At 32.3% G+C, this 72,089-nt stretch overlaps 2 protein-coding genes and 1 long non-coding RNA gene across 5 annotated transcripts; 1 reads left to right on the top strand and 2 right to left on the bottom strand.

Annotated features, from left to right (window-relative positions):
* Nucleotides 1-12,271: 12,271 nt before the first annotated feature.
* On the top strand, nucleotides 12,272-13,092 carry LOC127086589 (uncharacterized). Its single transcript, XR_007789512.1, has 3 exons — nucleotides 12,272-12,588; nucleotides 12,699-12,926; nucleotides 13,018-13,092. It is a non-coding gene; the product is annotated as an uncharacterized LOC127086589 (long non-coding RNA).
* Nucleotides 13,093-17,032: 3,940 nt separating this feature from the next.
* On the bottom strand, nucleotides 17,033-65,654 carry LOC127086587 (DNA glycosylase/AP lyase ROS1). Of its 3 annotated transcripts, XM_051027369.1 has the most exons (21): nucleotides 65,596-65,654; nucleotides 26,833-27,001; nucleotides 25,931-25,984; nucleotides 25,376-25,471; nucleotides 21,788-22,669; nucleotides 21,145-21,235; nucleotides 20,556-21,069; nucleotides 20,384-20,463; nucleotides 20,194-20,278; nucleotides 19,999-20,090; nucleotides 19,792-19,860; nucleotides 19,667-19,703; nucleotides 19,497-19,579; nucleotides 18,723-19,181; nucleotides 18,519-18,555; nucleotides 18,375-18,432; nucleotides 18,117-18,199; nucleotides 17,956-18,021; nucleotides 17,699-17,813; nucleotides 17,573-17,611; nucleotides 17,033-17,482 (listed from the first exon to the last, which is right to left on the bottom strand). In XM_051027369.1, the coding sequence occupies exons 1-21, from the start codon at nucleotides 65,647-65,649 to the stop codon at nucleotides 17,286-17,288; spliced, it is 3,360 nt and encodes a 1,119-aa protein (XP_050883326.1). In that variant the 5' UTR covers nucleotides 65,650-65,654; the 3' UTR covers nucleotides 17,033-17,285. The 3 variants fall into 3 exon arrangements, with proteins under 3 accessions (XP_050883326.1, XP_050883327.1, XP_050883328.1); XM_051027370.1 differs by lacking the exon at nucleotides 25,931-25,984; XM_051027371.1 differs by lacking the exons at nucleotides 25,376-25,471; nucleotides 25,931-25,984; nucleotides 26,833-27,001; nucleotides 65,596-65,654 and adding an exon at nucleotides 23,624-24,059.
* Nucleotides 48,583-59,849, bottom strand: LOC127085875 (formin-like protein 14). Its single transcript, XM_051026430.1, has 2 exons — nucleotides 59,516-59,849; nucleotides 48,583-49,679 (listed from the first exon to the last, which is right to left on the bottom strand). Exons 1-2 carry the CDS (start codon nucleotides 59,847-59,849, stop codon nucleotides 48,583-48,585), a joined length of 1,431 nt encoding a protein of 476 aa, XP_050882387.1.
* Nucleotides 65,655-72,089: the final 6,435 nt, after the last annotated feature.

The following is a 72,089-nucleotide window of genomic DNA, read 5'->3' as shown; positions in this document are numbered from 1 at the left end:
AAAATCTATGCTATTGATGTTTCTTGTTTGCAGCTACGTACAGCCAGATTAATTTGTGGGAGGTGTGACATCTTCTTGACATTTTTTTAGAGAGTTATTTTCTATTTTTTCTAATTTTATTATTATGATTGAAATTGCAAAAAATAGTTTTAAAAAAATCAAATTGGCTTTTATATTCAACTTGATTAATTCAATTTGTGAAATAATAATGAGTTCACTTCATTAATTATTCAAGTAGTTTAAATTTTTTGAGGTAAATGCAATTTACTTTATTAATATGATTCACTTAATTATATTTTTGTGCATCTCTAATTGAGAAGTAGACTATATTTTTTCAGAAGTAATTCGGATTTTAGAATTTAAAATATGTTTTTGATGTACCATTTAAATTCATCTCTCCACTTCTATTAAAAAATATTTATAAAAAAATTGTTCAAATTTAAAATTTAAAAATATAAATTGAAAACCTGATGAATCAAATCAAGGTATCTAAAAAAGTGTTGACATCAAGATCTGTTGTTGGAAAGATCTTGAGGTCGTTAGCTCCAAAGTTTGACCACATGATAGTAGCCATAAAAGAGTCGAAAGATTTGTCAAAACTGACAAAGGAAGAGCTTCAATGGACGCTTGAATCTCATGAACAAAGAATGATTGAAAGAGTTGCATGAAAGTCGAAGAGTGATATGGATTTGCAGGCACAATCAACAAAAGAAAGGAAAGACAAAGGAAGCTGGAATGACAACAAAGATAGAGAAGACTACAACAATTCGACTGGTTAAAATTTGCAAGAAGGAAGCTGGTCGAATCAAAGAACACCCTGGAACCAATGCAACCAAAGATGTGGTGTTGCAGGAAGAGGAAAAAGTGGTGGTCAAAAGCCAGACAAGAGTCATATTCAGTGTTACAATTGTCAAAAGTATGGTCACTATTATAGTGATTGTCCAGAAAAGCAGAAGAATCAAGAAACTTATGCAAAGCTGGCGAAACATGAAGAAGAAAAGATGTTGCTAATGGTTACAACGAGAGATGAAAAGAGATTCAAGGACCAGTGGTACTTTGATGTAATATTATTGGCGGTGTTTTTGTCTCCGATACAGTGGATTTAGGGGAGTGTCTGCATGGTTAGCACTCTAACGCCAAAGTTGAAGGTAGAGAAAGTGAATATTAGAAATTGTGTATCTTTGAACCGCTTACAAAGGTATTCATACCTTGAGATTGGTTAAGTAGGTTAGACAATGGACCTCGAACTATTGGGCATTTGACTGGCGATGAGTGATCACTATGCCAAAAACTGGAATAGACAGCGCACCTTAGAGGGCGCTTTATTACAAAAGCGTTCTCTAAAGTGAAGCGAAAAATAATGAGCAATAGACAGCGCACTTTAGAGGGCGCTTTTGTAACAAAGCGCCCTCTAAGGTGAAGCGAAAAAATAAGGAGGAGATAGAGGGACAACAATACATGGCGCTTTCTAGAAAGCGCTCTCTAAGGTTACCCTTAGAGGGCGCTTTTAATAAAGCGCTGTTATAAGTCCATGTGCATTTCCAGCTTATAAAGCGCTTCTGGAAAGCCTTAGAGAGCGCTTTCATAAGCGCCCTCTTAGGCCCCCTTTAGAGGGCGCTTTTTTTCCACAAGCGCCCTCTAAGGTGAAACGAAAAAATAAGGAGGAGATAGAGGGACAACAATACATAGCGCTTTTTAGAAAGCGCCCTCTAAGGTTACCCTTAGAGGGCGCTTTTAATAAAGCGCTGTTATAAGTCCATGTGCATTTCCAGCTTATAAAGCGCTTCTGGAAAGCCTTAGAGAGCGCTTTCATAAGCGCCCTCTTAGGCCTCCTTTAGAGGGCGCTTTTTTTCCACAAGCGCCCTCTAATGTCCCCTTTAGTAAACATTAAAATTATAACATACTGCGCGTTTTGTTATTTTCGTTCTTTTTCACGTTAGGGTTCTAAGGCGTTTTCCTTCCACCTCTGTTAGATCTACATTATTACTGCGCGTTTCCTCCTTCTACCAATCAAAGGTACACGCTTTTCCCAATTTCTGTTTTATGTTATTGCTTTGTTTTAGCTTTGCCCAATTTCTGTTTTACATTATTACTGCGCGTTTCCTCCTTCTACGTTTGTTTCGACCATGATAGCGCATGCAATAGGAAATTGACGGTTGGTTTTTAGTGACTGGTCGGAAAAATAGCAAGTGTACTATTTTCACCGATGTAGTAATAGGGAGTTTATTTCCCAGTATCGATCTCGAGGATTGCGTAGGAATTACTTATTTCAATTCGATTCTATTCAAACAAAAAGATAATGGTTGGTTTGTTTTGGAATTGCGAATAGTGACACGAAGATAGTAAAAATAACTGATTAAGATAAAAGATGCTAGGGTAAGTGGTTGAGTTAGCCCGTTATGAATTTATCCCGATTTCCTTAATGCCTATGATACATTCAATCACCTAACCTCAGAATGTTCTTACTTAAGTCCTTAAGTGAGAAACTATTAAACTACCAATTCTTACTCAAATGTCCATTCAATTAATCATTGGTTTTAATCATACAATATATCAAGGTTTACGGTAATTTATGAAAGTTACTAGTCCTAGATGATGCATTCATAAACCCAATTGTGTGAAAACCCTACCAATCACAGTCCTGTAATTGGAAGTCATAGATTAATTTGTATTTGTCCGATACAAAAGCATAATAACATCACACAATTAAATTGAAAGACATAACATAGTAATCAAGGAATCATTGGTTCACATTCATAACATACGATAACATCAGAACCACCCCCTAGCATCAGGGGGTTTAGCCTCTCATAGTACTTAAAGAATTCATAAAGTAAAGATTAGACATTACAAAGAATTAGGAGAATTTGATCTTCAATGGTGGCTACCGTTGAATCTCGCCGTCTTCGAATCCGTTGTATTCGCTATCTTCTCCACTGTAATGCTTTCGTTCGTCCGTCAAAAAGTCCCTTTTCCTCTCTCTTCCAAGCCTTCTTATAGTTTCATATGCCTCCTCTCTAAGCAAAAGGTCCATACTGCCCTTAATGATCAGAATCGGTTCACAAGGAAAAATTAGGTTTTCCAAGCTGCGTGCAATCAACACGGCCGTGTGTGTACACACGGGCGCCCGTGTTTTTTCTCCTGCATTAATTAATTTCAGCATTTGTTACAGTAGCAACAACACGGGCCGTGTCCCTACACACGGGTGCCCGTGTTAATGCACTGTTTTAATTAACACGGCCGTGTGTGTACACACGGGTGCCCGTGTTGATCCCTGTTTTCTGCTTCATCTTTTTCTCTGCTTGACCAACAACACGGCCGTGTGGTGGCACACGGGTGGCCGTGTTGACCTGCTGTTCTGTCATATTTTCGTCCTTCGGAGTGTCCCGAACTTCACCATTCTTGCTTTTGAACCTGGAACAATGACGCTACCCAAACGAAGCATAAACGAGGTCTTTTTGACTTAAACTCGTAATCGAATGTAATGTAATACCAAACCAACAAAACTCGATACTTGACTCAAATGCAACTAAAAACAAACATAAATCTTACCAGAGTGATGAAAATACGTCGGATTAACGGCGGGAATTCAATGGAAATGGTGACCGATCACAACCCCAAACTTGTCTCATTGCTTGTCCTCAAGTGATGTATTGAGTCCAAACAAAGGTCACCTCCGAATTCGTTTTCCACAATGCAACCTAGTCTTTCACCATTTGTGTTCTTCCTTTCCAATCGAGTTTCAGGTCTCTCCAATTCAGGCAGTTTACCATATTTCCACATCAGAAACCTCTTCACCTGCAAGCTTTTCACTCACTCACAATATCTCTCGGGGTTAGGTGTGTACACTCACAGCATAGTATACAGTATCAGACTCTTAACTTTGAACACATTCTAATGTCATTACCACAGCAGATTTCACACACTTTTTGAGGTCTTTTTAGGTTGTAACGGGGCTTGGGTACGGTGGGATAAACAAAAAATTGGTAACAAAGGGTTTTGAACTCGGTAATCATATTGTGTACTTTTTCTTCTTTTCCTGTGCATCACATATATTTTTTTGGGTAAAAACTTTTTTGACTCTTTTTCTACTCAACTTTCCGAGCATTTCATATCTGTTGGACTCTAAGGTCTCGGCAAGTGCATTTTTTCTTTTCTTATTTTCTTTTTTTTTTCTCTTTCCGAGCCTTTCATATCTCTAAGGTCTCGGCAAGTGCATTTTTTTTCTTTTCTTATTTTTTTTCTTATAAAGGACATACATACTGTTTTTCTTTTTGTATGATCTCATCTTATGCACTTGCCTTCCCTTTCAAAATTTTCACCCCAAACTTATTTTCATTGCACATCTTGCAATTCACACAATCATACCGAGTTATGACACAAAAGGGAATGGATAATTAAAAGTTAACATGGATTTATGAGGAATAATGCTTGACGTTAGCATGGGGTTTACAATGAACAAATGGCTAAGGCTCAACGGGGTTTTAAGAAGGGAAACATACATATAGGGATGGCTAGAAAGGCCCTGGCTAAACAAACAACTTGCCTCAGTGTGTGTTGTCATGCTGTGACGTGTCAACAGAACATACGCAAAATCAGAGTGATAAAGTCATACCTGGCTGAACTCTCATGTTGATATTTCGTGTTTGGCTTTTTGTGATCTCACCATGTTGGTTAGCTTGCAAGCTCTGAAGTCTCTTCGTATTATGTGGTTCTTTCCTGACTTGGTCTTTCCATACCGCTCTCTTGGTCTAGTGTCACCAAATTGTGTCCGACTTTACCTTCTCATGGTTGCATCAACTTCCGGGGTGCCATATCAGAATAAGTATGAGGGGTGTCATTCATCCACTACCATTGATCCCGGATTCGTCCAACCATTTCTCATCACTCTGTACACACAAGTAAACAACGAAAACAAACAAAAACAATACGACAACAACAAAAACAAAAGCGATGGAAATAAAACATGAAAGGAGAAACCTCCCCACACCTGAACTAAACATTGACCTCAATGTTTAAATCCAGATACAAAGGGGACTCACAGCGACTACTGTTGGTTTACTGCACTTGTGTAATTTCCTTCCACTTGGAGGTGTTTGTAACTTTGCCCTTTTAATTCTCCTCCTCCCCTACACAAAATTTTAGCACACCAAAAAATAAAAACGAAATAAATTAGAAATCAAACGCGTGGGTTGCCTCCCACGAAGCGCTTCGTTTAACGTCGCATGGCTCGACGGTTCATTTCCCTTATCATGGGGGGTATTTCAGGTTCACAACCTTGTTGCACCTCTTGTCCACAACACGGAAATTGTCTCTTTTATCAGTGTGGACTCCTTTGTACCACGATTCCTTTTTAACTATCCTTTCAGTGTTAGGAATCTTTCCATTTCGGGTGGCTACTGGCAGTGGTGAGCCTTTGATAGTATTCAATGTCTTGATTAAGCCTACTTGATACTGAGATTTTGTATTTTCTTCCATCTCCTGATTTTCAATAGCATTCAATGTTATTTCCTTGTTGTGAACTTTCAAGGTTAGCGTGCACTCATCCATGTCGAGCTTGCATCGACTCGTCTTCATGAAAGGTCGACCCAGAATAATGGTTGCCTCATTGTCTTCAGGTATGTCTAGGATTACAAAATCAACTGGGAAAGTCAAGTCCGCTATTGTTACCAGCACATCTGCAGCTATACCATATGCATCTTTCCTTGAGTGATCCGCAAACTTCAGATTTGTCTTTATATCACTGATATTTTTAATACCCAGCCTGTGATAGACCGATAATGGCATCAGATTCACACTAGCTCCCGAATCTATTAGTACCTTTTTGAAGGTTCTTTCTTTGATTGTGCACGGTACTGTGACGGTTCCTGGATCCTTTTGTTTGTTAGGAATGTTCTGCTCTAGGGAGTTTGCATTATATTGTTCCTTACCAGATACCTGTTCTTCAGTGGTTGGTTTCTTTTCAGCCATTACCTCTTCCACGAATTTCTTGTACATGGGCATCCTTTCAAGTGCTTCAAACAAAGTCATATGACCCTCAATCCTTTTAAACATTTTTATGAATTTCTCGAAGTCTGACTCACTAGGTTCCTTCTTTGTCACTCTCTGAGGGTAGGGCAACTTAATCACCGGTTTAGTTCCTTTTGTAGTTTCTTCTTTAGTCGGCTCGCTCGGTGATATAATTTTTTCTTCTTAGCAACCTCTTTCTCTGTCGTCGTGACAATGTTAACATTCTCCTGACCTCTCGGATTTTGCACTGTTTCACTTGGTAGGGAACCTGGTGTTCTAGAACTTGACAGTTGTTGTGCTATCTGCCCCAGCTGAACTTCGAGATTCCTTAGGGAGGCGGTGGTGTTTTTCTGATTGTTTCTAGTCTCTTCTTCAAATTGCATATTTTGAGCTGCCATCTTTTCAATTGCAATCTCCCAATCTGCCTTCTGAGGTACCTGTTGCTGATCTTTCCAAGAGAAATTAGGATGATTTTTCCACCCCGGATTATATGTATTTGAATAGGGATTATTCTGCCTCAGGTAATTTATAGCTTGCACTTGTTCTGCGGTTGCAACACAATGCATGGCAAAGTGTGGTCCACTACAAATTTCACAAATCATGGTCGGAACCGGCTGAACTTGAGCAACAGTCTGGGTACCTAAATTCATAGCTTTCAATCTCCTTTCAACCTCAGCAGCAATCTGGTCTTCCATTTTCACTACCTGATTTGCTAATTTCAAGTCAATTTTTCCCTCCGGCTGATTTACAGTACGGTCATACAATTCCAAATGCTCATTTGCTGCAATAGCTTCGATGATTTTTTTGATACCGGTTGCTGTAGAAAAATTAGACGAGCCACCAGCAGCTGTATCAATGAGTTGCTTAGTTCTCATCTTCAGCCCATTCACAAAATTCTGCATTTGTTCAGTTTCATCCAGATTATGTGTAGGACATGCAACTAAACATCTTTTGAATCTTTTGTAGGCATCTCCAAGTGTCTCTCCTTCTTTCTGTTTAAAATTCACAATGTCATACCTCTTACGGATATACACAGAAGCAGGAAAATACTCATTCAAGAATGCTGTTTCCATTTGTTGCCATGTAGTAATGCTTCCTGCAGGTAGGGAATAAAACCATTCCTCAGCGTCCTCAGATAACGTGAATGGAAACATGACCAATCTCTTTGCTTCCTCAGAATGCCCATCAATTTTCAATGATGTAGTCATAGTCAGAAACCTCTGCAGATGCTTGTTTGCATCCTCATTGATCTTTCCTGCAAAAGGTTTGCTTTCTAACTGGCGGATAGTAGACGGGTGTAACTGGAAGTGAGCAACATTAACAGGTTGATTCACAATGGTCAACCGCACTGCTGGATTATTCTGTCTGCCATAGTCACCTAAAAGTCTCTCCGGTGGAGGTGGGTCTGCAGCCATGTTAACAGTGTCTGGATGGGAATCTGTGTCTGACTCAGATTTTTCGGAGTGAACAGAAGCTGGTGTTCTCGGTGTGGCCGGTTCTTCGCTGTCAGAGTTTGCCAGTTTCTTTCTTCTAGCTTCTCTGAGCTTTGCCCGCAATGTTCTCTCTGGTTCTGCGTCAAAATGAAAATCAGCTGAGGACTTACCTCGCATAAACAAGTTAGACAAAGATTAAAATTGAATAACAAAATTGTCACAGATAAAATTTTGGTTGGCGAGCAATAAAATTTCGATAGAATGAAAATTAAAATATGTAGTTTGGCAATCCCCGGCAACGGCGCCAAAAACTTGGTCGGAAAAATAGCAAGTGTACTATTTTCACCGATGTAGTAATAGGGAGTTTATTTCCCAGTATCGATCTCGAGGATTGCGTAGGAATTACTTATTTCAATTCGATTCTATTCAAACAAAAAGATAATGGTTGGTTTGTTTTGGAATTGCGAATAGTGACACGAAGATAGTAAAAATAACTGATTAAGATAAAAGATGCTAGGGTAAGTGGTTGAGTTAGCCCGTTATGAATTTATCCCGATTTCCTTAATGCCTATGATACATTCAATCACCTAACCTCAGAATGTTCTTACTTAAGTCCTTAAGTGAGAAACTATTAAACTACCAATTCTTACTCAAATGTCCATTCAATTAATCATTGGTTTTAATCATACAATATATCAAGGTTTACGGTAATTTATGAAAGTTACTAGTCCTAGATGATGCATTCATAAACCCAATTGTGTGAAAACCCTACCAATCACAGTCCTGTAATTGGAAGTCATAGATTAATTTGTATTTGTCCGATACAAAAGCATAATAACATCACACAATTAAATTGAAAGACATAACATAGTAATCAAGGAATCATTGGTTCACATTCATAACATACGATAACATCAGGACCACCCCCTAACATCAGGGGGTTTAGCCTCTCATAGTACTTAAAGAATTCATAAAGTAAAGATTAGACATTACAAAGAATTAGGAGAATTTGATCTTCAATGGTGGCTACCGTTGAATCTCGCCGTCTTCGAATCCGTTGTATTCGCTATCTTCTCCACTGTAATGCTTTCGTTCGTCCGTCAAAAAGTCCCTTTTCCTCTCTCTTCCAAGCCTTCTTATAGTTTCATATGCCTCCTCTCTAAGCAAAAGGTCCATACTGCCCTTAATGATCAGAATCGGTTCACAAGGAAAAATTAGGTTTTCCAAGCTGCGTGCAATCAACACGGCCGTGTGTGTACACACGGGCGCCCGTGTTTTTTCTCCTGCATTAATTAATTTCAGCATTTGTTACAGTAGCAACAACACGGGCCGTGTCCCTACACACGGGTGCCCGTGTTAATGCACTGTTTTAATTAACACGGCCGTGTGTGTACACACGGGTGCCCGTGTTGATCCCTGTTTTCTGCTTCATCTTTTTCTCTGCTTGACCAACAACACGGCCGTGTGGTGGCACACGGGTGGCCGTGTTGACCTGCTGTTCTGTCATATTTTCGTCCTTCAGAGTGTCCCGAACTTCACCATTCTTGCTTTTGAACCTGGAACAATGACGCTACCCAAACGAAGCATAAACGAGGTCTTTTTGACTTAAACTCGTAATCGAATGTAATGTAATACCAAACCAACAAAACTCGATACTTGACTCAAATGCAACTAAAAACAAACATAAATCTTACCAGAGTGATGAAAATACGTCGGATTAACGGCGGGAATTCAATGGAAATGGTGACCGATCAGTGACCATGATAGCGCATGCAATGGGACTACATTACCCAGTAGTTAGGGTTATACGACCTATGAACATATGATTTTGTGTCAATACCAGTATCATTAGAAACCTAGGTCCGAATGTGTTTGAACTCTTCTGAAATTGTTTTTTGTTTATTCTAATTAGTAATGGATAATACATGGATGTCTTCCAATCGATTGTCGAGAGAGTACGAGAATGGGGTATCAGAATTCGTTAAGTTTGCCATTGCGCACGCCGAAGACCCCAGTAGAATGATATGTCCTTGCTTGGGTTGTTGTTATGGGAAACGGGTTGACGCAGTTCAGTTGACATCGCATCTAATGAGGCATGGAATTGATCGAAGTTATACATGTTGGAATTTGCATGGTGAGAAAAGTAACGAGAATGTTGAACCGGGAGATAGTACGACCTATGCCTCAAACTATAGTGGCGCAGATACATACGATTGTGATCGAGTTGAAGAGATTGCAGAAGCACTTGAAGGAGATCTTAAGGATTGTCCCGAAATGTTTGAGAGGTTGGTAAGTGATGCAGAGAAACCTTTGTATGATGGTTACACTAAATTCACAAGATTGTCTGCGGTATTAAAGTTGTACAACTTAAAGGCGGGCAATGGGTGGTCGGATAAAAGTTTCACAGAGTTATTAGCTCTTTTGAAAGATATGCTTCCTGAGGATAATGTTCTTCCCAATCGAACATATGAGACCAAAAAGATGTTGTGCTCTATTGGCATGAGCTATGATAAGATACATGCATGTCCAAACGATTGCGTTTTGTTTCGAAATGAGTATGCATCGTTAAATGAGTGTCCTAAATGCGGTGTCTCGCGATATAAGAACAAGTTGTCTCCAGCAAAAGTCTTGTGGTATTTTCCTGTTATTCCGAGATTTAGACGCATGTTTCGTAGTGAAACCGATTCAAGACACTTGACCTGGCATGCAGATGAAAGAATTATAGATGGAAAGTATCGACATCCGGCAGATTCACCACAGTGGTTGAAAATTGATAATGATTATCCTGAATTTGGAGAAGAATCAAGAAACCTTCGCTTGGCATTATCTACTGATGGAATGAACCCACATGGTATCCAGAGTATCTCACACAGTACATGGCCTGTGATTATTATGATTTATAACCTACCTCCATGGCTATGTATGAAGCGTAAGTACATGATGTTGTCTATGTTGATTTCTGGACCTAAACAACCAGGGAATGACATAGACGTGTACTTGAAGCCCTTAATCGAAGATTTAAAGATTTTGTGGGAGACCGGTGTGGAGGTTTATGATGGATATAGGAAAGAAAGTTTCAACTTGAGGGCGATGTTGTTTGGCACAATTAATGATTTTCCAGCATACGGAAATCTATCAGGGTATAGCATAAAAGGTCAATGTGCGTGTCCTATTTGTGAAGATAAAACAGATTGGAAGCGCTTGGAGTTTGGTCAGAAGAATGTCTTTCTCGGTCATCGGAGATTCTTAAATTCAAATCATCACTACCGTGGATGGAGAAAGGCGTTCAATGGAGAGACAGAACAAGGCAGAGCTCCACCTGTATTGACGGGTGATCAAATTTTTGAAAAGGTGAAAGATTTGGATACTCAGTTTGGCAAGCCTTTTGCCCACACACTTGTCAAAAGTGGGTGGAAGAAGAGGTCAGTTTTTTTTTAATTGCCGTATTGGAAGTCCTTGTATGTGAGACATTTTCTTGATGTTATGCATATTGAAAAAAATGTATTTGAAAGTGTTATTGGCACGTTACTCAATATACAAGGAAAGTCTAAGGATGGCCTTAAGGCAAGAAAGGACTTGATAGCGATGGGAATAAGAACTGAATTAGGACCCTTGAAGAAAGGAAAACGGACATATCTATCTCCTGCTGCTTATACTCTATCTAGAAAGGAGAAAAAACATTGTGTAAGTTTCTAAGTGAAGTTAAAGTTCCAGAAGGGTACTCTTCAGATATTAGAAGACTTGTGTCTATGAAAGACCTCAAGTTAAAGAGTTTAAAGACCCATGATTGCCATGTTATAATGGAACATTTTCTCCCAATAGGTATACATTCTATTCTTCCAGAAAAAGTAAGAAGCTCTATAACTAAGTTGTGTTCTCTCTTCAAGTCAATTTGCAGTAAGGTGATCAATCCTGCGATCTTACCAATGTTGCAAAAAGAAATCGTTATTACTTTGTGTGAGCTTGAAATGTTTTTTCCTCCATCATTTTTTGACATAATGGTACATCTAGTTGTTCATCTTGTGAAAGAGACACAATTGTGTGGACCAGCTTATATGAGATGGATGTACCCTGTTGAACGTTATATGAAAATATTAAAAGGGTACGTGAAGAACCGAAGTCGACCAGAAGGTTGTATGGTTGAAAGATACATTGTTGAAGAAGCGATTGAGTTTTGTACTGAATATTTGTCTAATGTTCAGTCAATCGGACTCCCCAAGTCTCAGCTTGTCGAAAAGAAAGAAGGAAAAAATATAATTGGAAATAAAATCGTGGCAGTATCAAGGGTCGAACGGGATCAAGTGCATTTGTATGTTCTGCACAATGAGAATGAGGTTGAGCCGTATGTTGAAATTCACAAGGATGTTCTCCGAGGTTTAAATCCCAATAGAAATGAAAATTGGATAGTACGAGAGCACAATCGATGTTTTATACCTTAGTTTAAGGATCATATTTATTCTAAGTATGATTCAGATCCCGCTTCAATAACAGAAAGGTTGAGATGCTTAGCATATGGTCCAAGTTTCCATGTTTTTTCTTATAGCGCATACGCGATTAATGGATACACATTTTATACCAAAGAACAAGATGATAAAAGTACTATGCAGAATAGTGGTGTCACCGTGGTAGCTGAAGCAATGCACATATCAAGTGTGAAGGACTTAAACCCCAAATTTGCAAATCTGTCGTATTTTGGTGTTATCGAGCGCATTTGGGTGTTTGATTATGAGAAGTTTCAGATTCCTATATTTGGTTGCAAGTGGGTTGAAAATAATAACGGCATTCGAATGGATAAGTTAGGATTTTTGCAAGTGGATCTTAATAGGGTGGGATACAAAGATGAGTCTTTTATTCTGGCCTCTCAAGCTAGACAAGTGTTCTATGTCAATGATCCGAAAAGTACGAAATGGTCTATAGTTCTTTTTTCCAACAAAGTAATTGATGAAAACACTGGAGATCAAGGTGATATTGATGTTGAGATTGAATCGTTTACCAGAAATGATCAAGATGAGAATATTATATCAAATGATTCATATATTAGAAATGATCATAATGAGGGTATTTGGATCAATCCAACCGTCCGTGTTGTTAAGAGACATGTAGAACATATTCCAACCAAGAAAAGAAAGAGAACTTAGTGAAAAAGGTACAGGTCAAATGATTTTAAATGTTTTCTTTATTACAGGTAAAATGACTTTTATGATTTTAATTGTTTTTACATTTGTCATCTGATTTTAATTGTTTTCTTTATTAAAGGTAAAATGGCTATTATGAAGTCAATCATTCGTGCAAGAGACAAGGGTGTAAAATTTGAAGTACATTGGAGTGCTGAAGACCAACTAATTTTTTTTCATCAGGCTTGTGTCTCAATAGAGGATGGGTATCTACCTAAAGTTACTTTTGTAGTGGTCCAAAAGAGACATCACACCCGTCTCTTTCCTGTCAACCCCAAAGAGACCGATAGAAGTGGAAATATTATGCCAGGTTTTTTCAATATATTTCTCAACGCAGCTGGTATATATTATCATTTGAATTTATCACTTTTTGCTGATTTTGTTGTTCTAAATTGTCAAAGGAACCGTGGTAGACACCAGCATTTGTCACCCTAGGGAATTTGATTTTTACCTTAACAGCCATGCAGGAATTCAGGTAATATTAGCTATGTCATTTAACTTTATGCCATTGTTTACTATTTGTTGCTCAATCGCCTTTTGACAGTTCTGTGTTATTTGCATTTGGACGTGTTCTTTTTGCAGGGGACTAGTCGACCAACGCATTATCATGTGCTGTATGATGAAAATAAATTCACTGCAGACCAGCTACAGAGTTTGACCAATAACTTGTGCTACACGTAATGATATGATTTGCTTTTTTAATCTTAATTAATGTTTTCTAAACTTGTACTGTTTTCATTTAATTTTAGAAGCCTTCTGATACTATTTTTTTCCATTCAGTTATGCGAGGTGTACTCGATCTGTCTCAATAGGTTTGTTACTCGATTCCCCTTGCTTGTTTTTGTTTTAGGCTATACAAAACTTTAGTTTAACAAAAATGTTATCTTGTATGCAGTTCCTCTTGCCTATTATGCACACTTGCTATTATTCACCATGGGTGGATGGGCGTTATTTTGTTTAGTATTGGTTAGAACTACTAGACAACTTTTGGATACAGTGGTCACTGGGTGTTGGTTGCTATGGATCTTTTGAGACTAATAGTGTATTATCTCGATTCGTTATCGGGTGATTGGAGTAAATATCCGAGTATGAAGAATATGTTGTATATATGTTGTATATATGTTGTTGTACTTTTACTAAATCATGAATATGTTGTTGTATATTGTTGATCAAAGAATCATATATTAATGTTGTATATATGGAGGATTAATGTTGTATATAAATGGATTCATGTTGTATATATCAATGGATTAATGGTGTATAACATTGGATTAAAGGATGAAATCAATATGAATTTTACACTTTTGCAGCATGCGAACAGGTTACCAATTAAATATCCACTGTTTTTCAAACAAATTTTTTTAAAATAACTAACACTTTAGAGGGCGCTTTGTCCAGAAAGCGCCCTCTAAACACTTTACATTGACAACTTTAGAGGGCGCTTTTTCCTGAAAGCGCCCTCTAAACACTTTACATTGACAACTTTAGAGGGCGCTTTTTCCTGAAAGCGCCCTCTAAACACTTTACATTGACAACTTTAGAGGGCGCTTTTTCCTGAAAGCGCCCTCTAAACACTTTACATTGACAACTTTAGAGGGCGCTTTTTCCAGAAAGCGCCCTCTAAGGTGTCCCTTTATGGACCACTCCAGAGGGCGCTTTTCTCTGAAAGCGCACTATAATGTGGCCACTTTAGACAGCGCTTTCTCCAGGAAAACAAAGCGCTGTCTTTACCTATGCCAGCGCCAGATTAGAGGGCGCTTGAAAGCGCTGTTATAGGCCAAAATAAGCGCCCTCTTTTCCCTTATTTGGCGTAGTGGATGGATCTGACCATTGGTCGACGCAGACCAGAGGGTCCTAGATCTTGGCCGATGCAGATGGTGAGTCCCGGGTCTTTGACCGACACTGTTGTATCAAGTGTGAGTAGTGTGGATGACAGTCCCACATTAGTTAGAAATATGGAGACTTGAACATTTATAAGTGAGAGAACCCACTCACCTATCACCTTAAGCTTTTTGGTGAATATGTGGTATGTCTCTCACAAAGGTGTTGCTCTAAAAAGAAGAAGTCTCACAATGTTCAATGCTCCATAGTGAAAAACTTCCCCAACAGACACGAAACAAGTAGTATATAGTAATTTGATTGGATATATGTGTAAAAAAAATTAACACTTTTAATTCATGCATATTAATATCTTATAATATACTTATTATAATTTAGGTTTAATATGTCTCATATCTCAATCTCAAAGTTCATTTTGGTCTTTTAAATTAAAAAATATTCATATTAATCTCTTTACTTTTTAAATCGCATTATGTTAGTCCTTTTCGCCTATTAAATAATAAATTTAACTGTTGATTTTTGAGTTTTCCCGTATCAATTAAACAAAAAGAACAAACATAATATATTTTAAAGTTAGGAATAATATAGATTTTTTTAAGTTTATGGACAAAAACAAACTCCCAAAATTAACAAATATAATTTTAAAATATATCTTTTAAAATATTCAATAATATTTTGTAATCATGAAATAAAATATTTTATACTATATTTTTAACAAACCCGTGCATTCGCATGGATAGTTGCCTAGTTATATTAAAAGCTTATGCTATTGATGTTTCTTGATTGCAGCTAAGTACACTCAGATTAATTTGTGGGAGGTGTGACATCTTGACATTTTTTAGAGTTATTTCCTATTTTTTCTAATTTTATTATTATGATTGAAAATTGCAAAAAATACGTTAAAAAATCAAATTGGCTTTTATATTCAACCTGATTAATTCAATTTGTGAAATAATAACGAATTCACTTCATTAATCATTCAAGTAGTTTAAATTTTTTGAAGTAAATGCAATTTACTTTATTAATATGATTCATTTAATTATATATTTGTGCATCTCTAATTAAGAAGTAGACTATATTTTTTTAGAAGTATTTCTGATTTTAGAATTGAAAATATGTTTTTAATGTAGCATTTAAATTCCTCTCTCTACTTCTATTTAAAAATATTTTAAAAAAAACCGTTCAAATTCAAATTTTAAAAATGTTAATTTAAAATAATAATTCGAACTTGGAAGTTTAAAACTAAATTTTTCTTAAATTATAGAACCTGAACTCGTAAAATTTAAGTTTTGTTTTTTACTAGTTCTTTTATTATTTAATACAGTTTAGATTTATAGGATTAAAATGTGAATTTTCTTAAAAAAATATATTTGAATTTTAAAATTAAAAAAAAAGTTTTTAAGATTCACAACTCTTTATCAATATCTGACTTAATTACTATGAGTTCAATATCAGTCCGATTCAATGTCTACTAAACAATTTGGAAACTTTATTCTAATTTTTTTTAAAGTTTTAAACAAAAGTTTTATCAAATATACCCTAGTATAAATCATTTAAAAAAAATTATATACTCAATTATAAATACGAATAAATTATTAATATTATAATTATGTTTTGCGAAATTAAGATTTTAAAAATTGAACACGTGGACCTCAATCTCAAAAAGAAATCATGGTCGTTGGGCTACATTACACCAATACCGTTGTCAAAATTAGGGACGAGTTGGAAAAGGTTATAAATCAACTTTAATTATGCTTTAAATTTTGAAAATTATTTTGATGACTCTATCTCACTCTTAAATTTGATGATAAAGTTTAAATCAGATTAGTTTAAGACAAAATCGGATTGCTTTAAATTTTGAAAATCATTTTGATGACTCTATCTCACTCTTAAATCTGATGATAAAGTTTAAATCAGATTAGTTTAAGACAAAATCGGATTGCTCCAAATTATATATTAAAAAATTACTTATAAAATATTTAAATATGAATTAAATATTAAAAAATTGATTATAGTATTTTAAACATATATTTGAATAAATAGATTTTAAAATAAAGGTATCAACTTTTATTTTTATTTTTTATTAGTAGATAAAGTTGTAATAATAACTATTAAAAATTGGATCTTACAATATCTGAAATAGAATTTCCAAAGAGGGATCATAATTTGTTGTTTTTTCTTATATATTTATTAATAACAATTTAAAATAAATCATATTCAAGATTTAAAAAAATTAACATTTGCAAACGTGACAAACAGAAAGATAAACTTACTTTTACTAATTAAAATAATTCATAATAGTACTATAATTATGCAAAAGAAATATATAATTTACTCATACATAATAATTACAACGACGAAACTACATGCATGCATAATAAAACGGATTAGAATAGTTGAAAACATGCATGCATAATAAAACGGATTAGAATAGTTGAAAACATGCATGCATAATAAAACGGATTAGAATAGTTGAAAGATGAGCTGTGTTCTAAAAAAACGTCACAGGTTGATTGGTCTTTAAAATCTTACCAATGATATTTCCAAACCAAATCACAATTAATTTGAACAAACAAGTTTATAAGAGAATAAAATTTTATTAAAATTTGACAACAAATAAAAATTGATAATTATTCTATTACATCGATCCAATTGTTGAGACGCGGATTCGAATCAACCACATATCATTTGTTTAACCGTCAAGAAATATAATTGCAGAGATGCGGATTCGAACCAACGACGTCTCGTTTATTCAAAGAGATTTAAACTAATATAAAAAATAATAATAAGAGTTTTGTTAAACACAATTTTACATGATGTCTCGGTTTAATCAAAGACTCGTAATATTACCCCATGCATTACTTGATTGCACCTCATTTGACAACCCATTTTTTTCTTTTTCGACTGCCTTTTTTTCTTTTTCGACTTTTTCTTTTTCAAATCTGGCAGTAGTGTTGAGATGCATCATTGGTGATATTGGTCTTGGAGCTCCAGTTTTTGTCTCAAATGCTCTCACACAAATATAACCTATATAAAATATAAGTAAGACATTACATATTCTGTTCTTACCATCAAATAGGAATTCATACAAAACCAATTAATATATTATTTTCTTACCTTCGTTGAAGAATTCTCTGACCTTTTCAGCCGACATACCTGCATTGATATTTGATGGAATAGTCATTATAATTCATGCCAAAGTAAAATAATACTAAAACACGATATCTCATTTGAATCATTTACCTCTTGTAATGGCTGATGTCCCGGTACCGAAATATGTTTTCTGTTTTGTTAGAGACCATAACAACCTTCTAGGAACATTTATCGGTTTTATCATTGATGCAAAATCAGCAAAAACCTATACAAAAAATTGACAGTAAAAACTTTTCAAGACATTATGTACTTAATGAGACAAACCAGCATTAGTTTTGATTATTTACCTCGTTAATTTGAAAGTATGTACTTAATGAGACAAACCAGCATTAGTTTTGATTATTTACCTCGTTAATTTGAAAGTATGTTCCGTTCAGGGGAAAATACCCTTTCATTGCAGTTCGGCATGGTATCTGTTACATAAATTATTATTCAATCTATAACTCTCTGATTTATATAAGAAATAGAATTCAGAGTGCAACAGTGGTTTCATTATTTAACAACTCACCAGAAGTGTTCCAGGAACTGTTTGACTTTTATCTTCATCTTGTAAGTCAGATGTATTTGATTCAGCTGAGCTTTCTAATTCCGCTATTTAAGAATACACATACAATAGATATTTATGCTTTATACTTTTAAAAAAAATACAATTTTTTTTCAAGTAATATTCCATATATATATATATATATATATATATATATATATATATATGAATTCTTAGCAATTTAGTAATAGTTATACACAAGATAAAAGATGAAGAGAGTACCTTGTAGCCATTCCATTAGAAGATAAGGGGAAGGATCATCATGTAGACGTGGAGCATGCTGTAAAAAAAGAAAAAAGAAACATGAGTCCATATATTTTATGTGTGCATAATAATAGCTTAACTTGTGATTATTTTGATACATACCTCTCTTAGGAGAGGGTGATCATCTGGGAGAACATAACTGAACAGAAAAGAAAAAAAAAACATATAAGACTTCAGATATAATGAATACAAAATTAAATATTAACTTAATTAACTTAATTAATTTAATAGAGATAATACAACTACAAATAATTTTAAAATATGAAGAAATCCAAATATAAAAATACAAGGAAGAGATAAACTTACACTGTGCGCTCGGTTTTGAGACGGCTAGCTTCTTTCACTTTTGGTAAAGGGGTGTTTGCAGCACAGGGATGTAATGTAACTAGAGCCGTTGATGTATTCATGCCATGGTCAAATCCATCGAAAAAATTATCAAGGGTCTTTGGCAAGCATGATGTATTCATGCCATGGTCAAATCCATAGAAAAAATTATCAAGGGTCTTGGGCAAGCATGATGATCCTTGACTACTTAGGTTGAATGTCAGCATATCTTCCATGTCTTCATCATCTTGGTTATTATAACCATAGTAAATCTCTTCATCATGCTTTGTTTCAAAATCAACCAACTCTGTTCTTTGAGGTTCCGGTGATGCAGGCATCTCAACTATAGGCTCACATTCTTTAATCTCATTCGGAACAAACGTCAGTGCAGAGTTGCTTAGCAAATCAGAGTACGGATTGGATGGCAAGGCAAGTCTTTTGCTGCATATATATATATATATATTAGAACATCTTTATACCAAAACCAAATTTAGACGAGAAATTGAAACAATGTGTATGTGTGTTAATGGTAACATTACAACTGTTAAGTGAAGTTATAGATAATACAACTGTCTCTTAAAGCTTGTGAGGTAGGTTTAGAATAGTGTATATTTTATTGGCCCAAACAAATAAAATTACATTCAGATAACAAAATTCCTAAAACCAATAATATATGTTGTCAAAGCTCTTGATTTCCCTCCGATAAATCAAGTCATAACATATTCTCAAAATTTAATAAATAAATGCAACACATACCTTGCAAGGGAACTTTGATAATGTTTACACCCCATTTTCATTGGACAAGCATTGCAGTTTGGGTGTTTCTTTGTGCAAAAAACCTACACAATATTTTAACAAGATTTTAATTTTCTTAATAGAGAGATTAAAATAAAAACGTATTATTTTGAATAATGTTAACCATGTACCTTTCCAAATGTTATCAGCTGATAATGCAATTCATACCTATACAAAGCCACGTATCATGTTATGTGTAAAGATATATTAATCTAATACAAAGATCAAACAGATTAAAAAGATTGTTGATAATTACAATGTACGATGATCAAGAGTGCAGAGTCTTGGCCAGAGATACTGTTGAATTTTGTTCGAATCTGGAAATCTGTTATAAAACGAAATAGTGTAGTCAATGAATTGTAGTATATAGGCTTTGCTAGATAAATGGTAGATTTTTGTTCAAATCTTGAAATCTGTTTTAAAACAAAATAGTGTAATTAATGAATTCTAATATAAGACTTACTCCTCTAAATTATGTATTTCCATTGATTCTGGCAATGGTTGCAGAGGAACCCAGCCTAATCGTACTACGATTCTTGCAACATTTACATCCACCTATTAATATTGACAAATCTTTTTATGAGTAAAAAATATACAGATCTAACAAACATAGCTTTCATTCATTAAAACAAAAACATCTGTCTACGTATTTTCTTACCGGGAAAGCAATATGTTGAAGTGCTAGAAGTCTTATGCATTCCACACTTTTCAACCCCAATCCATGTATGCTCAAAAGATATTCCCTTTAACATAAAAAATGTACTTGGTTAGAAATACTCATGATGATGACTAATAAAGACAATTTATAAATACAAGAAGTTGCAAAGGGACATGATGTTTAGACTTACTTTGCATCCAGTGGTGGAATATATCTTAGCCATTCTAAGTCCATGTTTCCAGTGGTGGAATATAACATGTTCAGTAATTCCTACAAATATATGATAATGTACTAGTTCAATCATTGCCTTAATAATATGTCAAAAGATACTACAAATATACCAAGTACTAATATATTTGTACCACTACTCTGCCAGCAATAATGAATTGTTGACCGCGAATTGCAATAGCTTTCGCAACATCACCAACTTTTGCGTCTTTTACTGCTTTCCAATCAACAAAATCCATGTAATCATCGTGTCGGGGCTTATCACTGTGGTATTTTCTTAGTGTATCCCAATATTGTCGTTTCTTTTCCAATAGCATCTCTTTTTCTTCTTGATTCTTGGTTTTTTTTGTAGTAGGGATTTCTTTCTTACCAAAATTTATGCTGGAAGAACCTGTGTTTCTCTCCACAGAAGTAGAATTGTATCCAGTTCCTCTGTTATCAACTTTGGGATATTCATTGGCAGAATTGTATTCAGTTCCTCTGTTATCAAGTTTGAGATATTCATTGACTTTCTCAACTTCCATTTCTTCATCTTTGCCACCTTTCATCTCTATATCAAACTTAGGATCTGACAATACCGTATTGTTGTCTTTTTCACAGCTAACTGATTTGACAGGGAATTGTGCAGCAAGTGACATGAATGCAGAACTATAGAAACAATAGTTAGTATTAATATTCAACACATAGAAAAATTGGATAAATTTTTTTTCTATTTAACTTTACCTTGACAAATAGTCAGACACATTTTGAGTTAAAAAAACTCCAACCACAGAATCCAAAATTGATCCTTTCCATGGTAAGAATCTTCTATCACCTACAAAGTTTACAAATGTATCTTTTAACAAATGACAAAATAACTTAAAACTAGAGGACTAACTCATAATTTGCAATTGATTTACATATATAACTCAGTATGCTACAAAAAAAATTAATTAACGTGTTGATTAAAGAACTCAAATTGGTATTTAATGAGAGCATATTAACACCATTTATTACAAAAAAAGATTTGAATACTCATTATTATATGGGTATATTATGTCAAACACCAATAGAAAGATATAAGGTTGAAATGCAAAATTTTACAGTGGAATCTTTTATAGACAATTCTTTATCGTCTGTCTCTAGAGCCTAGAGGATTGCCTATAAAAGATTCCACTATAAAACATTTCCTCGAGTTCCTCTATTCATGTTACATCCTAGAAAGTAAATTGATTTTCTTTTAATTAAAACATAAACCAAAACTAATCTAATTCAACTTATGGAAACTAAGTCATCGTCGATATTCAAAGACATATTTTAAAATTTTATAAAAGAATTTCAAACATGTAAAAAACAGAATATGAAATCAACTGAGAAGAAAACATACCTTGTGTGTCTTGCATCTGATCTAAGAATGATCGAACCACATTCTGATAGAGCTTTCTTATATTCTCCCATTGCATCCGTTTCTGTTCATCCTTTTCATCGTGTCCTCTTTCAGCAACAAGCAAGTTCCATACTCTTAATGTCTCTTCATCAAGTAAAACATCAACTCTTGAAGATCGTCGTTTATAAATAACTAAGTCCCCTGATTTGTTTTTGGCACCTAACTTATTTTTCTTTCGATGATCTTTTTTCTTCAAAGATGTCAGTTTCTTTAGTATAAGTCTCAATTGTCTGCTCAGTCTAGAACTTCCTTCTACACGTAAATTTTCAAAACATTTTCTCTTTTTCTTAGAAAGACTTGATCTTTTCCCTTTTGCAAAAGGGGTTAAGACTTTTACCAAACGCATTCTTTGTCTTCTAATCCTTTTCCGCTTACACATCAGTGGAAAATTTCCTCCAACTCTTCTGCTCTCAACTAGAGATAAAGATGACAATGAATTTAACTTCTGATAACTCTGCAGTGAATTATATTCAATGGCAGATTCATTGGTTATAGTAGAATTCTCAAATCCACCATGATCAACGGTTGAACCTTTGAAATTTTCCAAAAATGGTAGAGAGATGAAATTGCTATCATCATCAAATAATGGTCGCTGACACTTAGGAGTTTTTCTGACATAAGGTTTTCTCTGCTTCGGAGTTGAAGGCTTTGGAGTGGCACTGCTTTGCGGATGAGATTTCTTTGCTCTCTTGGGATTTTGAGAGACCACTTTAGGCCGATATACCTTTCTTTTAGTTTGTTTTTGCTGCTCATCATTACCATCCTTTTGGCTATTCTTCTTTTTCGTTGAAGACAATGGTGTACATAGTTCAATATTTTCACCTGCATAGTCATAGAAGGTTAATTATAAACATTTCAATGTTCTTGAGACAGGGATACCATGCCCGTTTCGAAATACCTCATTTGTAATGCTCCAAAAATAATAACAAAAATACTGACACCATGATGCATAACATAAGCAATATTGTGTCTGACAACAACTTCTATCACAATATCTTTGATAGAATAGTAAAAACAATTTGAGGACACAAGTAAATACGTCAACGAGGTCCTTCAATCATCGAGTGATGAAAATAACAGACTTAGCCAAAAGCACACCAACATTACAGTCATGAGTATTATCATCTAACTGGTTATTTTAAGCATAGAACATAATGAGTAGAATGAAAATAAAATCTTCAATATAGACACATTGATAATAAGAATGCATCATCTACGTTTACTCAAATGCATGAAGTGTGTGATGAGTTTATCGTCATTGAAGACTCAAGTCAAAACTCAACCAAAAATTAACCAATTGAGCAGACAAGTACTAAAAAATCCTAAATTTCAATTGATCCGGTCCCAAGATTCAAATCTCTAAACTTAATAAAAAACACAAGAGGGGCTCATTTACACAGAACTTTTGGGACACATTGCTCATTCATATTCCTTGAACTCACTAGATGAGTAACAACTACACCCTTAATAGAATTCCGTGCTACTAACATACGATGAGAAAACTCCAACCTTTTACCTTCCTAAGTGTTAAGTAGTGAAGTACGGGTTCAAATCAGAAACTAATTTACTACTAATTTGCTTAAAATTTTTGGTAAAACATGGTATTAAACTATTAACAAAGATCTCTTTGCAAACCCTGGACCAAAAGTGCAACACCAAACTAATTTTCCATGTTTGCTTCCTCTATATTCAATCCTACCCTTGAAAATACCGAAATTAGTGGCAAAAGTGCTCTTACGATTAACTCAAAGGTGTGAGCATTGTGAGAAAAGTTACATTGAGAAAAAACTTCGAACACATCATCTGCAAGGTTGAAAAAGCCATCGCTGTCAATCACGTTCTGTCCAGCACTAGAATCAGACCAAGGTACTTTATCCTCTGAATCGGATTCGGCACCACTCGGAAACTGAGAGATTGCCATTGCCGTCAATGCTGTTTTGAATTAGTTTCAATTCTAGGAAAAGAGTTTAACGCAATCCTAGAAATCAGCATAATTATGAGGCGTGCGAGTGATTGCGATAGGATCAATGACAGTGAAAACAGTGAGTGTATCTATCATCAAACTTTTATCGCTTGTGATGATTCTTCAGAACTCTGAAGTTAGTTCTGATTCAAGAACTCATAGAAATTCAAACTCAGAACTCAGAGTTCTCGAGTGACGGCACAGAGATACAAGGGTTTTGCTTGTGACGCAGGGTTTGTTTTTGCTTTCTAAAACGGTATACTCTTTTTTTTTAAATTCAGTTTTTTTTTAAAACCTAAATTTGAATAAAATAAAAAATTAGAAAATCCATGGATCCTCCTAAGCCCAAATCCTAATGATGTGCTGATCTATTTTTGATCATTTTCGATCATGTATCAAATCAAAAATTATATATTTAAACTATAAAAAGTGAATTAAAGTAAGTTGTAAAAAAATAAATAGTAAAAAATTTTAGTATTTTTTTAACGGTATTTTGTCGCATTTTTTAACCGTATTTAATTCAGAAAATGAATATAAGGAATAGATGCAAGACATATTTTCACCTTTTATTTAAAGAAGAATATGAAATTTTATCAAACTTTAATAAGGTAGACAATATAAAAGGATTTCAAAAAGATGAGGTAAAAGAAGTTTTGGAAAAGATTACTAATAGCAATGAGGACTGAAATAACATACATTTAAAGTGTGGAAAGTTTTGGAGATGGAAGAATCGAGTGATTCATTAAATTTTTAATGAAATTAATGAATGAAATTAATGAGGTCAAAGAAAATACTTGAAAATCAATTTTTTTTATCCAATTTATAAAAATAAGGAGGATATACAAAATTTTATAAATCATATGGGAATTAAACTTATAAGACATATAATAATATTATGACAAAACTAATTGAAATGGTATAAGAAAAGAGACTCAAATTATTGATTATCAATTTAATTATTGATTATCAATTTAGTTTTATGTATTAGAGGTGAATTAAAAAAGTGATATATTTACTGCAACCTATAATAGAGAGATATTAGATTATAAAACTTACATTTAATTTTCATTGATTTGAAAACAGCTTATGATAAAATTCTAGAGTTTTTTTGAAAAGTGTGAGGATTTGACAAGTGTGAGGACATATAATTATATCATAAAAACTTTCCTCTTTTATTTTAGTTTTAAACACACTCACAAAATACAATACTTACAAAAATACAATAACTTAAACTACCATATACTACGTAAATTAAAAGATATTTAATAAAAATTATCAAACCCTGTCATTTTCTAAATATAAAATTTACAATTTTTCTTATTTTTAACATCACAATATTGATCATAAAATTGAAAAATAATAACTAAAAGAAAAATATTAAAACTAAGTATTATAAATACGTATTATGAATATTATTTTATTTTCAAATAATAATTATGAATATTAGTTAATACTAAATAATAATAATAATAATAATAATAATAATAATAATAATAATTATGATAAAAATAAAAATAATAATAAATTCATATTATAAATAAATAAATAAAGCATAAAATACTAACCGATGGGAGCTAATCGTGTTTTACTTGATTTTCCCTTAGTCTTACTTGATTTTTCCTTGGTCTTACTTGATTCTCCCGAGGTCGCTCCAAATAAAACTAAAATTAAAAAGTTAAATGATTAATATTTTAACATGTGCTTATTAAAAAAAGGGACAAACAAATATAGAATTATCCGTTTGAATAGTAGTTTAAAATAATTAATGTGCAATCATTTGTTTTACATCATGAATTTCTTAGAGTAAAACAATTTATTTTTATCAAATAATACATCCTTTAATATATATATATATATATATATATATATATATATATATATATATATATATATATATATATATTATATATATATATATATATATATATATATATATATATATATATATATATATATATATATATATATATATATATGAAAAAAAGAGGATAAATCATGTGAACGCTAATAATAATAATAATAATAATAATAATAATAATAATAATAATAATAATAACTGTTAATAGTAATAATAATAAAATCACATTATAAATAAATAAATAAAAACATATATTACTAACCGGTGGGAGTTGGGAATGTCTTGCTTGATTCTCCACTGGTAGCTCCAAATAAAACTAAAAGTAAAAAGTTAAATGGGTTAGAAAGATCAGAAAGACATGTGGTCAAACAAACATATATTACTAGGGTTTTTTTTTCACATCAATACTAGTGTTTTTTTTCATATGTATTTAATTCAATATTTTAAAATTTGTATAGAGGATTAAATTGGCGAGATTATGGTTTAATCAATTGAATCAAATAACTAATAAATAAGTAAAACATAGGTATTAAACAAATATTACTTCAAAAAGAAAATAAAAAATAGTTGAATCAACTTTGCCTTTGGGTTGATCCAGCTCTAAAAGACTTAAATCAAATGTAGTTGAACTTGATGGACTAGTTCTAAAAGCAACGATCCAATCATGTCTCATCATATTTATAATTAAGATAAACAAAGTGACACAATTATGATATATGAGCTAATGTACACTATCCATATAGATAAATTAAAATAGGTCTTAATTATTTTAGAGGTTTATAATTTTTTTCATATATACATTCACTTCAATATTTAAAAATCATATTAAAGATCAAACCGATCAGATCTCTAAATTGTAGTTTAATCAATATTTGAAAGAAATTAATTTCTTTAAAAAGAGTTAGTTAAATCATCTTCGGTTTGATTCGTCCATAAAAGATTGAGATCTATTATGATTGAATTTGATGTTTTAATTCTGATTTTTTTTTAAATCAAACCAAATCAATCCTTTATTTTGTGATTGTTCAATTTTTTGTCTCATTAAATCGAATAGACTCCTTACACCCTAACAAATACAAAATAAAAAGTAGGTTATTGTGCAAATCATGTAAAATATATTCATAAACATAAGATATGTGGAAATAGAATTTAGTGTTCATTTACCATGATTAGACCGACGATCTAGATTATTGGCTCCACCACCTCCAACTAATAAGTTGGAATATGGAAGTTCAACAAATGAAGTGTTTTCTAATGCTTTATTTTTAGTCAATTTCTCAAGAGAAACATTGACACTAGCATTTGCGATGTTTTGTTGCACAGGCATAGGAACCTTTGAAGGAGTGTAAAGAACCCAACGTTTTTGTCTAGCATCATAGTATTCCATCGAGTTCCTTTAGATATTTTCAATGTGGAAACACAAACCATTATCTATGTTTATATAGGAAAACAATAAACGGAAATTAAGTGAAATGAGATCGAGAATGTTACCGTTGAGAATGAGAATATTACCGTTAGAATGAACAAATAATAGAAAATTAAGTGAATATGGATTGAGAATAGAATGTTACCGTTAGAACGAACAAATATGTTAAGTTATTTTTTATAATATTATTTGAGCTTTCTAATTCAATATTTTAAAGGATCAAAAATGAATTCTTATTTTAGCTTTTTCATTTTCTAAATGATAATTTACTATTAGAATCATTTTCATATGTTTTAATAGAATAAATTGCTTTTTATTATTTTAACTTTTTTATTTATAACAAGTTAATTATTATAACTTTTAATACATTGCTTTGTAAATTTGTTTATAAATGATAATAGTTTGTAAAAATAAATATACTAATGATTTAAAATTTTGTTTAGAATGAACCATTGATATGATCAGATGCATGTAGTCTAGTGGCTGAAGTTCATTCTTTAAAGATTATCAAATAGAATGTTGTGAATTCAAACCCGCATGATTGATAGATAGATAGATAAATAGATAGATAGATAAATATCTTAAATTTAATGTGATAAATTAATTTAAAATAATTCATGGATTACTTTAATATATATAATTCATGGATTTAAATATATATATATATATATATATATATATATATATATATATATATATATATAATATATATATATATATATATATATATATATATATATATATATATATATATATATATATAACCATGGATTATTTTAAAATATTTATAAATTATAAGTTAATTTGGATAAATTATTTATTATCCTTAACTTTAATGTGATATTGATATCCCATTAGTAAAATTCATTCAAAATCGTAAATAATTTAATATAAATTAATATAAAAAATATATATAAGTTTAAGTAACAAATACACACTCAATCAAATTTCATTGATATGAAATCAATTTTCCTTACTTTGTGTATAATGAGAAAATAAAATATAAATAAAGATGATATCTGAAATTTTAATATATGAATTAAAAATTAAGACGAAATTTATCAATTTCTCAAATAATTTTTTATTTATATTTCATTTCAATGAGAATAGTGGATATAATATATACATCACTTATAACTTTTAAGATTTACTTTATTATATTTAGGCCGGCGAGTATAAAACTAAAAATAAAATTTAAAATATAATAAAATAAACCTTTAAAATTATATAAAATTTCACACTTTTATTTTTCTTTTAAAAAATAAAATAAATACTAATAATTATTGCTAAATATATATATAAAAGCCACCTAAAAAAGCAACAAATATCTTTCTATTTAATCTTGTGATTTGAGTTTATTATAGATTTACTTTATTTACTAAAAGTATAGAAATTTCGGATAAGTTCGCACATATATTATATTATTTGCGAGACGTGTCTCCAACGTGTCAAATATTATTATAGAAATGATGCGTTCTAATCTTATTTTGACGAAAAAAAATTTAATATGTTTCAACGTTGGATCTTAAAATTTCGATAATTAATATTGTTTGACTTTGATTTGAATAGTAATATACTTTGCATAGAGATTTAAACAAATAGCTTTGTCAAACAAAAGTGTGTCGTCATAAAAATAAACATATTAGAAAACAAAAGAAATGAGAACTTGAATTGTGTTTAAAATGAGTGATTGGGATAACTCAACTAATATGTGTTAGTTGAGTTAAATTGGTGTAAATTGTTTGTCTAGGTTTCAATCTCTGACGACGACAGTTATTTATATTTATGTATTAATGCAAACAAGTTGATGATATTAATCAAAAACTTTAAAATAGTTGTGTTTCAAAACAAATTCTAAAACACTTTTTTAAAAAATGTTTTGATAAAAACAATTACAAGAGTAAACAAATACCAACTAACAAAACTCTTTACACCAACTAACAAAACAAGTACATAATAGTAAGTTAAATGGTTCAGGGTTCAATCCTAGACGAAAATATTTATATATACTTATATATTAATATAAACAAATTGTTAATATTTATAAATCAATAATTTTTTAAATAAATCAACTTGATTATACTACCGTCTTCTCAATCTTTTGACTTGGTACAATTTAATATTTAAAGAAGTCACACTCTACTAAACCGAGTTAAAAGTAATATCAAATGAAATTATTAGATAGCTCTTTTAATGAAAAAAAGGCATAAATAAAAGTAAAAAAATATACTAAAAAGGATAAGATTTTTTTTTCTAAAACTTCACTTGAATTTTCAAAATAATTTTGTTCAAATGTTTCTCTTAATTTTTGTCTCACTACATTGGTGTATTAAAATCACTACAATAAATAACGTTTTTTATAATGAAACTTTCACCTCAGACAATAGAAAACTGAGATATAAAGGCAAGACGCGCTATTTTTTATCATTTAAAAAAATAAAAAAATCATACAATCCCTTGGTTTTTCATAACACCGAGGTGAAAAAATATCTCAGTATAAGATTCGATTCCCAGCTAACACAGTTTATCATTTTATTTGTTTATAAGTATAAACAAAATGTTCTAACATTTCGGTTTCCTATTTAACCGAAGGATTAGAACATAAGAACAAATATATCAGCGAAGATATTCAATAATAAGAGCAAATATTTGTTGTAAACAATTTATTATAATATTTTGTATAACCAATGTAATTTAAAAAAAAAAAAGAATTATTCACCTCGGTTTCCGTCATCACCGAGGTGATAGTTAAAAAGAGAAGATAAAAAATATCGGTTTTATAATAAAACTGAGGTGTTTAATCATTATATTTTACTATAAAAATACTCGTTAATAGATTTTACTCTAAGATTTTTCTGCCCTTGCAATCTATCTCACATAGTGATGTTGATGTTGTTGTATTTTTGTAATAAAATTCATATGTTGTCAATAAAAAAAATTGAGAAATTGATTGCTTTCCTCGATTGACAACATTGAGAAGTTTATTCCTAAAAACAATTATTAATTTCTCTTTCACGTTCTTTTTCACGTTCTCTATCATGTAAAAGCATTTGTCTTGAAAAAACTCAAGATAATGAAATCTCTCTAGAATGGATTGCAAATACAGAAAAAAATTCTCTTATTTGGAACAAATAACTTATTATAAATTTGGAAAGATATATTGTTCTGCAAGAATCCTTTGTCAAACTCATGATTTGTTTAAACAATTTATTTTATTATTCTATATAAAAACAATATAAAAATTATAAATAAAAAAATAGCCTTTTTCCTTCGGTCTTTAACAGAAATCGAGACGTGTGTAGTTGATTTGTTTGAACAATTTATTTTATTATTCTATGTAAAAATGTAAATATTAAAAAAAAAAACTTTTTCCCCTCGATTTTTAATAGAAACCGAGAGGTATTTGGCGTTTGGGTTGGAATATATTTTATTAAGGTAAGATATAAGTGTGTTTCTTCACCGTCCTTAAACGAATCTGTGCTGTCAATTTAATTAGTATCAACGGTCAAGACATTATCATTAGTGATCCTCGTGAAACCTAAAAGTCTCATTATAAAAGCATTATGAATATTAGTGAATCTATAAGAAACCCAAACATTATGAAACCCTCTATGTTTAATCAGAGCACTGTACCAATGTGATAGATTACAAGATTAGAAAAATTTAGGTTTTTAATATGTGGTTGGTGAAAGTACTATATTTACTTTGTAAGAAATGGATTGCAAGTGCAGAAAATTAATTGGGGTTCAAGGTTTGTGTTCTTATATAATCATATAACTAGATATTTATTTTATTTATCTAACTTTTTTTATTTTATATCAGGCACAAATGAATGCAAAAGTCATAGAAAATATATTTCATTTAACATTTGATATTCCTCAAAATAAATCAAACGAGGATCCTCAACATTTGCTCTTTTCCAATAGATCTAACTTTTGTTCTTCACCAACAGCGATGACGATGAAGAACAACATTTTTACTTTAATATTCTATGTAAACAATGTAATGAGAATATATATATTTACTTACTGGGGTTCGAATCCATGGCCATTTAAAGTAACCTATTAGTTATTTTTAAGACGAGGGATAAAGCTCCCACTTTTTATGCCACCCTTTATTACCTCGGCATTGTAAATGAGGTGAAATCCATTTTGCATCTGACATGATCTGTGTTATTTATAGTAGTGAATGTTGATCGTAATATATTATTTACAATACTCTTGAGAGAAAGTGTTGTTGCAAGTATTTGGGCATAATTGCGACGGTTGCACAAATTTTAGCATATTTATGGTCGCTTTTGTATGATTCATATTTTTCATGTCATTATTTTATGACCTCATACTATTGACAATTATATGGGTTGCTTGATATGTGACTACATACACATTAGGAGGGTGTATTATGAGGATTTGATAAACTTTTGTTTAAAATAAAATCATTTGTAAAATTAGAGTTTAAAAAGATTTTATAAAATGGGTAAATAAATAGACAGCGGAAAACCAAAAGAGAGAAAACTATTGGAAAGTAAAAGAGTTAAGAGAGATATATAGGTTTGGCCTATGATGGTCTACTCTTGTCCCCTAGAAATATTCTTGAAAGTATCCAATAAACTTGAGAATTTTTAAAAGGATTTTCTCACTTATAACCAAACGGCGAACAAGGCTTAGAACGGTTAGTCTCTAAACCATATAGTTTTTTCCACAAGCTGATCTCAAACCAAGATGGAGTTTTGAGTTGACTATCCTCCAAACTAATTGGGGTTTTATACAGGTTTACCACGAACCGAGATGATATTTTTACTGGGCTGATCTCGAAACAACTGAGCTTTTATACCAGTTTGAACTCAAGAACCAAGAGAGATTTTAATCAGACTGATCTCGAACAAATAGAGCTTTTAATCGGGATGAGCTCAAGAACCGTTATGGAGATTTTAGTGGCTAGTCTACACAGACCAAAAGAAATTTTTTTCTTCAAAAAGAAACTCATGAACCAAATGGAGACTTCCTAAGACAATTCCCAAAAGATACAAGCGCTTTTAAGTGATTTTGCTCGCAACCAAAATGATAACTTCCTACGAAAGAAATATTTACTCAATGTATAATATACTCTTGGTAAATTAACAATTCATCCCTCACCCAACACAATTAACTTCACTTAGACTCAAAAATACTCTTGAAGCACCATGGTTAAATATATGTAATAAAAGTTAGAGATTTAGAGAAATGATGATTCAAATGAAATATGAGTTTTAAACTTATTTTCTGGATGTTAAAAAGTGATAGAAAATCTCTCTATTTCAAGACATGAGTGTGGTATAAATTGGGAAATAATCCATGGGCCAATTCAATGACGTAATGGATTAGGCTAATTGATTAGACAACATAAATAATTGATTTTCAAGGCCACAAATGGAAGTTTTTGATACATAATTGTTGTCGATCATTAAGAGATTGTACCACTTGATTTTAGACTCAACCAAGCATGATCTAATCGATTAGGTTCATAATCTAATTGACCATTCAGTTAGAAAAGGTCTTACAATCAATTATGCACTCTTCTAATTAATTGGACAGGTCTAAAAAACATTTTTTAATAGTTTAAATAAAATGTGAGAGATTTCTTAAATGATTTGTCTATGTCGGGTGTGTTTAGGGGTGTGTGTGTGTGTGTGTGTGAGAGAGAGAGAGAGAGAGTGTGTGTGTGTGTGTATGTGTGTGTGTGCGTGTGTATGATTACCCATAATGTTTTCATAAATATCCTTGTACTTTTACAAGACATTGGTCACTCAGACAGAAATGGTCATGCGAGTTTTCACTCTTCCTCTCTTTCACAACTCAAGAGCTTCAAATCCTGGAATCTTTATTTTGACTTTAGCATCATACAAGAGCCATGAATTTTCTTTATGATGCTTGAGATATCTTCATGTTGAATATCATCATATGAGAGTTGAGAAGTCAAACCTTTGGTGGTCCTTGAAACCAGAGTCTTTACTTGAAATTCGTTTGACAAAAATGTTGACTTTAAATAAATGTCTTGATCTTTCAGATCATAGCTTGATTCGCGAGGATAGATTGATCATCCATATTTTGCATCTTTGACCTCTTATGTTATCTTCAACAGACACTTGACTTCACTGGATATCATTTTGTGTTAAGTATTGTCATCATAAAAAGTAAACAAATACTCAGTTAACTTGCACCTTTGTTATCAATAAGCTTCACTACCTTAGATCACTTTCATTATACTTGCAAGCACATAAATTCACATTCTCTCCCCATTTTGATGATGACAATCATCTCTCAGGAAGGTAGTAAAAGAGAAAACATATGGATAAATTTTGGAGTGGTTAAATTCCCCCTCACATGAGTAGAGAGTATATTGTACTCCCTCTGAGAGTATACTTCTCCCTCTTTGAAATAATAAAAAAGGCGAGAAATATGCTAAAAGATAATATGCAAGCACATAATTCACATAAATCAAATAAGATTAAAAGAAGGAAAAACACCACTTTATTATTAATTAAAACACTAGAATTCAATACTAAAAGGGAAAATCTAGGAATTATGAAGACTCTAGAAAGTAGAAAAACACACTTAATTGATTAATCTAGAACACATAAGTGAGAATACTCATTGTCATTAATATCATCCATCATCTCTTGAAATGTTTCTATTAATGATATCCATGTACTTTGCCAAGTTCTGAATGACCAGATCAGTTTGTTGAGAGGTTTTCAAAAGGATATTGATGATGATAACATTTGATGCGACTGGACATACTACATCTTCATCTTCATCCATTGATTTATTCCTCAGTTCTGCTCGAAAGACACGGATCCTCATACTACTAAGACAAGACTAATTTATCTTTGAGTGGATGAGATCCACTGATTCCCCCATAGTGTTGACTAAAAAATAGATAATATCTTGGTAATCAAATCTCCATGTGGTAATCTTGTTAGTCGACTTTGCTTGTAATAGATCATATATTTAACCATGGATTATTTTAAAATAATTCTCAATTATAAATTAATTTGAATAAATTATTTATTATCCTTAACTTTAATGTGATATTGATATCCCATTAGTAAAATTCATTTAAAATCGTAAATAATTTAATATAAATTAATATAAAAAATATATATAAGTTTAAGTAACAAATACACACTCAATCAAATTTCATTGATATGACATCAATTTTCCTTACTTTGTGTATAATGAGAAAATAAAATATAAATAAAGATGATATCTGAAATTTTAATATATGAATTAAAAATTAAGACGAAATTTATCAATTTCTCAAATAATTTTTTATTTATATTTCATTTCAATGAGAATAGTGGATATAATATATACATCACTTATAACTTTTAAGATTTACTTTATTATATTTAGGCCGGCGAGTATAAAACTAAAAATAAAATTTAAAATATAATAAAATAAACCTTTAAAATTATATAAAATTTCACACTTTTATTTTTCTTTTAAAAAATAAAATAAATACTAATAATTATTGCTAAATATATATATAAAAGCCACCTAAAAAAGCAACAAATATCTTTCTATTTAATCTTGTGATTTGAGTTTATTATAGATTTACTTTATTTACTAAAAGTATAGAAATTTCGGATAAGTTCGCACATATATTATATTATTTGCGAGACGTGTCTCCAACGTGTCAAATATTATTATAGAAATGATGCGTTCTAATCTTATTTTGACGAAAAAAAATTTAATATGTTTCAACGTTGGATCTTAAAATTTCGATAATTAATATTGTTTGACTTTGATTTGAATAGTAATATACTTTGCATAGAGATTTAAACAAATAGCTTTGTCAAACAAAAGTGTGTCGTCATAAAGATAAACATATTAGAAAACACAAGAAATGGGAATTTCAATTGTGTTTAAAATGAGTGGTTGGGATAACTTAACTAATATGTGTTAGTTGAGTTAAATTGGTGTCACTACGCCAAAAATGACTTTTAACAGCGCATCTTAGACAGCGCTTTTAAAAGAAAGCGCTGTCTAAGGTTAAAATTAAAATAAAACACGGAAAATGTTCCAAAAAAATAATGAAAGCGCTGTCTAAGGGGGGGTCTTAGACAGCGCTTTCTAAAAGCGCTGTCTAAGACCCCCCCTTAGACAGCGCTTTTAGAAAGCGCTTTTAAATATAGACCTTAGTCAGCGCTTTTGATAAAGCGCTGTCTAAAGTCTTTAAATTAAAAAAAAATTAAAACCAAAAGCGCTGTCTAAGGGGGGGTTTAGAAAGCGCTTTTGGAAAGCACTGTCTAAGGCATACCTTAGAAAGCGCTTTCCACAAAAGCGCTGTCTAAGGTCTAATTGAAGTTAAAATAACTAAAAACCTCTCTGAAATTTCCGATAATCACTTTCTTTTTTCCTCTCTCTAAATTTCCCTCTCAATTTTCCCCCACTTTCTCGTTTTTGCTCGCACCTTCAACAAACCCTAGCGCTTTTCTTCCCCACCGGCGACACACGGAGATGTCAATGGAAGATTTGCGCTCGTTCGAAATTCTTTCCATGCTTCTTTCCGCGTTTTTTCGTTACAGCAGATCTCCTCGAATACCGAAGAATTCTATACACAATACGCAAACAAAAGCTAGTTTCACGCCTGCGTGTTAAGGTTTCTTCTTCAAATTTTTATATTCTCACCTTTTCCTTTAATTTCTATTCTCGAAATCGGAAACAAAAAAAGTAAGATCGTTGACTAACAATTTTCTGCATTTGTCAAATATTTGTTGTTAGTTTGAATCTAAAAGGTAATCGTTGTTAAACCAAGGTTTGAGTCTGAGAAATTTTTCTGCTATGGTATTTGAAGTTCTAGGGTTTGAAATCGTGATTTGGAATTAGGTTATTGATTTTGAATTTTCAGAGGAAAATATTGTTCTATTTGTGTATTTCTTGGCTCTTGAAGTCTGTGTGGTGTTGGATTTTGCATTTGGTATTTTTGGCTGAAAAATTCAAATGGGTGGGAAGTTAGAATTGGGGCTTACAAAGAATGGTACTCTCGATCCGAGAGAGAAAGAGGCTAGGATTATACTTAGTCATATTAGAGCTCAAGGTCATCCCTACATTGAGCTACGTGAAAATGGAAAGAAATTCATATATTTCTGCGTTTTATGTCTTGCTCCGTGTTACAGTGATAGTGTTGTGTATGATCACTTGAAAGGTAAGCTTCATAGGAAGAGATTGGATTCTGCTAGAGATACTATGTTGAAACCGAATCCGTGGCCTTTTAGTGACGGGCTTATATTTTTTTATGCTTCAACTGAGAATGAGAAAAAGACGGAGAATGCAAATGTCATCCAAAATAGATTGTTGAAGATGAGAATCACAATAGTCTTGCTATTGTGCCGTTTGGTGTAGAGGCTCAGTCAAATGCTCAACCGATTGCGACAGATGATACAATATCTGATGGTTCTGTGTTGGTGATTCCTCGTTTGAAGATTGCAACTGAAGCTATTGATGTACATGTTAGGAAAGTTGGCTTGGGGATGATTTCTGCTAGATTTGCTGAGAAGTATGGCTCTTTAAATGGGAGTGAAATTAGAAGAATATGGTGTGAATGGTTAGGTAAAGAGGATAGTCAAGAAGATGATGTTGAGGTTCAAGAGCATGATTTTGCTGTTGTAGTTTTCCCTTACAGTTATGATTTGGGCCGGGACAAAGTGCTTGAGGATACTAAGCCATTACGTCCATCTGCCTCTATGGTAGAACTGGAAAATGGAAGGGAAATTAGTCGAAAGAGAAAAGCACCATTGTCCGACCCTGAAGATGTTAGTGAATTTTTTCGTAAGCATTATGCTTCTTCTGCGGAAGAGTCTCCACCTTTGAGGAATGCCCCCTCAACATCAGCACTTGATCAATCCAACAGTCAGCTTCTTCGCACCAAATTTGTTTCGAACAGGGCTACTAGGAAGGCAATGAGACGGCGAGAACGCTTAGCAGCAGAGAAAGTATGCAACATCTGTCAACAAAACATGATTCCTGGTAAAGATGTAGCAACATTTTTTAATTTGAGGACTGGAAGAGTAGCTTGCTGCAGCCGGAATCCAACTGGGGTAAAATCATTTCATTAATGCTTTGATCTTGTTTTGCTATATATTTGTTAGTAATAAATCAAGCATGTGTAGAAACTTAACATATTAAAAGTTGAAACTGCATTTTATTCACAATACATCTATTTAACTTTGGAAAAGAGTTAGATTCAATTTTCAATTATCAAAACAGAAGTTATATTTGGTTTTATACGCAGGCGTTTCATGCAGCCTCTGAAAAGATTACCGGTGTTCAACTTCCGATTCAGCCTCTGGAAACTCTTGTTTGTTATTGGAGGATAAAGGAAGGATATGAAGGGAAATTCTCAATTTGGGGCGAGTTTCCGACGTTTGCTAGCTTGGGTAGGTTTGTTTGTATGGATCTCCGAGTTTGGAGTATCCGGGTTTGATTAAAGTGGCGGTTCATAGCGGTAACCCGTGTGATCCGGATAAGAGACCGTGGGGTTCTGGTGTGATGATGGATGAGATGAAAGAGTGGATTGAAGGGAGATTTTGTGGGTTGGTTGATTCAACCGAGCCTGTGATGAAACAGTCTTGTATGTATTCAATGACACCGGATGAGGATTTTGTGATTGATTTCTTGGGTGGTGAGTTTGGGAAGAATGTGGTTTTGGGTGCAGGGTTTTCGGGTCACGGGTTTAAGATGGCTCCAGTTATTGGGAAGATATTGACTGAGCTTGCGGTGGATGGGCAAACTAATGAAGTTGATTTGAAGCATTTTAGGATTGGAAGATTCAATGCGAGTTCCAAGCTTTAGGTAACTTTCTTGTCGTTGAATTTTGTTATTGAAATTTAAGATTATGTTTTTGGTAGCGGATTGCAATTGGAGTCTGCATATGTATTATTGTATTAATGAAAATTTGAATGCTCTCTTGAAATCATGCTGGTAGTAACTCGCAATTGAATTAAAAGTTTTAGGGATTATGAAGAATACAATAAGTTCTCACAGGTAGCATAGTTTTTAAGGAATATGTAACTGAATTATCTGTTGAATTCCTTGCTATTTGAGGTGTTTCTTGTTCCAAGCTGATGAGGGCTTGTATGAGTATGGAAGTTTGAAAGTTTTTTCACGAATTGCATTAGATTTAAGAGTTTTTTTGACGTAGTAATCGTTATGGATTGAACCAAGATCGTAACGCATCTCCCATAAAACCTACAACTTACTGAAATTTATAAATGCCGCCCCTTATGCCATGCTATAGTTATACTTTTAAGGGAGGTAGGAGAAGATAATATTCTTTTGTAAGCCTGGCAACAGGTTGTAACGGTGCTTGAAATACTTATATCAGTTTTGGTCACGACGACTCTTTTGCTCCGGCTCCGGCGACTATGACGGCTAGAAAACGTTGTAGCTTCGACTCAGGTACACATTCTCCTTTCCTTTGCTTGCTTCTTCTTTCTGTTCTATTATAATCTTCCTCCGTCGCAATTCCATTTCTGTTTACTCTGCTCTTCTACTTTCCTTCATCTTCCTCTAATCTTTTTCCTTCTGAACCGTGTTGCATTGCAGTTGTGAAATTGCAAAATGATCATGAGGTTCGGAAGTGAAGACTGGTTGATTTGTGATTAGGCTCTGCGTGCGTGAAGAATGAATGAAGGGAGCTTTCTGATGTAGAATGGAGGATTGGTGCAGAACTGTGGAAAACTGATGTAGAAGTAGAGGTTGAAGAAGACTTGTTAGTTGTTTTTGTTAGATTTCAATTAAATCAATTTCAGTTAGAAAGTTGGTTTGAGTTAGTTGAGATTTCTGTTAGATTTCAATTAAATCAATTTCAGTTAGAAACCTTTTATGTTAGTTAGATTAGGTGTGAGTTAATGTTAGTTATTCTAACTGTTATGACTGGCTATCCTATATGACTAATCAATTGAAGTTATATGGCTATTGGAAGTAGCAGACTGCTGAACAGGTTTCATTCAAATGCAGGTCATGGTTGGATTGAAGTTATATGGAATGGCTATTTGTGGATTGAAGACGACCTGTTAGTGCAAGTTCTACTGCAAGTCGTATGTTATAATCAAGTACTTGGCAAGTGTAAGCTTTACTATCCTTATGCTTTACTATTAGTTGATTTCTATTATATTGGTTGTTAATGTTAGTTCATGTTCTAATCAATTTGAAAGAAAAAAAGATTCTCGCTTGTGTAAACTCGGCTAATGTTATTTGGTTTAGGTTAATAGAAATCAAATCAGTTAATTGGTTAGTTTCAAATCTGTTAGCGAAATTGTTATTTAATAAAATAAATCATGCTGCACAGTTTAATTGGTTTCCTTGAATTTTAATTTTTCGTGTTGGTTAGTTCATTTCTTCAATCTGAATTGGATCCCCCTCCTCTTTCAGGTTTTGTTGCAGGATTATAGAGTGAAGTTAGAAGGGGTTCTCAAGCTCAGTTAGGAAGATGTTTTTTTTTGCAGGATTGGTTATGGGTTCTGTTTCAAGTTGGTTAGAGGTTAGTGCAATGTTAGATGCAATTGTTGTATGACATGATGATGCAATGTCATGTGATGATAATGTAGCTGTTTGTATTGTACGATGCAAGTCTGGTTTTGCCTTGGACCATGCTGCAGAATTTTTGGTAGTTGACTAGATGATATGGTTAATTCAACTGAGTTGGCATTCTGTTAACAGTTTGTGAGCAATGTTACAAGTTAGAGTTATGGTTAAATGAATGGATTTGGTTTGCACTTAGTTTTAACTATGAATTTGGGTTTACCATGGAAAAATGCAGGACTCAAATGAGGTATTTCTACTGTCATTGCAGGATGCAGGGTGAGTTCTAAATTTTGTCCAATTGATGTTGGTTCAGAGTTAGACGGTCTTCAAACCGGTTGCCCTTAATGCTATGTTATCTTCGTTAGAGTTTGTTAATTTAGTTAGAGAATACTTAATTTGTTTTGCTAAATGTATTTGCAAGTTAAATGTATTTGCAACTTGGATGTGGTGCTAAGCGTGGGTTGCTTTGTTTCCTGCAGGTGAAGTGCATTTCCTCATGGTGCAACTATTGGTGTATTATCTTGACTCGTTAGGAAATGATTGGACAACATACCCGGATATGAAGGTCCTAATTCAAAATATGTTATATTATTATGTAGTACTTTGATGAATTCAAGTGTGCATTTTATACAAAGGATCAAGTGGACGAAATCAAAGAGGAGTGGTGTCAATTCATGATAGAGCTCAATGTTTGTTCATAAATTTGTGTAATTAATGTGTACATTTGTAGTATATGTAATGACTTGTAAATGTGTACATAAATTTGTATATATTTTGATACATTTAAGGCAAAATTGGTTTGAATTGGTATATATATATATTTGTTAGCCAAAAATTGGTAGAAAAAAGGCCAAAATGGCATATATAAAATGTGATAATTGTCTGTCAAAATCTGGTTGAAAACAGGTAGAAATTCTGATTTATAAACCTTGAAAAAATGTGGTTTAAAACAAAAGCTTCAAAAATTTTCGTATACCTTAGACAGCGCTTTTGTAAAAAGCGCTGTCTAAGGGGGGGATTAGAAAGCGCTTTAGGCAAAAGCGTTGTCTAAGGGGGGGGGGGGGGGGGGGGGGGGGGGGGGGGCTTAGACAGCGCTTTTTGAAAAGCGCTGTCTAAGGTATACCTAAAAAAATTAAAATAGGAGGGTCTTAGAAAGCGCTTTTGGCCAAAGCGATGTCTAAGGGGGTGGGGCTTAGACAACGCTTTTCAAAAGCGCTGTCTAAGGTATACCTAAAAAATTTAAAATAAGAGGGTCTTATAAAGCGCTTTTGGCCAAAGCGCTGTCTAAGGGGGGGGGGCTTAGACAGCGCTTTTAAGATTTAAAAAAGCGCTGTCTAAACCTTTAGCAGCGGAGGTTTAGACAGCGCTTTAAAGCGCTGTCTAAGGCTAAAAAAAGCGTTGTCTAAGGTCTTGTTTGTTGTAGTGTGTAAATTGTTCGTCTAGGGTTCAATCTCTGACGACGACAGTTATTTATATTTATGTATTAATGCAAACAAGTTGATGATATTAACCGACAACTTTAAAATAGTTGTTTAAAAAAAAAAGCTAAAATATTTTTTAAAAAAAATGTTTTGATAAAAACAATTACAAGAGTAAACAAACAAGTTAAATGAAAGAGAGAATCAACACAACGATATATACATATTCACAATTATAGACCCTTTACACCAATTAACAAAAAAAAGTACATAATAGTAAGTTAAATGGTTCAGGGTTCAATCCTAGACGAAAATATTTATTTATATTTATATATTAATATAAACAAATTGTTAACATTTATAAATCAACAATTTTTTAAATAAATCAACCTGATTATACTACCGTCTTCTCAATCTTTGAACTTGGTACAATTTAATATTTAAGGAAGTCACACTCTACTAAACCGAGTTAAAAGTAATATCAAATGAAATTATTAGATAGCTCTTTTAATGAAAAAAAAGGCATAAATAAAAATAAAAAATATACTAAAAAGGATAAGATTTTTTTTTCTAAAACTTCGCTTGAATTTTCCAGATAATTTTGTTCAAATGTTTCTCTTAATTTTTGTCTCACTACATTGGTGTATTAAAATCACTACAACAAATAAAGTATTTTATAATGAAGTTTTCACCTCAAACAATAGAAAACTGAGATATAAAGCCAAGACGCGCTATTTTTTATTATTTAAAAAAATAAAAAACATCATACATTCACTTGGTTTTTCATAACACCAAGGTGAAACAAATATCTCAGTATAAGATTTGATTCCCAACTCACACAGTTTATGATTTTATTTGTTTATAAGTGTAAATAAAATGTTCTAACATTTCGGTTTCCTATTTAACCGAAGGATTAGAACATAAGAACAAATATATCAGCAAAGATATTCAGTAATAAGAGTAAATATTTGTTGTAAACAATTTATCATAATATTTTGTATAAACAATGTAATTTTAAAAAAAAGAATTGTTCACCTCGATTTTCATCATCACCGAGGTGATAGTTAAAAAGAGAAGATAAAAAATATCAGTTTCATAATAAAATTGAGGTGTTTAATCATTATATTTTATTATAAAAGCACTCGTTAATAGATTTTACCCTAAGATTTTTCTGCCCTTGCAATCTATCTCACATAATGATGTTGATGTTGTTGTATTTTTGTAATAAAATTCATATATTGTCAATATAAAAATTGAGAAATTGATTGTTTTCCTTGGTTGACAATATTGAGAAGTTTATTGCTAAAAATAATTATTAATTTCTCTTTCACGTTCTTTTTCACGTTCTCTATCATGTAAAAACATTTGTCTTGAAAAAACTCAAGATAATGAAATCTATCTAGAATGGATTACAAATACAGAAAAAAATTCTCTTATTTGGAACAAATAACTTATTATAAATTTGGAAAGATATATTGTTCTGCAAGAATCCGTTGTCAAACTCATGATTTGTTTGAACAATTTATTTTATTATTCTATATAAAAATAATATAAAAATTATAAATAAAAAAAGAGCCTTTTTCCTTCGGTCTTTAACAGAAATCGAGACGTGTGTAGTTGATTTGTTTGAACAATTTATTTTATTATTTTGTGTAAAAATATAAATATTAAAAAAAAAACTTTTCCCCCTCGATTTTTAACAGAAACCGAGAGGTATTTGGCGCTTGGGTTGGAACATATTTTATTAAGGTAAAATATAAGTGTGTTTCTCCACCGTCCTTAAACAAATTTGTGCTGTCAATTTAATTAGTATCAACCGTCAAGACATTACCATTAGTGATCCCCGTGAAACCTAAAAGTCTCATTATAAAAGCATTATGAATATTAGTGAATCTATAAGAAACCAAAACATTATGAAACCCTTTGTGTTTAATCAGAGCACTGTATCAATGTGATAGATTGCAAGATTAGAAAATTTTAGGTTTTTAATATGTGGTTGGTGAGAGTACTGTATTTACTTTGTAAGAAATGGATTGCAAGTGCAGAAAATTATTTGGGTTTCAAGGTTTGTGTTCTTATATAATCATATAACTAGATATTTATTTTATTTATCTAACTTTTTTATTTTATATCAGGCACAAATGAATGCAAAAGTCATAGAAAATATATTGCATTTAACATTTAATATTCCTCAAAATAAATCAAACGGGGATCCCCAACATTTGCTCTTTTCCAATATATCCAACATTTGTTCTTCACCGACAGCGATAACGATGAAGAACAACATTTTTACTTTTATATTCTGTGTAAACAATGTAATGAGAATATATATATATATATATATATATATATATATATATATATATATATATATATATATATATATATATATATATATATATATATATATATATATATATCCTACCGCTCAATTTTGTTATAAAACCGAGAGGTATATGATGCTAGTTTGGAAAATATAAAAAATCTATTATTGCGGTTTGAACCCATGACCATTTAAAGTAACCGAGGGATAAAGCTCCCACTTTTCATGTCACCCTTTATTACCTCAACATGGTAAACGAGGTGAAATCCATTTTGCATCTGACATGACCTGTGTTATTGTAGTAGTGAATGTTGATCGTAATATATTATTTACAATACTCTTGAGAGAAAGTGTTGTTGCAAGTATTTGGGCATAATTGCGACGGTTGCACGAATTTTAGCATATTTATGGTCGCTTTTGTATGATTCATATTTTTCATGTCATTATTTTACGACCTCATACTATTGACAATTATATGGGTTGCTTGATATGTGACTACATACACATTAGGAGGGTGTATTATGAGGATTTGATAAACTTTTGTTTAAAATAAAATCATTTGTAAAATTAGAGTTTAAAAATATTTTATAAAATGGGTAAATAAATAGACAGCGGAAAACCAAAAGAGAGAAAACTATTGGAAAGTAAAAGAGTTAAGAGAGATATACAAGTTTGGCCTATGATGGTCTACTCTTGTCCCCTAGAAATATTCTTTAAAGTATCCAATAAACTTGAGAATTTTTAAAAGGATTTTCTCACTTATAACCAAACGGCGAACAAGGCTTAGAACGGTTAGTCTCCAAACCATATAGTTTTTTCCACAAGCTGATCTCAAACCAAGATGGAGTTTTGAGTTGACTATCCTCCAAACTAATTGGGGTTTTATACAGGTTTACCGCGAACCGAGATGATATTTTTACTGGGCTGATCTCGAAACAACTGAGCTTTTATACTAGTTTGAACTCAAGAACCAAGAGAAATTTTAATCAGTCTGATCTCGAACACATAGAGCTTTTAATAGGGATGAGCTCAAGAACCGTTATGGAGATTTTAGTGGCTAGTCTTCACAAACCAAAAGAAATTTTTTTCTTCAAAAAGAAACTCACGAACCAAATGGAGACTTCCTAAGACAATTCCCGAAAGACACAAGCGCTTTTAATTGATTTTGCTCGCAACCAAAATGATAACTTCCTACGGAAGAAATATTTACTCAATATATAATATGCTCTTGGTAAATTAACAATTCATCCCTCACCCAACACAATTAACTTCACTTAGACTCAAAAATACTCTCGAAGCACCATGGTTAAATATATGTAATAAAAGTTAGAGATTTAGAGAAATGATGATTCAAATGAAAAGTGAGTTTTAAACTTATTTTCTGGATGTTAAACTGTGATAGAAAAGCTCTATATTTCAAGACATGAGTGTGGTATAAATTGGGAAATAATCCATGGGCCAATTCAATGACGTAATGGATTATGCTAATCGATTAGACAACATAAATAATTGATTGTCAAGGCCACAAATGGAAGTTTTGATACATAATTGTTATCAATCATTAAGAGATTGTACTACTTGATTTTAGACTCAACCAATCATGATCTAATTGAGTATGTTCATAATCTAATCGCCCATTCAGTTAGAAAATGTGTTACAATCAATTATGCACTATTCTAATCAATTGGCAAGGTCTAAAAAACATTTTTTAATAGTTTAAATAAAATATGAGAGATTTCTTAAATGATGCGTGTGAGAGGGAGAGAGAGAGAGAGATTACCCATAATGTTTTCATAAATACCCTTGTATTTTTACAAGACAAATGTCACTCAGACAGAAACGGTCATGCGAGCTTTCACTCTTCCTCTCTTTCACAATTCAGGAGCTTCAAATCCTGGAATCTTTATTTTGACTTTAGCATCATATAAGAGCCTTGAATTTTCTTTATGATGCTTGAGATATCTTCATGTTGAATATCATCATATGAGAGTTGAGAAGTCAAACCTTTGGTGGTCCTTGAAACCAGAGTCTTTACTTGAAATTTGTTTGACAAAAATGTTGACTTTAAATAGATGTCTTGATCTTTCAGAGCATAGCTTGATTCACGAGTGTCGCACCTCGAAGAATGGTGGGGACACGACTACAAAGCGAAGCGCGATCGCACGCTCGCAATGATGTACTGAACAGAGTCGCCACCGAACTTTATTTATTCCCAAAAATGGGAAAGGGAAAATATCGATAAAACCCCTAAAAGGAAGGATAAGATATGGTCATCGCAACCAATATCAGGGTTCGGGAGTCGATTACGCAAGGGGAAGGTATTAGCACCCCTCACGTCCGTTGTACTCAACGGGAACCATTAGGTTAGTTGTGTGCGTTAGTGTTAATTGAAATGTTAGGCTTTTCGAATTATTAGGTGGGAAAGAAAGAAAAGATGAGAAGAGAATGTTTTTGGGTTTTTGACGAAGGACTAAACCTAAGTTTTTTATTAGTGGGCCTGACAAGATTTTAAAATTCTGCTCCTACGTATCTCAAAAGAGAAATCAAGGCTTACGTAGTTCTGGGTAGAAAAATGTTTGTTTGTTGGTCGATTTTAGCGAAAAGCTATACTGTATTAATCGACGAAAACATTGTTTTACCCAAAAAAGATGAGGAGTGGACGCATACCACACATCGAACGGATTTATAAATCTACATTCGGAAAAGCGTCACTTATCTCGACTCAACAATCGTGGCCGAAACATTGTTTTGTATCACTTAAGACAATATATCTTTCATTTATGAAAAAGGTTCTTTGATTAGTTGCACGGCGGCGAAAAAGAGTTTGATTGGTTGGATGTATTTTGAGTGATTGCGAGAACTTGGATGAGCGAGATATACATCTCGAATCCTGGCCTCAGGAGTGCACGGTATACACCATGTTCCATTTCCATCTTTATTGGCGAAAGTGTTTAATAAAGATTAAGTATTCTTAGGTTTGACTGAGAAAGGGTTTGAAGAAACCACATTGACAATCTTAAACGATGGCGAGAGTTAAGATAGGCGAGGCATCCGCCTCGAATCTTAATCTCAGGAGTGCACGGTATACACCATGTTCCATTTCCATCTTTATTGAAAGAGGTTAAGATGGGAATTAAGTATTTTGGAATTTGAAAGACGAGCACTTATGACTTGCAAGCTCTTACAGCTTGGGTCTAGTGCTCGGAACTACGTCTGGACATTCCACCCAGGCAGTCTGTTTCTTTCCAATATTGTTAAGAAAATGATTCGGATATTTACGAATGTTTTGGAGGGAAGACGAATATTTATGGCTTGCAAGCTCTTACAGCTTGAACCTAATATTCGGGATTACGACTGGGTATTCCATCCAGGTAATCTTTTTCTTCCAACTTTATTAAGAAAATGGTTTAAATATTTATAAATATTTTGGAGTGAAGACGAATATTTATGGCTTGCAAGCTCTTACAGCTTGAGCCTAATATTCGGGATTATAACTGGATATTCCATCCAGGATAATCTTTTTCTTCACGTTTTATTTAGAAAAAGGTTTGAATATTGGATTGGAAGAGAAGACGAATATTTACGGCTTGCAAGCTCTTACAGCTTGAGCCTAATATTCGGGATTATAACTGGATATTCCCTCCACGATAATCTTTTTCTTCACGCTTTTAGAAAAGGGTTTGAATATTATGTTTGATTTGTGAAATGATCTTGAAATGATTCACATTTATTTTTGGAATGTATTTTGAAATCGAGGAAAGTTGAAATTGATTTTGAAATCGAATGAAATTTGAGTATGATTATTTACACGTGTAAAAGTATAGATATGGGTACTAATAACCCAACTAAATTAGTAAACACACAAAAATCGACTAATCGAATAAAAAACATCAGAAATTCAACCACTAACAAAATCTAAAAAATATACAAACCATTAAATAACAATCGAATTAAATTAATAATAAAAATAAAATAGAATAGCAAGATACTATATAGAAAAAGAAATTAAATAAAATGGTAAGCATAACAAATATAAACACAAAGATTTGTTGTCCCCAAGTATTAAACCCACTCCCCTAAACCAAATGAAACTACTCTCTCTCCACTAGGCCACTCATGATTAGTTATTATTTACAATAACAACTTGGATATATAAACCAGAATAGGTTAAAACCAAAATTAAAAAAATAAAATTAAAATGAAATGGTCTGTTAGACTACTAATTAAAATAATGGGGGAATCCCAAATGGTGACCCTAGCCGCCTGGCTGTTGGGTTTCCAAAGATAAATTAATAGGTGCACTAACAACGTACCAATAATTAAATTAATGCCAAGGAATACCAAAGGTAAATGGTCTTTAATCATATTTTAAATACTATTTCTTAAAAAAATAGATAAAAGAAATTGGAACAGAAGACAACGAACACAGATCCTTCGTCTTCTCCATGAAGACTCCCTCCAGTTCCCTCATCCTCTCGCATCTCTCAATCACTCTCTCTCAACCTCATCCACAAAATCGCTCGTCATCTCTCACGCTCAAAAAACAAAACGAAGACTGCTTACAGATAGAGATTCAAGCATTTCCTAACGCCGACCACTTTCAAGCGACTACCCCAGAATCGTGAACCCTAAACAACAAGTGAAACAAACCGAACATCCGTGGATTTGGGGAAGAAACGATGAGGAGATGAGAAATCTACCTTGGAGGCGAATGGACAAGTATGCTGATCTCTCTCCTCTTGCTCCTTCAGAATCGACGCCTGAGCTAAGGTTCGTTCTCTTGGACTTTTCTCGCTTCGCCGCTTTCTCCTTTTTTCTCTTCTAGGGTTTTTTCGATTTTGGGATTTAGGGTTTTTTTTCTCTGATTTTCGCCCGCCTCCCTGCCGTCCTCACCTCTCTCCTTTTATATCCTGCAATTAGGGTTTTAATTTGGTCTTTGGTGATCCAGAAGGGCTTCTCTACGAACTCCTTTCGGGATGCTCAGATTCGGATTTTCCTGTTTGATGCTTGTTCTTGGAACGATAATACTATCTACGCATTTTCTTACTCTACTTTGCCTCAATTCCATTTCGGGTATTTTTCTGAAGTTTCTACAGCCTTGCTAATTACCTGTATTTTTTACTGCAGTGAAAATTAGCAACAATTCATGGGCAACTTCGGTTATTTGCAAAGCTCCGATTATGAACACGGGTTAAGTGTGTTATTGGTACTGTGTTTGCTGTTATACAATGTTGTAAGTGACTTCACATCAGCTTCGGCAAAATCAAGAAAACTCTTCAACACCTTGTGAAATCCTGAAGATATAGAACCATCATTTTCAGAAGTCGTGAGTTCTTGCTCAACCTTCTCTAAACCTTTATGCACAGCTTGCATCTCTTCAGCTAATGCTTTTAGTTGGATCTTAGAAGCAGCTTCCATATTGAGAAGATCCTTGTCAAAATCTATCAGTTCTGGCATTTTCTCAGCAAGAAGCTTACACAAATAATGCATTAAAGTCATTTTGTTATTTCTTGCACGGGTATCAGATAACTTGAGAAGACTGTCCAATTTGAATCCTACTGCTGATCCTCGGGTTGTTCCCTGATTCAAGGCATTGCCCAACATAAGAATAGTCTGCATTATTTGACGAAGTTTTACAGATTCCTTGACCTCTCTGGTTGCATCTTTGATTGTATTCAAATTTTTCCTTAAGTCACTCACCTGACCAGAAAAGGTGATTTTAAAAGCAAACACCCTTAACTTGGATTCTACTCGTGGAACCTTCATCAGCTCCATAAAAAAACTGCTCACACTTTCCAAGCATATCCCGGTATAGTTCTTCAGCACCTCCATCTCTTCCTTTGTAGGACAGAACTTGATGAGGTTCTCAACCTGATCGATATCCAGAACACAAGAATCCAATGCCAAAATTGCTTTAAGCATATCTGGCAGAGGAATTTTGACTTTGGAGAGCATTATTTCACAATTATATGCTCTACGTAGGTCAACCAATTGTACTTTCTCAGGTTTGTTAATATTAGAACCACGCCGAAGTCCACCTTTAGTACTATTTCCATAAGAAATAGATGCTGCTGAAAACAAGGTCTCAAGTTCTGATATGTCTATTTCAGGGCCCCTTGAATCACTACCTTGTTTCTGTGAATCAGCCCATAGACTACCTTGTGCTGCTCGAGAAACTTTCACCCAATGTAGAGGCTTTAATAAAGTTTTCTTAACAGCAATAGCACCAGTACCACGACCTCTTCCCACATTTGTTGTTGCTAAAGAAGCTTTGCCTGTAATCGTGATTTGTAATGAAAAAAGTATGGTCTGCTACATGATAATGTATGGTTATATGCTTGTGAGTGCTTTGGAATTTTGGCTTGCTATGAATGCTTGTTGTCATGGGCAATTAAGTATGTCTGGAAATGTGTGGTTGCTAGAATTGGTTTAGATTTTAGAAATAATCTAAGACTCATCTAAATGTCAATTCAAAAATAAAAAAACCAATAAAACCAATTAAAATCAAATTAAACTATAATTTATTAAAATTACTTTGATATCAACTCTAACATTTATTTGAAAATTAAAATCAATTAGAGTTTGAATCATTAGTAAAAAACAATTAAGATTAACTTGAAATTTGGAATTAGATTTACTTTGAAATTAAAATCAGATTGAAAATTAAAAAAGTCAAATAACTAAAATCCATTTTGTAATCAAAAAGCACCATGATCAAAAGCTTAGATAATAACCAATGTTTATCAAAAAGAAATATGGATTTGGGAATGGATGGTTGCCTTTGGTCATGAATGTATGCAAATGAACTTTAGGCTAAGTGCCAAATGAGAAATAAAAAAATAAAAAAAATTCAGGACCAAAATCGGGGTATGACAACGAGGATAGATTGATCATCCATATTTTGCATCTTTGACCTCTTATGCTATCTTCAACAAACACTTGACTTCACTGGATTTCATTTTATGTTAAGTATTGTCATCATAAAAAGTAAACAACTACTCAATTAACTTGCACCTTTGTTATCAATAAGCTTCACTACCTTAGATCACTTTTATTATACTTGCAAGCACATAAATTCACATTCTCTCCCCATTTTGATGATGACAATCATCTCTCAGGAAGGTAGTAAAAGAAAAAACATATGGATAATTTTGGAGTGGTTAAACTCCCCCTCACATGAGTAGAGAGTATGTTGTACTCCTTCTGAGAGTATACTTCTCCCCCTTTGAAATAATAAAAAAGGCAAGAAACATGCTAGAAGATAATATGCAAGCACATAATTCACATAAATCAAACAAGATTAAAAGAAGGGAAAACACTACTTTATTATTAATTCAAACACTAGAATTCAATACTAAAAGGGAAAATCTAGGAATTATGAAGACTCTAAAAAGTAGAAAAACACACTTAATTGATAAATCTAGAACATATAAGTGAGAATACTCATTGTCATTAATATCATCCATCATCTCTTGAAATGTTTCTATTAATGATATCCATGTCCTTTGCCAAGTTCTAAATGACCAGATCAGTTTGTTGAGAGGCTTCCAAAAGGATATTGATGATGATAACATTTGATGCGACTAGACAGACTACATCTTCATCTTCATCCATTGATTTATTCCTCATTTCTGCTCGAAAGATACAGATCCTCATACTACTGAGACAAGAGTAATTAATCTTTGAGTGGATAAGATCCACTGATTCCCCCATAGTGTTGACTAAAAAATAGATAATATCTTGGTAATCAAATCTCCTTGTGGTAATCTTACTAGTCGACTTTGCTTGTAATAGATCATATGGAGAAGCATCCCATCGACCTAATTTGCTTAAAAGTTTTGGGTTAATGACCATGCAGGTACAACATCCTCTCTTATGATGACCTCAAGATTATTTTTCCTTGGTATTAGTATCAATGTGGTAAAATAGTGTGTCACACGGATATTGGCCTTTAAGAAGCTTGTTTCATTATGAAGTTTCTTTTCTTCGATAGGATTCATGAGAAAAGAAAGGATAGTAGGAGAAAGTTTGAATCTTATAAACTTTATTGACATGTCATAGGTATATGATACTCCATAGAAGGTTAGTCTAAATACTTTTCCGAACTGATATCTATGAATATCAATTTCTATTCCTTTTACATATGTCTTCAGAGATAGATCTTCAAATTTTAGTTTTGAGTGAACTCTCTAACAAGATCCGAAAACACTCGATCTAGTATTTTGGTGAAAAATTCCCTTAGCAAACCCTGACAGATGTTCTTATACAATTTGAAGTTATTAAGAAAATTTTCTTCCATAACAATGGTACGTTAGACCTTTTGGTTGGACATTCCCTTCCTTTCTTGACTTCTTGAGGATCATCCTTCTAAGAGAAATCTTCTAAGGAAGAACTTCTAGTGGGGAGACTTCTTTTTGGATCCATAGATAATGATACTAAAGGTGCAGAGTAAAACTCACATAAGAACATAGAGAAGGAATAAGAAAATGAGAGAAAAGATCATGAAAAAAATGAGAATAGGAGTACCTATTTATAGTCTTGCTTCTGATGGATTGAACGTGCAAAAAATCCACAAAATCCTTGAAGATTTGGCCTAGAAAATATCTCAACCAAAATTTTCCAAAAGCATAGTGATAATAGATTATCTTATGGGCCTAATTAATTATTTGATGATGATTTTGAAGATTTCACATGTTCTCCAACAATACTCTAAATTGATTTGCTTTTGAGGCAAATATGCAATCTAATTTCATCTAAAATTTGAAACACATAGAGCCTATAATCGCTTAGGCTAATCAATTATCCTTCCTATTTTTATCTTTCTTAGTTATTTGGACCGTTGGTTGAGATTTAGCTTGGGCATACTGTTTTTGACACCCCTTTTTGGTTCAAATTGCACATTTTTCTCCAAAAATACTAAAAACTCAAATATATATCGTTAAATAAAGGATACATACTCAATCAAAAATCATTGATATGACATCGATTTTTACTTACCTTTTTTTTATAATGAGAAAAAAATATCAAATAAAAATAAACAAAAATGATATGTGGAATTTTAATGTATCAAATTAAAAATTAAGATGAAATTTATCAACTTCTCAAATACCTTTTTATTTATGTTCCATTCCAATGAGAATAATCGATAATATATACATCACTTATAATTTTTAAGATTTACTTTATTATATTTTGGTTGACGAATAGAAAACTAAAAACAAAAAGCCAAAATATAATATAGTAAATATTTAAAATTATATAAAAAAATTCACGTTTTCATTTTTCCTTTAAAGATAAGATAAAATAAAATAAAAACCAACAATAATTATTTAAAAATATATACAAAAAAAATCCACCTAAAAAACCAACAAATATGTTTCTATTTAATCTTGTGATTTGATTTACTTTATTTACTAAAAGTGTATATAAATTTCGGATAAGTTGAAACATATATTATATTATTTGTGAGACGTGTCTTGAACGTGGCCAATATTATTATAAAAATAATACGTTCAAATCTTATTTTGACAAAAAATTTATTAATATGTTTGAATGTTGAATCTAATTTTTTTGATAATTGATATTGTTTGAATTTGGATTGAATGGTAACATGCATTGTATAGACATTTAAACAAATAAATTTGTGCGAAAAAAAAATGTGTTCTCGTAAAGATATACACCTTGAAAAACATAAGAAATGAGAATTTGAATTGTGTTTAAAATGAATGGGTGGAGTAGCTCAACCTATATGTACTATGTGAGTTATATTGTGGTAAACAGGTTCAATTTATAAAGATAACATTAATTTATATGTATGTATTAATATAAACAACTTGATGATATTAAACGATAACTTTAGAATAATTGTGTTTCAATTTTTTTCTAAAACCTTTTTTAAAACATATTTTGATAAAAACAATTACAAGAACAAATAAAAGAGTTAAATGAAAGAGAGAATCAACACAACGATATATACATATTCACTAATAATTTGATAGGTTCAGTCTCCTTACACTAAGTAACAAAAAAATAGACTATAATGAGTTAAATGGTTTAGGGTTCAATCATAGACGAAAGTTTTTTTTTTATATTTATGTATTAATGTAAACAAATTGTTGATACTTATAAATCAACAATTTTTTTAAATAAATCAATTCGACTATGATTTAGTCTTCTTAGTCTTTTGGCTTGGTACAATTTAGTATTTAAGGAAGAAACATTCTACTAGATCGAGTTAGAAAGTAATATCAAATGAAATTATTAGATAACTCTTTTAACAAAATAATAAATAATTCTTTTGCACAAATACAACTGAAAAATATATGCAAAAAACAGGATAATATTTTTTTCTAAAGTATCACGTGAGTCTCTCTCTCTCTCTCTCTCTCTCTCTCTCTCTCCTTTCTGATGTATGCTTTAATTTGCTTTCTTTTATTGCTTGTTAGCTACTCCTTAGGCATTAGGAACGCTCACCATTTTGCAACCGATAATCAAACCCTTGATCCAACGTCAAACGATCTTTTCTTAAATCAAAACCAATAAACAAACCCTTGATCCAACGTCAAGCGGTCTTTTTTCCAAATCAAACTCAAAAAACACAATAAATGGCGATTAGGATTGTACATCACGAGCCTTAAGCGATAAAGAAGGGATGAGATTGGAGCTTTCCTACACTCATTCTGAATGCTTCGAACACAAGACGTTTGACTTGATCGTTTGAGGTATTCATCTTTACCCATAGTCTTTAGTGCAATCCGAAGTCAATAACACTTTCTCAAAAACATAAAAATAATTCAACACATTCAAACCTTTTGTTTGAGCCTTAGGGAGGCACGATCGAAAACCCTTCTTCAAGGTAATAAAATCAACAAAACAAACAAACAATTTAAAACCAACGAACTAAGGAAGCTCTGATTTCTCACTTCAACAAGTGAGCATACGTAGGCACGAGGATCCATTCCTTGGCGAGCACACTAATTTAAAATCTACCTCCACTCCGCAAACCTTTGGCAAGCAAACATTCGATAAACAATACACACGTAAGCGCAAACATCCTAGATGGTTCCCATGGAATACCATGGATGTGAGGGATGTTAATACCTTCCCCTTACATAAGCGACTTCGGGACCTATTAGTGGTTGCGATGACCGTTCTATGGGGTTTTCTTGATATTTTCCCTTTCCTTTGGAATAAATAAAAACCGATGGCGACTTTATATTTTTCGCGTAACGACACCTTACAACCAAATATTAAATTTTCTATTGATCCTTCTAAGTTTGAAAGGTCTTTGAACCATTCACAGAAAAAGCATAAAAAATTCAAAAAGGATTTAAATGGAAAAATCACATCTCATCATAACCTATCTTGTCATTATTGTTGAAAGAATGGTCATACTATTGAAAAGTCTAAGTTTAGGAAAGTTTTTGTTCCTAAAGGAGCTTCTCAATGGTTACCCAAATGCAACATTGATTTCACTCACTTCCAAGGATCCAATGAAAATTGGGTACCGATCTCCCTTGTTTAATTCTACAGGTTGAATATCTTGACTCTATGGAAAAGATGTGATATCTTGATAGTGGATGCTCAAGAAATATGACGGGTGGCATATCTTTATCCGTGTGTGTGTGCGTGTGCATGTGCATATGTGTGTGTTGTGTGCGTGTGTGTGTGCGTGTGCATGTGCGTGTACGTGTGCATGTGTGTGTGTGTGTGCGTGTGCGTGTGTGTGCGTGTGCGTGTGGGTGGGTGTATGTGTGTGTCTTTACAAGACACTAGTTACTCAAACTAACACGACCATGGGAGCTTTCACACTTTCTCTCTGTCACAACTCTGGAGTTTTAAGTCTTGGAATATTTATTTTTTAGTTTAGCATCATACAAGATCCTTGAATTTTCTTAATTAGGGTTGAGATATCTTCATGTTGAATACCATCTGAGAGTTGAGAAGTTAACACTTCAATGACCCTTGAAACCGAAGTCTTTACTTGAAATATGTTTGACTGTAATATGTTGGGTGAGAATATGGACACAAATAGGTCTAGAAGGGGGATGAATTTTCCTTTCCCCAAGTAGACAATTTCAAAAACATTTTAGGTTCCATAAAATGAAATCATAGATGTTAAAATATGGAAAGAAAAACACAATACTAAGAGAGCTTCGAAGCATCTTAATGAATTGATCTAACCAAAATCATTACAAGACATCACTAAAGACATGATTCTATCTGAAGGTGGCAAGAAACACAAGAAATTGGGGTTTGAATTGGGTTTCTAAAAACAAAATCTTTTTCGAAACCAACTCAATCAAACAATAACATGAACAAGATAAATAACAAAGTTATTTTTATACTGGTTCGCTATTAATGAAGCTACCTCCAGTCCACCCTACCAAGGTGATTTTTCCTTCTCAACAAGGACTTAATCCACTATAACCGAACTGATTACAGACACCACAAAGACAAACCGTCTTTGTCTTCTTTAGTTTATCTGACTAAAACCTAGTCACTCAAAGAAACCACTCAAACAACTTTGAGAATTACAAGTGTGTGCTTACAAGTATTACTTCTAAAAAAGTAGATTAACATAAGTTAAATACAATGAATTTCTTCACACAATAACGAAAAATAACTTTATGTGTGTTTACAAAGACTATTCACATAAATATATACTTTAGAAAAGAGTGTGTGTATGTTCAATAGCGTGAGCATTAGCGTTGTGAATTAGTAACCTCTTCCAATCTTCCAAGTCTCCTTTATATAGGCAGTTAAAGATGCATTGGAGGGTAGAATTGAAATAGCAAATTACAGTTGTCTCTTTGTATAACAGTTTGCATGTAAGAGACAAAATGGTACAATAGTATTGTTCTTAGCCCACAAAATCAGCATAGTTGAGGGAAGGGTGATATTGTATTGTATACTATTTTTCTGACGCAAAACCTTTTGATCTTATCTTCTAATCTTCAGAGGCTTATGATGGAATTTTGTTGAAGCATGCTTAGAAGGATCAAGAGACTAGTTGATAAAATCTTCAGAACCTCGGTCTTCAGAGTCTTGACGCGGTTCCTCAGAACCTGGTCTTCATATCTTGTTCTTCATAATCTTTAGAACTTGAGCGCAAAATCTTAAAGACTGACAATCCTTCAGAGGCTCTTCAATCAGTGTCACAGTCGGAAGCTTTAGCATAAATGTTCATCATAACCATTGTCTAAAAGCTTTTCTAGAACTTGACAACATCTTGTAAAGCACTTGGATCTCTTCAGAGTCAAAGTGTGTTGATTCCAGAATCTGAGGACATCACATGTCAATGCTTTAGAGTCAGAACCTGTTAGTAAAAATTACACACTAGATAAAAACCATTAGTGTACAAAATTGTTCTCTAAGAAACAATGCATTATCATCATCAAAACTAAAGGCCAGATGCAGAACCAAATCTTGTTCTTACAATCTCCCAATTTTTGATGATGACAAAACCATGTATTTTAATGAACAATTCTTACTTGGTTTAATCACATAAAAATATAAGAGTGAGGTTTGTAAGCTCCCCCTAAATTTTATACTGTTAGAAATTATTTTTCAGCTTAGAATATCAGAGTTAGGTTTACAAGCTCCCCCTAAATTTAAGACTTGAAATAATCTTAACACACATAAAAATCTCAATCAGCATGAAAGAAATAACTTCCCATAAGGAAGAAGCCTAGTTACTGAAGCATGGTTACTATTTTCCCATAAGGCAGAAGCCTAATTGTAATGGATGAAGTAACTTCCTATAATGAAACAACTTGGGTACATAAGTATTTCATTTAGAATCCTTGCTTGAGTGTCAAAAAGTCTAGTTATCAGTCTCGTCACAAAGCATGATTTGTTAGAGCTTTCGTAGCCTAGTTATATTCCTCATGTCTGGTTGTTATCAGAACTTGTATACATATGGTTCAAAGCTTGTATACGCTTGGTTCAACCTGGTTCACTTGAACTTAGTTCAGAACAAGAATATGTCTGGTTAACTGCAAACTGCTTAGTTAACTATTCAGAACATAAGCTTGATTCTTAAACATAAGCCTGATTCATATGAACTCAACTCATCTTGGTTAATGCCTTAGAATTTAAAACACTTGGTTAACATAATGAACTTTTTCAAAGTTCCCAGAAAGGTTACCAATGTCAGAACATATAAAGACAAGTTTGGGTTTCATAATGGGAATTAGATATATCAAAATTAGTCATTCTTTCTCCCCCTTTGTCATCATTCAAAAAGATAAAATAAAAGACAAAGTAAACAAGAATATATTTTCATTTCATCAAAAAGATAACTCAATACAACAATCAAAAAAGAAAAACAAATACAACATAAAGTTTTAAAAAAACTATTTTTAAGGAGGGGGTGGTAGTATTGATAAGATCTTCCAAGGAATCCTTCAATCTTTGATGTCTTCTCATCCTAATGCTTGAGTCTCTCTTTAACTTCAGAAGTCTCAGCTGCAACATGCTCCAAAGTCTTCAAAATGAATTCCTCAAAATCCACAGTCTTCTTGACCCCAAAGTTACTTCCAACTTCAAGAGTAGTCTCAGAAGCAACCATAGTAATATGAGTTGGAGAAGTAGGTGGAGTCACTTTTGGAGCAGGAAGTGTTAGACGATAAACCAATATTTAGAAGGGGGTGAATAGATCACAAGTTAAAACTTGAACCAAAATTGGTTTTGAAAAATTTTATAACACGGAAGCAAGTTTTAAATTTTTCCCGGATAAAAAATCGTCTAACCGAAACTACTATCAAAAGCTCGGATATGCGTAGAGGTTTCAATGTTATAATAATAATCCACAAGTCAATCAACAACAATTAAACACAACTAACCTAATATAATACAATAGGAAAAGTCCATCTCCAATGAACAAAACACAAAAAAATTAAGTCAATCAATTTGTTGAACACTTAGTGTGCGATCAACAATGTTTGTAACTTTATGTAGTGTTTGTTGTTCTTAGAAATAAAATCACAACCAAATGGTCTTTGATCTATACAACAACACAAATTTCAAAACGCTTTCAAAATTATGATCTAAACAATATTGATCAAATGATAAATGCAATCGACAATTTGCAAATCAAAAAATTATATATATATATATATATATATATATATATATATATATATATATATATATATATATATATATATATATATATATATATAGAGAGAGAGAGAGAGAGAGAGAGAGAGAGATACAGAGAGAAAGTACACAAGGATTTGTTTAGGCAGTTCCCCAATTGACCTCGCTATGGGCACGTCTGCCCTCAATTCGAATTCAAATTTAGATAATATAATAAATCTTACTTTGCAAAATGTGTGTATACAAGAGATTAAGAAATCAAACTCTAGAAACCTTAAGTTTGATGTTGACTCTACCAACTCCAAAACCCTTGATCAAAGATTGATTAAGTAACCAACAATGTCGCTTCAATTCACCTCTTCTTGCTACTTCTTTACAAGGCACTCCTTGTCCCAAAGCTTTCATCCGGTTAAATTAATTCCAAGTGCACACTTGTTGAAACCCAAGATTTTCCAACACAACCCATAATCTCACATTACTCTTTTGCAAGGTACCCCTTGTCCCAAGGCTTTCACTCGATCATATCTGAATGACACAATCTTGTCCAAAACCTTCAAACCCTAAAATATCTTGAAGGAAGAGGTTTTCGAATTCTCCTTCATGATCACTTCGGATGGAATTTTTTTTCAAGTTCATCTTATTTTGGAATAACCTTGCAAATTGTTTGACAGCCGGATAGGTCTCATTATTACTACACAAAAACATAACCCAACAAAAAATAGAGTAATCATCAACAATCACAAATCCGTAATAGTTACCACATATGATTTTGGTCCTTGAGGGACCAAAGAGGTCCATATGAAGAAGCTCAAGAGGTCTCGAGGTTAAAACTATATTTTTCGATTTAAAAGAGACTCTTGTTGCTTTCCCATTTGACACACTTCACATAGATGGTCTTTCGTGAAATTCATTTTTGGTAGACCGATTACCAAATCTTTTGAGGTTATTTTGTTTAGTAAATCAAAGTTGGTATGAGCTAGGCATTTATGCCATAACCAAGAGTTTTTACTCATGGTATCAAGACGCTTAGTTCCAACCAAGGATACCTCATCTAAGTTAAGCATATAGGTGTTATTAACCCTCAAGCCTTTAAACATATAATTTGTCTTCTTATTATGTTCAAATAAGCAACAAGTAACTTTAAATCCCTTGTCACAAAGTTTACTAATGCTGAGAAGGTTATGTTTAAGACCATCAACTAACATGACATCGGAGATAGTAGTAGATGAAGGATTACCTACACTACCTTTTCCAATTATAGCTCCATTGTTGTTATCTCCATAAGTGACAAACCCCTTCTTCTTTGGCACAAAGTTAATGAATAGAGATATGTCACCCGTCATATTTCTTGAGCATCCACTATCAAGATATCACATCTTTTCCATATAGTCAAGACATTCAACCTATAGAATTAAACAAGGGAGATCGGTACCCAATTTTCATTGGATCCTTGGAAGTGAGTGAAATCAATGTTGTATTTGGGTAACCATTGAGAAGCTACTTTAGGAACAAAAACTTTCCTAAACTTAGACTTTTCAATAGTATGACCATCTTTCAACAATAATGACAAGATAGGTTATGATGAGATGTGCTTTTTCCATTTAAATCCTTTTTGAATTTTTTATGCTTTTTCTGTGAATGGTTCAAAGACCTTTCAAACTTAGATGGATCAATAGAAAATGTAATATTTGGTTGTAAGGTGTCGCTACGCGAAAAACACAGAGTCGCCATCGGTTTTTATTTATTTCAAAGGAAAGGGAAAATATCGAGAAAACCCCAAAGAACGGTCATCACAACCACGAATAGGTTCGGAAGTCAGTTATGAAAGGGGAAGGTATTAGCACCCCTCACATCCATGGTATTCCATGGGAACCATCTAGAACGTTTGTGCTTACGTGTGTATTGTTTATCGAAGGTTTGCTTGCCAAAGGTTTGCGAAGTGGAGGTAGATTTTCAATTAGTGTGCTCGCCAAGGAATGGATCCTCGTGCCTACGTATGCCCACTTGTTGAAGTGAGAAATCAGAGCTTCCGTAGTTTGTGGGTTTTAAATTGTTTGTTTGTTTTGTTATTTTTATTACCTTGAAGAAGGGTTTTCCATCGTGCCTCCCTAAGGCTCAAACAAAAGGTTTGAATGTGTTGAATTATTTTTATGTTTTTGAGAAAGTGTTATTGATTTTGGATTGCACTAAAGACTATGGATAAAGGTGAATACCTCAAACGATCAAGCAAACGTCTTGTGTTCGAAGCATTCATAATGAGTGTAGGAAAGCTTCAATCTCATCCCTTCTTTATCGCTTAAGGCTCGTGACATACGATCCTAATCACTATTTATTGTGTTTTTTGATTTTAATTTGGAAAAAAGACCGCTTGACGTTGGATCAAGGGTTTGTTTATTGGTTTTGATTTAAGAAAATACCGATTGACGTTGAATCAAGGGTTTGATTATCGGTTGCGAAATGGTGAACGTTCCTAATGCCTAAGGAGTAGCTAATAAGCAATAAAAGAAAGAAAGTAAAATAAAATCATTTATAAATCAAAGTTTACAAATATTTTATATATAAGTGAGTAAATAGACAGCGGAAAACCAAAATAAAGAAAACTATTGGAAAGTAAAGGAGTTCAGGGAGAGAGTAGAACATCCGTGAATTATACAGGTTCATACTATGATGACCTACTCTAGTCCCTGAGATATATTCTTGAGAGTATTCAATAAACTTTAGAATTTTTTGAATGATTTGCCCACTTATACAAGCAAATGAAGTTTTCAAGCTAATTTCTGCGAACAAGACCTAGAGGGATTAATCTTCAAATCACATAGAGATTTCCCATGGGCTGATCTCAAACCAAGATAGAATTTTGAGTTGGCTATCCTCCAAACTGAACAAGGATTTTATACAGGATAACCATGAACCGAGATAATATTTTTACCGGGATGATCTCAAACCTACTGAGCTTTTATACTAGGTTGAACTCAGGAACCAAGAAATATTTTAATTGGGGTGATTTGGAACCGATTGAGATTTCAATCGGGCTGAGCTCAAGAACCATTGTGGAGATTTTACTAACTGATCTTCACGAATAAAAAGAGAGATTTTTATTTAAGGCGAAACTCACGAACAAAATGGAGACTTCCTAAGACAATCCCCCAAATATACAAGAGTTTTTAACTAGTTTAACTCACAACCAAAATGATAACTTTCTATGGACGAAATATTTACTCAAGAGATAATATACTATTCATAAATTTACAATTCATCCCTCGTCCAGAATAATGAACCTCACTTAGACTCAAGAATCCTCTCGAAGCACTATGGTTAAATATATGTGAAAAAAATGAGAGATTTAAATAAATGATGAGAGAAATTAAAAGTTAATTTTAAACTCATTTTCTAGATGTGTAAAAATGACATAGAAGTTCTCTATTTATAGGCATAGGTGTGGTATAAATTTGGAAGTAATTCATGGACCAATTAAATGACATAATTAATTAGGTTAATCGATTAGACAACCTAAATAATTAATTCTCATGGCCATGAATGATTTTTTTTATATATAGTTGTTATCAATCATTAGGAAAGTATACCACTTAATTTTAGACTAACCCAAGCATGATATAATATATTAGGTTCATATTCTAATCAATTATTCAGTTAGAAAAAGGTCTTTCAATCAATCATGCACTCTTCTAATCAACTAGCTAGGTCTCAAAAATATTTTTTAGTGGTTTAAATAAAATATGAGAGACTTCTTAAATGATTTATGTGTGTGTGAGAGAGATTAACCATAATATTTTCATAAATACCCTTATGTCTTTACAAGACACTGGTCACGCGGACAAAAATGGTCATGTGAGCTTTCACTCTTCCTCTCTTTCACAATTTTGGAGTTTCAAGTCTTGGAATATTTATTTTGACTTTAGCATCATACAAGAGCATTGAATTTTCTTAATGATGCTTGAGATATCTTCATGTTGAATATCATCATCTGAGAGTTGAGAAGTCAAACATTTGGTGATCCTTGAAACCAGAGTCTTTACTTCAATGTCATTTGAACAAAGTGTTGACTTTAAATAGATGTCTTGATCTTTAAGAGCATAGCTTGATTCGGAAAGATATATTGATCAACCATATTTTGCATCTTTGACCTCTTGAGCTATCTTCAACAAATACTTTACTTTAGTGTATATTGTTTGGTATTAAGTATTATCATCATCAAAGCTAAATAACTATTAAGTTGACTTGTGCCTTTGTTATCCATAAGCTTCATTTTGTAACTCAAAAAAATAATACAACCTCACGAAGCGCAATCGCACGCTTACGAAATCGACTAATAGAATCGCCAATGAACTTTATTTATTTCCAAAAAGATAAAGGGAAAACACTGATACAACGCCTAAAAGAACGACAATAATTATGGTCGTCGCAACCAAATTAGGATTCGGGAGTAGATTACATAAGGGGAATGTATTAGCACCTCTCACGTTTGTTGTACTCAACGAGAATCATTTTATTAGTTGTGCGTGTTAGTGTTTGTTTTTGAAATGTTAGACTTCTCGAGTTATTAAAAGAGGAAAAAAGAATAGGACAAAAATGTTTGTTTTCTTATTAGGGTGTCTGACGAGACTTTTATTATGTTTATTTTTGTTCTTTTTTTGAAAGGGTTGATTTTACGCTAATCTTGAATAAAAAAAATTAAACACAATCAAAACAAAAATAAAAGGAAAGTGGTACAATTATTACACGTCATAAGAATGAGGGTACATTTTGTCGAATGAGGATATAATAAAGCAATTAAGAACAAATCCATCAAACAAGTGAACGTAAATAATCACGGGCTCATTGTAAGAAGACCCAAGAGTAAGTAACGAGACCGGAATCCAACCAAAATTGAAAGCAAAATGAATTTAGCGTTATGTTAAGTTAATTTAAAGTGAATTCATGTAGGAATAATTCTATAAGAAATCAGTCAACAAATCTATGTGTTCTAGTGATTTCGAACGCTAAATTGGATTTTAATTCCGAAATCGCAACGCAATAAATTTGATGCAAAAATTAACTTAAATCTACTTAGTAAATAAATAAATAATGCAATCAATTAAAATCTAATTAACTAATCCACTAAACAAATAACTAATTAATTAATGATTTAAACTAAAAAAAAGAATTAAAACAAATTAATTAATTAGAAGGATAATAGAAAATGAGAGTTTGATGCATTTTTATGAACAGTGGAAAAGAGGGAGATATGTGTGTAGTTATTATGGGTAGGTTTGTTGTGTGGTGATTGGAATGGAGAGTATATGAGAAACAAAGCTAAATATTATGGTATATGTTCATATTATGGTATATGTTCATGAAATAGAGAAAAAAATAATGTAGATTGTTATCATTTCTCATGGAAATAAAAATATGGTAGATGAGGATATGAGGTCAGCAGTGGTTACGGGGATCCTCTAGCTTTTATTCCCTTTTTGATTTTTTTCATGACATAGAAATAAACAAAAAAAGAAATGAGGCCCCACCAACTCGTCCTTTCTCATTAGCCAAAGAAGGTTATATACATGTATTTAGGGTTTTAGAAATTAAGGCAAATGTCCATAATACTCTCTAAATATTCATAATGTAACAAAAAAAGTGTTTTACAAATTAAACGAAAACAAATTTAAATATTTTTAATATAACAATATAAAATCAAACTAATCATATACTTAAATATATTTATTTCTTTCGAACATTTTGATAAAAAAACAAAAATTAAAAGATTTAAAATAAATAAAAATCAGTCGTAAAAATGTTTGAAAAATTAAACTGAATGCATAAAAAAGATCAGCGCAAAATAAACTTCTTTGAAACATACATGTTTTGACCAAATTCTGAAGAAAAAAACCGGTTAAAAGACTTAGGCTGATCAAAATATGACTGAAAAAATAGTCAAAAAAATAAAATGAGCATGGCAGATCAAACTACGCGAACCATAGATTAATAAAACTGATGTCTACAAGTCCGATCTTGAAATTTTTCCCTGTTAATTTCACTTACATTTAAAAACTGATTCAACTAGTATGTTTGTAGATCTAAAAATTTATTTTGATTGACATTTTAAACGACATGCTTGATGAAATGCATGTTCTACTATGCATATGGGGCAAATGTCATGATAAATGAATCAATTTATTGAATGAGGGGTAAAATTAGGGTATGACAGTTATCCCTATTTAAGTATCTTCAACCGGAGAATATGAAGAATGACATTTTTTATATGATCGCGGTGAGAGATAGTTAAATACTAAAAGATTCGGATTCTGTCCCTGAATGCAGATGACATGATATGAGATGTGATGAAGGCATGAATGACTCTTTTTATTTTGGTTTGCTAGGGAAATGATCTGATATGAGATGAACCTTAGCATGATATTTTATGATGTATGAATAATGACATATGGATCTATGGGGAATATGGAGATATATGGTAACAGTGGTCCATAGGAAATGATAATGATGGAAATTGTGAAAGACTCACTAGGGTAACAACATATCAACTCGGGGGTTGAGAAAATAAATGCAATATCGACTCGGAGAGCGAGGACAAATCAAAACAAACAAATCAACTTGCCTGAGTGCAACTTTTGGGTAGATGTATTTTGTATGATGCCAAAACTATGATACTTTAACGTTAATGTATATTGGACGACCTCATCTGATTCTCTATGTGCATCTTAACATTAGGAAGCATAAAAGTATTTAGAAATAAGTTTGAAAAATGCGTCACGCATCAAAAATACATAAAAATCTATTTTTGGAAAAAATTGAACTATAACTCGACACATGTATATCATAGGTCGATCCATAAAAGAAGTTTTTAAACATGTAAAATATATGCATAAAAGTAAGACATGTGAAAATAGAATTTATTGTTCATTTACCAGATTAGACGGACGATCTAGATTATTGGCTCCACCACCTCCAACTAATAAGTTGGAATATGGAAGTTCAAAAATGATTGTTTTCTAATGCTTTATTTTTAATCAATTTCTCTAGAGAAACATTGACACTAGCATTTGCAGTGTTTTGTTGCACAGGCATGGGAACCTTTGAAGGAGTATAAGGAACCCAACGTTTTTGTTTAGCATCATAGTATTCCATCGAGATCTTTTAGATGCACTCGTGGATATGGTAACCAAATAGTGATTTAAGATTATTTTCAATATGGAAACACCAACCCTTATCTATGTTTATATAGAGAAACAATAAACGAAAATTAAGTGAATATGGATTGAGATCGAGAATATTATCGTTGAGAATGAGAATGTTACCGTTAGAATGAACAAATAGCAGAAAATTAAGTGAATATGGATTGAGAATGAGAATGTTACCGTTAGAACGAACAAATATGTTAAGTATCTTTTTTATAATATATTTTGAGTTTTTTAATTCATTATTTCAAAGGATCAAAAATGAATTCTTATTTTAGCTTTTTCATTTTCTAAATGATATTTTACTATTGTAATCATTTTCATATGTTTTAATATAATAAATTGCTTTTTATTATTTTAACTTTTTTATATCTATAACAAGTTGATTTTATAACTTTTTATACATTGCTTTGTAAATTTGTTTATAAATGATAATAGTTTGTAAAGATAAATATATTAATGATTTAAAGTTTTGTTTAGAATGAACCCGTGATATGATTGGATGCAATTATATTTTTTTTTGTCAAGTAGTACAGTGGTTGAAGTTCATTCTTTAAAGATGAATAAATAGGATATCGCAAATTCGAACCTCCGTGATTATATATATAAATATTTAACCATGGATTATTTTAAAATAATTCTCAATTATAAATTAATTTGGATAAATTATTTATTATCCTTAACTTTAATGTGATATTGATATCCTATAAGTAAAATTAATTCAAAATTGTAAATAGTTTAATATAAATTAATATAAAATATATATAACTTTAAACAACAAATACCCACTCAATCAAATTTCATTGATATGACATCGATTTTACTTACTTTGTTTATAATAAGAAAATAAAATATAAATAAAGATGATATCTGAAATTTTAATGTAGTGAATTAAAAGTTAAGATGAAATTTATCAAATTCTCAAATAACTTATTATTTATATTTCATTTCAATAAGAATAGTGGATATAATATATTCATCACTTATCATTTTTAAGATTTACTTTATTATATTTAGGCTGGCGAGTATAAAAATAAAAAATAAAATTTAAAATATAATAAAGTAAATCTTTAAAATTATATAAAATTTCACACTTTTATTTTTCCTTTAAAAATAAAATAAATACTAATAATAATTATTAAAAATATATAAAAAATCCACCTAAAAAATCAACAAATATCTTTCTATGTAATCTTGTGATTTGAGTTTATCGTAGATTTACTTTATTTACTAAAAGTATAGAAATTTCGGATAAGCTAGCACATATATTATATTATTTGCGAGACGTGTCTCCAACGTGTCAAATATTATTATAGAAATAATACGTTCTAATCTTATTTTGACGAAAACATTATTAATATGTTTGAACGTTGAATCTTAATTTTTTGATAATTAATATTGTTTGACTTTGATTTGAATAGTAATATACATTGCATAGAGATTTAAACAAATAGTTTTGTCAAACAAAAGTGTGTCGTTGTAAAGATAAACACATTAGAAAACACAAGAAATGAGAATTTGAATTGTGTTTAAAATGAGTGGTTGGGATAACTCAATTAATGTGTTAGTTGAGTTAAATAAGTGTAAATTATTCGTTTAGGGTTCAATCTCTGACGACGACATATATTTATATTTATGTATTAATGCAAACAAGTTGATGATATTAATCGACCACTTTAAAATAGTTGTGTTTCAAAAAAAATTCTAAAACATTTTTATACATACATTTTTAAATGAAAGAGAGAATCAACACAATGATATATACATATTCACAATTACAGACCCTTTACACCAATTAACAAAAAAATATATAATAGTAAGTTAAATGGTTCAGGGTTCAATCCTAGACGAAAATATTTTGTTTATATTTATATATTAATATAAATAAATTATTGATATTTATAAATCAATAACTTTTTAAATAAATCAACCTGATTATACTATGGTCTTCTCAATCTTTTGACTTGATACAATTTAATATTTAAGGAAGCCACACTCTACTAAACCGAGTTAGAAGTAATATCAAATGAAATTATTAGATAGTTCTTTTAATAAAAAAAGACATAAATAAAAGTAAAAAACATACTAAAAAGGATAAGATTTTTTTTCTTCTAAAGCTTCACTTGATGTTGATGTTGATGTTGATGTATCTTACATAATGATGTTGATGTTGTTGTATTTTTATAATAAACTTCATATGTTGTCAATAGAAAAAATATTGAGAAATTCATTGTTTTCCTTGGTTGACAATATTGAGAAATTTATTCCTAAAAACAATTATTAATTTCTCTTTCACGTTCTTTTTCACGTTATCTATCATGTAAAAGCATTTGTCTTGAAAAAACTCAAGATAATGAAATCTCTCTGGGATGGATTGCAAGTATAGAAAAAAATTCTCTTATTTGGAACAAATAACTTATCATAAATTTGGAAAAATATATTCTTGTGCAAGAATCATTTGTCAAACTCAGGATTTGTTTGAACAATTTATTTTATTATTCTATATAAAAATGGTAACGGTTTCTTATTTTTATTATAATAATTATTAATAATATACCAATTTTAATGCGGTCCATAGTTTTGGGATTTTGGTTCTGAAAAGGTTATGATTTATTTTGATTTTAATGTAAATTGATATGACAATTTAATTGGGTGGTAATGAGTTTTAATGACTTTAAATTCTTGATGGTAGAATCAAGTCTATAAATAGTCTTTGGTCCCCAAAGCTTTCCCTCATCAGAAAAGAAATACACCATCTATATTGAGAGAGCAAGAGCTTGGAAGAATCAAAGGCAGTGCACTCACAACACTGCAACAATGGCTGGAGGTAAAACCTATAATTCTATTTCCGCATTTTGTTTTATTGATCTTGTTGTTCCTTTGTTATCAGGAACATAGAATCAATATATATATATATATATATATATATATATATATATATATATATATATATATATATATATATATATATATATATATATATATATATATATATATATATATATATATATATATATATATATTAATCTAACATTTGTATCAGAGTCTCTACTGTCTTTGCCTTATTTTGATTATGTTCATATCCATATGATTTCATTTTTACGGATCATTATGCCTTATTATTTAATCTTTGAATTAAATTTGTGCATAAATTAAAATTGATTTATAATGTTATTATTTTGTTAAGCAATTGTATAAGAGATCTTATTTATTTAATTTTGTTCTCTCATATAATTGAGTTACTATGTCTACTGATCGTTATAATTTTGATTAGCCACAACATCCTTAAATTAATTGAGATTATTTTTTTAAAGTTTTGAGATCACATAAATTATTAGACATAAAATTGTAATTAATTATACGTCGTATAATGAATTTTATCCTATATGAATTTTTATTATATTTGTATGATTAATTAGGATAAAATGTCAAAATATTTTCATAACTTGCCCACAGGAATTATGAATTGGTACATAATTTGATAGTTTTATCATAAAGTATTAATTTTGGATAGAAAAACAAAATTATATCATGCACATAAAGTGTGAGGTTTGAAAAATCTATTGCATTTTTTTTTAAATCTTATTATATTAAAATTTAGCCCACGGGTAATTTTTATGTTGTAAGATTTATTTTATGGTATGTTTATATTGATAATACATACAATTTGAATAATATTTATGCCTCAAATTTTGACATCAATTTTGTTTATCTTTTTAGCTTCTCAATCTGCTAATTTTTCTGATATCCGATGTGATATTCCCGAGCTCAGAGGAGATAACTATAAGGTGTGGAAGGAAAGAATTCTCCTCCATCTAGGATGGATGGACATAGATTATGCTATTAGGAAAGACGAACCACCTGCAATTACAGATGAAAGTACTTCAGCTGCAATCGCACTATATGAGCGGTGGGAGAGATCCAACCGACTCAGTGTGATGTTCATTAAGACTAAGATCACAGGTGAAATACGTGGTTCTGTCGATCAGCATGAGAATGTCTGTGATTTGCTGAAAGCCATTGACGATCAGTTCGTCACTTCTGAAAAGGCTTTGGCAAGCACATTAATTATGAAATTTTCCTCCTACCGACTCACCAGTGTGAAAGGTGTGCGTGAGCACATAATGAAAATGCGTGACATTTCAGCTCAACTTAAGAAACTTGAGGTTGATATGTCTGACTCCTTCCTGGTGCACTATATTCTAAACTCTCTTCCGTATGAGTATGAGCCTTTCAAGATCTCCTACAATACACATAAAGACAAATGGTCAATCAATGAATTAATGACCATATGTGTTCAGGAAGAAGAAAGGCTTGTAATGGAACAGACTGAGAGTGCATTGCTGACAAGCACTCGCGGGAAAAACAGGGCTTTCAAAACTGACAAGTCACAAGCTAATCAGAAAGGGAAATTCAAAATACCACCACAAGGTGATATCAAGAAAGAAGCAAAGTGTTACTTCTGTAAAAATGGAGGACACATGAAGAAGGAATGCCCTGGATTCAAAGAATGGCTTGAGAAGAAAGGTAATTTATTCTCATTTGTTTGTTATGAATCTAATATGACCGATGTTAATATTAACACCTGGTGGATTGATTCTGGATCAACAATCCATATAACAAATTTCTTACAGGGTATGCAAAACCTAAGGAAGCCAGTGGGAAGTGAGCGGACTGTCCTATCAGGAAGCAGGATGGGCTCACATGTGGAAGCTATTGGAATTTGGAATTTAATTTTGAATAATGGTTTTGTTTTGAAATTAGAAAGGACCTTTTATGTACCAAGTTTCTCACGAAACTTGATTTCAGTTTCTAGACTTGTACCTTTTGGATATTCCTTTAATTTTAAAGACACCTTGTTTGAATTATTTTATAATTCGGAATGTGTTGGGAGTGGTATATTGTCTGATGGTCTTTATCGTATTAATTTACAAATCAAATCCATTTATAGTTCAATGCATGTTCAAACTGGCACTAAGCGGTGTAATATTAATGAGAATTCTTCTATGTTATGGCATCGGAGATTAGGACATATCTCCATAGAGAGAATTAAAAGGTTAGTAAAAGATGGGGTACTTAATACTCTAGATTTTGCTGACTTTGAAACTTGTGTTGACTGCATTAAGGGAAAGTAGACCAACATATCTAAGAAAGGTGCCAATAGAAGTTCAAGTATATTAGAAATAATTCATACAAACATATGTTGTCCTGATATGGATGCACATGGTCATAAATATTTCATCACTTTCATAGATGATTACTCACGATATATGAATATTTATTTGCTTAACAATAAATATGAAGCATTGGATGCCTTCAAAGTCTTTAAGGCTGAAGTTGAGAACCAGTGTGGAAAACAAATAAAGATAGTGAGATCAGATTGGGGTGGTGAATACTATGGTAGGTGTCATACCCCAAAATTTGCCCATTAATATTTCAAGACATTTTTCAAGGCATTCTGAATCATTTTTATGACACTGATCTCAAAGGAACGAAGGCCCAGCTCACGAATGGCCCAATCCAGAAAATGGCCCAAACTGGACTGTTCGCTACGCGTTCGCTACCAGCTCGCCTAGCGAACGTTCGCTACCAGCTCGCCTAGCGAAGCAAACGTTCGCTACCAGCTCGCCTAGCGAGGCTGACAGACAACAAAAAATTTCGGGCTTCGTTCTGAGCCCATTAGGTCATGAAAAAGAGCATTATAAATACCAGCACTTCAGTAATGAAAAGGGGGGACGAAAAACAGAGGAAGACGGACGGAAACTCTGGCACGGAAACCCTAGAGGCTACTTTAGAGAGTTCCGAGTGAAGAAACCCTGAAGGCCGCTTCCCCGTCCCGAAGCTACCGCCGCCCAACTCAATCCGGCTCGCCAATTCAAGGTTGCAATTCGATTGCAAACAGGTTTGCATCACTATTATCGCTTTATTTTCTTAATTTGCATGTGATATCGCTTTATGTTCTTATTTTGCATGTGGTACCGTTTTAGGTTCTTAATCTGCATGTGATTATCACTTTATGTTCTTATTTTGCATGTGGTACCTCTTTAGGTTCTTAATCTGCATGTGATATCGCTTTGTGTTCTCATTTGGCATGTGGTACCGCTTCATGTTCTTAACTTGTGGATGATATTATAATTGAATTCATAAACATATTTGAAGTTTTGCATGTGAATTTAAGTGTGCCTGAATATTGTGAATGCTGAACCATGTAATTATGTGTTGGATGCCATAAGCCATGCCGCAGGTTGAGGTCATACTGTTCTCAAATTCCAAACCCGTGGTCGCTCGCTAGCTCATCGCTAGGCGAGCCTGCAGCGAGCCTTCGCTGAGCCTTCGCTAGGCGAAGCAGAGGCGAACGGGACAGTGGCTGTTTTGTCTCTTTGTTGTCCA

This window comes from Lathyrus oleraceus, chromosome 5, assembly GCF_024323335.1.
Source record: "Lathyrus oleraceus cultivar Zhongwan6 chromosome 5, CAAS_Psat_ZW6_1.0, whole genome shotgun sequence".
Taxonomy (NCBI): Eukaryota; Viridiplantae; Streptophyta; class Magnoliopsida; order Fabales; family Fabaceae; genus Lathyrus; species Lathyrus oleraceus.
This window is presented reverse-complemented; position numbering and strand designations above follow the sequence as displayed.

Excerpts from the sequence above, each read along its gene's own strand:
- LOC127085875 (XM_051026430.1), bottom strand. The coding sequence starts at position 59,849 with ATGACGGGTGACATATCTCTATTCATTAACTTTGTGCCAAAGAAGAAG. Across the intron at positions 49,680-59,515 it reads TAAGCGTCTTGATACCATGA|GCAAAGCTTCTTTAGCAACA; the intron begins GTAAAAACTCTT and ends TCACGATTACAG.
- LOC127086587 (XM_051027369.1), bottom strand. The coding sequence starts at position 65,649 with ATGGAATACTATGATGCTAAACAAAAACGTTGGGTTCCTTATACTCCT. Across the intron at positions 22,670-25,375 it reads AACACGATTAGCTCCCATCG|GTGAAAATATTGAACTATGT; the intron begins GTTAGTATTTTA and ends ATGACTATGCAG. Across the intron at positions 17,483-17,572 it reads CAGAGAATTCTTCAACGAAG|GTTATATTTGTGTGAGAGCA; the intron begins GTAAGAAAATAA and ends TATTTTATATAG.